This window comes from Beta vulgaris, chromosome 8, assembly GCF_026745355.1.
Source record: "Beta vulgaris subsp. vulgaris cultivar EL10 chromosome 8, EL10.2, whole genome shotgun sequence".
Lineage (NCBI taxonomy): Eukaryota > Viridiplantae > Streptophyta > Magnoliopsida > Caryophyllales > Amaranthaceae > Beta > Beta vulgaris.
This window is the reverse complement of record NC_079209.1, coordinates 20,459,823-20,531,911: the sequence shown is the minus strand read 5'-3', so window position 1 is coordinate 20,531,911 and position 72,089 is coordinate 20,459,823. Positions and strand designations below refer to the sequence as shown.

General features: G+C 39.5%; 3 protein-coding genes across 3 annotated transcripts; 1 reads left to right on the top strand and 2 right to left on the bottom strand.

The window, feature by feature from the left end:
* Positions 1-20,433: 20,433 nt before the first annotated feature.
* Positions 20,434-21,168, top strand: LOC130589960 (uncharacterized). Its single transcript, XM_057391624.1, has 3 exons — positions 20,434-20,445; positions 20,537-20,832; positions 20,924-21,168. The coding sequence occupies exons 1-3, from the start codon at positions 20,443-20,445 to the stop codon at positions 21,138-21,140; spliced, it is 516 nt and encodes a 171-aa protein (XP_057247607.1). The 5' UTR covers positions 20,434-20,442; the 3' UTR covers positions 21,141-21,168.
* Positions 21,169-26,588: 5,420 nt separating this feature from the next.
* LOC104882917 (protein SRG1) lies at positions 26,589-33,212 on the bottom strand. Its single transcript, XM_010667334.4, has 4 exons — positions 32,867-33,212; positions 30,282-30,529; positions 28,024-28,351; positions 26,589-27,067 (listed from the first exon to the last, which is right to left on the bottom strand). The coding sequence occupies exons 1-4, from the start codon at positions 33,125-33,127 to the stop codon at positions 26,810-26,812; spliced, it is 1,095 nt and encodes a 364-aa protein (XP_010665636.1). The 5' UTR covers positions 33,128-33,212; the 3' UTR covers positions 26,589-26,809.
* Positions 33,213-38,988: 5,776 nt separating this feature from the next.
* LOC104882927 (uncharacterized) lies at positions 38,989-39,576 on the bottom strand. The gene has a single exon (XM_010667348.1). It carries the CDS (start codon positions 39,574-39,576, stop codon positions 38,989-38,991), a length of 588 nt encoding a protein of 195 aa, XP_010665650.1.
* Positions 39,577-72,089: the final 32,513 nt, after the last annotated feature.

Here is a 72,089-nt window from a genome sequence, read left to right as displayed (position 1 = left end):
AGAACTCACAAGAATTACAGTATGTTCTTGGGCAAAAGGCTAAACTCAAATGGTCAATGAATGTGATAACAATAGCAAGACATTTCATCAGAGCATTAAGCTAAGAAGAGTGCAGAATAGGCTGAATACCATCAGGATGGAAGATGACACTTGGGCTCAAAATTCACAAGAAGTTGTTAATGCTTTTTTGGAGTTATATCACTGGTTGTTGGGAAGCAGAAGTCCTATTAGAAAGGTGGAGTCAGCAATAATTGCAAAAGGTACTGTACTTAGTCCTACTCAACAACAAGCTCTGAATCTGAATTTTACAGGTAATGAAATCAAAGAAGCTTTATTCTCTATTCCTATGATAAATCATCAGGAATAGATGGATATTCTAGTTACTTTTTTAAGAAAGATGGGATGTCATAGATAGTGATGTGATTGCTTGTGTTCAAGTCTTTATAAACCAACCTCATTATATGTATTTAAGACAATTATTATTATAAATTAGCCCATTTTTGTGCGTTAAATCTTACTTTTTGTCAAAAATCAGAATTGTAATCTCTGGAAAAAAAAGTTAAAGTTGCATCAATTTAACATGATTCGCCAGCTTTTTTTCCCAAAAAGTGCAATTTATAAGAACCCCTGTTTGTACATTTAAGACACTTGCTATTTACGAACTTATCTCTATTTATGTATTTGAGACACCTATAATTTATAAATCAACCCATTTTTTTTGTGTTAAATCTTACTTCTAAAAAAAGTATTAATGTAATCTCTGGAAAAAATTAAAAGTGTTTAGTTAAATCCTCCAACAATTTTTTCTTGCAAAAGGGTCCTTGACAGTGGCTATTATTGTTTTATCATGGCTACTTTTTTCATTCTATATTTAGCAAGAAAACATGTAAGAAAGAAATAACTTCCGACAAGTTCATTCACTAGAAAGCAAAAAGAAATTAGCTTACTAATTAAAGGTTCATTTGCTAAATAATAAGGAAATAGTATAACTTACGAAAAGTTCATTTGCCCCATAATAACACAGACTATCTATTTTACTCCTATAAATACCCTACACCTTTAGCCATCTTTTCCACACAAAAACTTTGAAGAATCTATAATTTCTTACTTCAAAGTTCTTCTCTCTCTTCCTATGTATTCTAGTTTTATATTTCTTATTCAAGTTTCAATTCTCTTTTGTTTAAGAAAAATATTTTCATATTTCTTACTAAAAAATATTATGCTCATGATAGATCATTCATGTTTAAATTCATGATTAAGTTCATTGGTAAATTACTTATTGGTTGGTTATGAGAAAGCTCAAGTATAAGAATAAGTGAAGATAAGCTATACTTTTGTGCAAGATCAAGGTACGTTATGTAGTTAGATCTTTTAAAATATGGTTTATATGATAAATTAAAGTTGTTTAATGATTTTATTGGTTGGATTGGTTTAGAAATTTGGTTTCAAATGGTTACAATGTTTTATTATTCACTCTTGAAAGTGAAAAGAAGGAATGATATTATCAATCATTTTATATAGAAGTTTTGTTATCCTTTTTGGAAAATTAAATTATTTTTACAAGGAAAGGTTGATTGGTTTTTATGAACTTTGAATGTTCAAAAAGTTGTTTATGAGGAAAGAGGTTTATTCATGACTTACAAGTCATATTATTATTATTTCCGCTTGATTAATATCAAGAGATTCAAAGTCCACTTGTTGGCAATTATAGTTACCCCTTGATATAGCTCCGTGATGGGATGACTAGCTTGGGGGGTGTGCACACTTAGCAAAATAGAAGGGGTGATAAGAAGAGGAATTGTTTTCAGGATTATTTTTAATCCAAGTTGTTTGGAAAGAGTTTGTTCTTAAAAGGTTATTCTTGAATTATTATTCAAGTGTTTGGAAAGAGTTTGTTCTTAAAAGTTTATTCTTAATTATTATTCAAGTTGTTTGAAAAGAGTTTGTTCTTAAAAGGTTATTCTTGAATTATTATTCAAGTGTTTGAAAGAGTTTGTTCTTAAAATGTTGTTCTTGAATTATTATTAAGTGTTTGAGAAAGTTTATTCTTAAAGAGTTATTCTTGAATTATTGGTTATGGAGTTTTCAAAATGAAAAATTGTTATGAACTAACAAATGTGTTACTTACCTAGTGCATTTCATACTCAGTTTTATACTGATGCGTATTTCCTTTTTCCTATTTGGCTTTGCCCTGTTTACCTTTTTGGTAAGCATTTTGCAGGTGAATTTTGGATGTGCATGGGAGCATACTAGGAAGGGATCTTCACCTAGATTAGGTTTTATTTATTTGAGTTTGAGACAATATTTACTTTTATTAATAAAGAAGTATTATTATTTTTGGTTAAAGTCTTCCGCTGCAAGTTATTTTGGTTAGTAATAGTTGGTTGCCGAAAGCGTGTTAGTCACGTGGCGGTAATACTCCTAAATTACTCAAATATTATTTATTAAATTATTTATTTAAAAGTGAGTAATTTGGGGGTGTTACAAAGTGGTATCAGTTTTTCAGGTCTTGAAAAGATAAAGTTGAACATTAAAATTGATGGGTAGACATAAGATGGGCACATAGTGTTTTGCATTCTAAATTGTTTTTGTTAAGTCTATTATTTTTCTTTTTGAATTTGTATAATGATCTTGCTTTGCTAGTACCACAAAAGGTATAATATATATATTTAATTTTTTATTTGGAAAGATGAAGGGTGTAGATATGTTGGGGTGACAAGCTCTGTCTAGGATTAGGAAGGCTCTCCCCGACGCGTGGGTAACTTCCTTACCTGGGAGCTATAATCACCTTGGCTATTCTATATCTTGAAATCAAGTACATTTAAAATTTTTGAAATAAATATTTTAAGCCATAGTGGTGCATCTAGTACAAATTTAACATATTATTTTAGTTACATATATTAATATTACTTTTATGATTGTTACTTGTAATATTTCAATTCTTTTTGCTTTTATATGATGTTGTTGGAAGTTAAGGAAAAAGTTTATGTTATTCCCTATGTATGGGATAAGCAAGAAGTCATGCTGCTTGGCGAGCAAATAGTAGTACTATATGTATTTTTTTTTACCTTTCGAAAATACTCAGGCCAGTCTGATTATATGGCCATTGATGAGTTGGAGAATGTTATTTAGACAGACTACGTACCAGAGTTTAAAGTTTTCAGATCGTAGACATAATATTTTGTTTTGGCATGAAACGCTATTGTCTTAAGAATATTTTGATAATTCAAATATTCTAGTAGAGTTGTATTAAGGCTTCATATTTGGCCTGATATATGAAATATGTGATTGCTATGTTTTGAACTAGTTAACTAGCATGGTTTATTAATTTTTTGGTAGTTACACAATTTCTATGAATGTTAGTTGAGATTTATCCTCAAACACCTTATATCTAGAGAATGGCAGAAAGAAAGGAGTATAAGTTCTATGGTTAGTAAGGCTAGCAAGATATTGAAAACATCACTCAGTGATAGCTAATCAAGAAACAAGAGAGTGAAAAGTTTTGTGAGGTCTTTAAGAGGGTAGCACAGCAACCTCCGACTTACCATGGGAAAGAGGACCCACTGCTTAGAAAACTGGATCGAGAATTGATAAGCTTTTTGATGCTATAGTGTCCTGAAAACCTTAGGTTATAATAATGTTGTTTATTATTTGAGAGATAGGCAGACCTATGTGGAAACAAAGGAAAGATGATCTTTTAGAGGATCCGACTTAGGTGGAACGAGTTTAAAGAAGCCTTGAGGACTAAGTTTTATCCTCGTACTTAAGGAAGCAAAAGGCTATGGAGTTCAATAATATGAGGATGGGACTATGTCTGTTAATGAGTATTATAGCAAATTTTTGGAGTTAATGAGGTTTGCACCTGAGATAGTACCATCTGAGACTTTGAAGGCCCAAAGGTTTGAGCAAGGGTTAACCTTAACTCTCCAAAGTAAGTTGGGAGGAGTAACTTTTGAGACTCTTGATGAAATTTATGGTAGAGCTGCTCACTTATATGGGATTAAAGGAAGGAAGAGTTAAGACCTTCCTCTGGGAAAAGAGGAAGTATAACAACAATGGGAACCAACAAATGAAGATAAGAAGCCTAAGCCTAATGGTGGATTTACACACTAGAAAGACAATAGGTACCTAGTCGAAGCCTAATGGGAACCAAGGAATGGGAAGAAAGTGAGAGAACCTTTTTCTGCAAAAGGTGTGATAAGAATACCCTGGAAAAGATTGTCAAGGCAACTTGGTGACATGCCATTATTGTCAGAAATTGGGCACGGAGTATGAGTGCTTTAGAAAAGCTGGTGGAGAACCTGCAGTCAAACCTGACCCGAGTAGTAAGGCCCTCAGAATGATCAACAGAAGTTAGCTTCTTCCATGCTGGTGTTAAACCAGGGATGGAGAATAGTCTAAAGGAGATTTTGCATGAACGCGTGAGGTCAGAATGTTTCTGAGGTAGTAGTTGGAACCTTTTTCATTAATTCCTTGTCTGTCAAAGTGTTATTTGATTCAGGAGCATCTCATTCATTTATTTCTAGCACTTTAGTAGAAAAGCTCCAGTTAAGCAGTCCATGTCTATTTCTTTGAAATTGCTTGCCATCAGGGAAATGTTTAATTGTACTAGGTTGCATAGTCAAGTACCTTTAGTGATAGTTGGGTAACTTTCATCCGACTTAGTTGAGTTTGATTGTCAGACCTCGATGTGGTTTTGGGGATGGATTGGTTGGGAAGATTCAAGGCTCAGATTGATTGTGAGGCCCAGAAGGTGTCCTTAGTCGGTCCCAAGAAAGAAAGGGTGACTTATAGGAAGCTTGGGAAGGAGAAGGAATGAAGATAGTGTCTGCGATGAGAATTCAATCTTAAGTGAAGAAGGGGTGTCCTTATTCTTTATGTGGAGTTCAGAGGATTGAAAAGGAAGATGAGAATAGGGAGATCCGGTCGTATCTGAGTTTCCTGATGTGTTTCCTGAAGAGATACCGAGTGTGCCACCGGTTAGGGATCTTGAGTTCACGTAGACTTATGCCAGGAACCGGACCTATTTCAAAGGCTCCTATAGAATGGCTCCAGCTGAGATGAAAGAGTTAAAAGTTCAGTTGGAGGAGTTATTGGAAAAAGGGTATATAAGACCTAGTTCGTCTCCTTGGGATGCACCTGTATTGTTTGTGAAAAAGAAGGATGAGTTTGAGGTTGTGCATTGATTATCGGGAGTTGAACAATGTGACGATCAAGAATAAGTATCCACTTCCGAGAATAGATGATTTATTTGATCAGTTGAAAGGAGGGGATTTTCTCGAAGATAGATTTGAGGTTAGGTTATCACCAATTGAGGATTGCTGAGGGTGATATTTCTAAGACTGCTTTAGGACGCGTCATGGTCACTATGAGTTCACAGTGATGCCATTTGGTCTGAAAGCACCTGCAATGTTCATGGATTTGATGCATAGGATTTTCAGGCCATGCTTGAATAAATATGTGGTTGTGTTTATAGATGATATTTTGATATATTCGAAGGTTAGGAGCAGTCATGAACTGCATTTGAGGGAAGTTTTGTCCACCCTAAGAGAGCATAAGTTGTACGCCAAGTTCTCTAAGTGTGATTTTTGGTTGGATAAGGTTGCATTTTTAGGACATGTTATCTAAAGGATGGAGTTTCAGTGGATGCTACTAAGATTCAAGCGGTGCGCGAGTGGCCAACACCAAAGATAGTCTATGATATAAGGAGTTTCCTTAGGTTAGCTGGTTACTATCAAAGATTTGTAAAGGATTTATCGAATATCTCGAGACCAATGACTAGCCTGATGAGAAAAGAATGTAAGTTTGTTAGGAATCCAGAGTGTGAGGAAGTTTTTTTTTTGGTGTTGAAGGAAAGGTTGACTAAACACCTGTTTTGGCTCTACCTGATGAAAGTAGCAGTATGATGTTTATAGTGATGCTTCGAAATTTTGTTAGGGTGTGTATTGATGCAGAACCGGAAGGTCATTGCTTATGCTTTTAGGCAGTTAAAACCATATAGGTGAATTATCCAACCATGATCTTGAATTAGTGTGTTGAATGTTATGACGAACTACTTGTATGGGGAACGTGTAAGTTGTACACGGATCATAAGAGCTTAAAGTATATTCTCACTCAGAAGGAGTTGAACATGAGGCAGAGGAGGTGGTTGGAGTTGATCAAGTATAATGATCTAGAGATCCAGTATCATGAAGGGAAAGCTAATGTTGTTGCTGACGCATTAAGTCGAAAGTCGAGTCATTCAGTTAATGCAATAGTGTTGCCAAGTCAGTTATGTGTCGAGTTTCTAGAAAATGTCATTGGAAGTAATAGAAAAGAAGGTGTTGAAGAATTATTGGGTTCTTTGTCGATTCAACCCTCAATCTATGATGAGATTAGGGAAGGTCAATCAAAGGATGAAAAGTTAGAAAAGATTCGAGAGAAGATCCAGGATAGTCAGGTATCGAATTTCCAAATAGCCGATGATGGAAGTATTCGGTTCAAAGGAGGTGGTGTATACCAAATAATAGAGATGAGTTGAAGCGGAAATTAATGGAAGAAGCTCATAGCTCACCTTATTCAGTACACCCATGGTGATAAGTTGTATAAGGACATGAAGCAAATGTTTGGTGGCCAAACATGAAGCGAGAGGTAGCAGAGTTCGTGGCTAAGTGTCTCACATGCAAAAGGTCAAGTTTGAGCACAAGAGATCCAAGGAAGGTTCAGCCCCTGGATATTCGAGATGGAAATGGGAATTCTATATCAATGGATTTTGTGTCTGCATTACCAAGAATTAAGGCTGAAAATGATACAATTTGGTAGTGGTAGATCGTTTACTAATCGCAACTTTCATTCCTATGAAGAATACTTGGTCAATGGATCAATTGGCTAAAGCATATGTGAAATGGGTGGTGAAGTATCATGGTGTGCCTAAGGACATTGTTTTGATCGTGATTCACGGTTCTTATCAAATTTTGGTAGAGTTTGAGAAGGCTTTGGGAACTAATTTTTATTGAGTAAAGCTTTTCATCGGCTACAGATGGAAAACGAACGAACAATCCAGACAAAAAAATATGTTGCGATCTTGTGTTATGGAGTATCAGGGTTCGTGGGAGGATTTCTTGGATTTGATAGAATTTTCCTATAACAAACAGTCATCATGCAAGTATATTGGTATGGCTCTTTTGAGGCTTTATATGGTCGGAAGTGTAGACGTCCAGTCTGCTGGAATGATATTAGTGAAACTGTGGTGCTTGGAACCGAATTCCTCAAAGAGACGGCGAAAGAGGTGAAAGTGATTCAAGAAAAGATCAAGGTTTTAAGAGTTATGCTGATTTGAAGCGAAGGGATGAAGAGTTTCAGGTTGGGGAGAAGGTATTGTTGAAAATATCTCCAATGAAAGGGGTGATGCGATTTGGGAAGAAGCGAAAGTTAAGTCCAAAGTATATCGGGCCATATGAGGTGTTAAAGAAGTTCGAAAAAAGTGGCATATAAGTTGATTTGCCAAATGTTTAAGTCGAGTCATGATGTTTTCATATATCTAGTTAAGGAAGTATATTTCGGATGTGTCTCATGTGCTGCAACCTGAGGCCATTGAATTAGATGATAGTTTGACTTACGAGAAAACTGTAAGAATCCTTGATAGTAAAGTTAGAAGTACTCAGACTAGGATGTAAGATTAGTCAAAGTATTATGGTCAAACCATCAGATTGAGGAAGCAACATGGGAAGTTAAAGCGGATATCGCAAGAAATATCCAACGTTGTTTTCCGAGGTTAGTTGTCGAGTTACGGGGTCGTAACTCCTTTTAAGGGGGGTAGAATGCGATAGAGTTTCGCGCTTCTACTATAGTTATTGCATTTGAGCATATTTTTGAGTCATTATATGCATTTTAACATGAGCATTTGAGTCAGAAACTACGATTTTGAATTTTGATTCGTTTTTGGAAATGATTATGACTTTTTGTCTGAGCATTTGAGTAGAAACTACGATTTTGAATTTTAATCCGTTTTTGGAAAGTGATTATGACTTTTTGTCTTAAGTTTCGAGGTCGAAACTTCTTTTAAGGGGGTAGACTGTAATACCCCATATTTTTAATATTTATTTAAATAATTAAATATTTATTTTATATTCATTTTCTAAAATAAATATTTTAAGCAAAGGATATTTTAGAATATTTATTGGTTTTAAATTATTTTGGCGGGAATATGGCGCCAAAATTGGATTTGTTAAACTTTTGGTTTAAAATCCTAGTCAAAATTATTCAAAAAACCAAAAAAAAAAAAAAAAAAAAATGGGGGAGTTTTGTTTTCCAAATTTATGATGAAGGTTACAAATCTTGGTTTAATCTCCTAATTTATGGTGAAGGTTACAAACTCTTTAATTTTGAAAATTAAGTACTATCTATTCTACTCCTATAAATACCCCACACCTTTAGCCATCTTTTCACACAAAAACTTTGAAGAATCTATAATTTCTTACTTCAAAGTTCTTCTTTCTCTTCCTATGTATTCTAGTTTTATATTTCTTATTCAAGTTTCAATTTTCTTTTGTTTAAGAAAAATATTTTCATATTTCTTACTCAAAAATATTATGCTCATGATAGATCATTCATGTTTAAATTCATGATTAAGTTCATGTGGTAGATTCTTTTGGTTGGCTATGAGAAAGCTCAAGTATAAGAATAAGTGAAGATACTAGTATATTGTTTGTGCAAGATCAAGGTACGTTATGTAGCTAGATCTTTTAAAATTGGTTTATATGATATAAAGTTGTTTATTGATTTTATTGGTTGGATTGGTTTAGAAATTTGGTTTAAATGGTTACAAGTTTTATTATTCACTCTTGAAAGTGAAAAGAAGAATGATTTTATCAATCATTTTTATATAGAAGTTTTGTTATCCTTTTTGGAAAATTAAATTATTTTTACAAGGAAAGGTTGATTGGTTTTTATGAACTTTGAATGTTCAAAAAGTTGTTTATGAGGAAAGGAGGTTTATTCATGACTTACAAGTCATATTATTATTATTTCCGCTTGATTAATATCAAGAGATTCAAAGTCCACTTGTTGGCAATTATAGTTACCCCTTGATATAGCTCCGTGATGGGATGACTAGCTTGGGGGGTGTGCACACTTAGCAAAATAGAAGGGGTGATAAGAAGAGGAATTGTTTTCAGGATTATTTTTAATCCAAGTTGTTTGGAAAGAGTTTGTTCTTAAAAGGTTATTCTTGAATTATTATTCAAGTGTTTGGAAAGAGTTTGTTCTTAAAAGTTTATTCTTGAATTATTATTCAAGTGTTTGAAAAGAGTTTGTTCTTAAAAGGTTCTTGAATTATTATTCAAGTGTTTGGAAAGAGTTTGTTCTTAAAATGTTGTTCTTGAATTATTATTAAGTGTTTGAAAATAGTTTATTCTTAAAGAGTTATTCTTGAATTATTGGTGTGGAGTTTTCAAATGAAAAATTGTTATGAACTAACAAATGTGTTACTTATCTAGTACATTTCGTACTCAGTTTTATACTGATGCGTATTTCTTTTTCCTATTTGGCTTTGCCCTGTTTACCTTTTTGGTAAGCAGTTTGCAGGTGAATTTTGGATGTGCATGGGAGCATACTAGGAAGGGATCTTACCTAGATTAGGTTTTTATTTATTTGAGTTTGAGACAATATTTACTTTTATTAATAAAGAAGTATTATTATTTTTGGTTAAAGTCTTCCGCTGCAAGTTATTTTGGTTAGTTAGTAGTTGGTTGCCGAAAGCGTGTTAGTCACGTGGCGGTAATACTCCTAAATTACTCAAATATTATTTACTAAATAATTTATTTAAAAGCGATTAATTTGGGGGTGTTACAATAACCATCATGCCTTCCTTTTTGTCAAGATTCTAGCAATCCAATTGCTTGTACACATGCAAAATACTGACTCACATTTTCAGATACTTCCTCAGCAACTGTTCTTTGGACAATACATGCTTCTGATCTAGCAGGATTCATCACTTTGCCCTTCAGAGTACCATATGCCTTTCAAAAGGCCAGATATTCCTCATACAAACGAGCCACAAAGTTAAATTTTCCGAAAAAGGTGAATTATCAAATGAGGCTTGATGTCAAAGAACAATGGTGGGAAGTAATATTAGATTAGCTTGCAAGTTATCTAGAGTGTTAGGATCATCAAATACCTTGCTAGAGATGGTTATGAAGAAGAAACACATCTTTGTAATTATGTATCTTACATGGGAAGGTAAAATTCCTTGTATTGCAACAAGTAATAAATACTGCATCAAGATATGACAATCATGAGATTTCAAACCAACGAGTTTCAAGTCCTTTATTGAGACAAGGTTTCAAAACTTTAACGAGTATCCAACATAGACCTTTAACCTATGCAAAGACTCGCAAAAACTCGTTTTCTCCTTCTTAGACAAAGTGTAGCAAACTGGTGGAAGATAATATAGTATTCCCCGCTCTTGAGGTGCTACTTCAGCCTGCCCATTTCAGCCATGCCTTTCCTAGCTTTAACCCCATCCTTTGTCTTACCCGGCATATCAACAATGTTTCGACAATCGCATAATAAACATTTTTCTCAATGTGCATTAGATCAAGACAATGTCCAACTTCTAAACATTCCCGATATGGGAGGTCCTAAAACATATACCTTTTCTTTTATAAGTAATTTGAGGCACTTTTAAAGGGCTTAGCAAACATTGTTTCAATATCCTTTACCCGCTTAGAAACCTCTTTTCCATGTAAGGGTACATGGGCTTTTCTCATCTCCATTTTTCCATTTAACAACTTTTTCTTCTTACGAGATGTATGGTCTAAAGGAAGCCATGTACGATAATGCAGGTATACATTCTTCCCACAATGATATAACCGCTCATCAATCATATCCTCATCACAAATACGACATGCCTTTGCTCCTTTAATTGTATACCCTAACAAATTTCCAAAAGCTAGGAAATCTTTAATCGTGCAAAATATCATGGCATGTAATGTGAAGTCAGTTTTTGCATACGCATCGAATATCAAAACACACCTTCATCCCACAACAATGTCAAATCTTGAAGGAGTGGGTTAAGATATGATCATAGGGCGGATGCCTTTGCATTCGAGGGGAGAATCAGGACATCTTTTCATACATAGGATGTTGACAAGCCATAATCACTTGTGTAAAGAACAACTTCGACTAAGTAGAGAAGAATTTATAAGCCTTGCTAATATCCATAGAGCACAACAACTCCTATTAGATGGTAGATATATAAACATTAAAGAGCAACATGGGTTAGGTTTGTACAGTGGCGGAGCCAGTAGGGGGGACATGGGGACAGATGTCCTCCCACTTCAAAAAAATGGTTTCACGGTGAAAAAAAAAAGCGAAATCCGAAGGACTGAGTTCGAAGGACGCGTGAAACAAACACAAGCATCACACCTTTGAGAAAAACGAAGAGAGAGAATTGAAGGAGAGAAACCCTAAATCCGCGCCGCCCGCCACGAGCCGTCGAAGTCGTCCAGTCCGCCGGAATGAAATACGAAGCGTGCTGGTGGTGGTGATTGACGTTGTCTAGTAAGGCCTTTGAGAAAGAAATACGAAGCAGTTCCAACTTCTAAGTGTTGATGCAGTTCCAACGTCGATCAAATGTTCAAATGAAGGTAGGAGACTAGGAGAGACAGGAGTCGTCCAACCACGAGCAGCTTTCCGCTGGAATTACGCCGCCAACCACGTCGACAGCCTCCCAGTCCAGTCATAAGTGAGTTATTTTTTCTAAACCCTAACTCCCTAAGTTTTAATTTCACTGTTTTGAGGTAATATATCACTAGTAGAATAAATGCTTATTGTTGCGGTCAAAAAAGTGGCCTATTGCTGCGGTTTTGGGCGCGCAACAATTAAGGGGGCAGCAATAGGTAATAATTGTATTGCTGCGATTTTAAACCGCAGCAATATATGTCAGATATTGCTGCGATTTCTAGGCCGAACCGCAGCAATATAATTATGTGTTATCAGTTTATAAGAGAATATTGTTGCGGTTTTGGTCAAGGAACCACAGCAATATTCATTATTTTATTATTTATTTAAGTATATTGTTGCGGTTCCTTAGCAAAACCGCAGCAATATGTCAGGGTACAGGTAATTTTTTTTTTTTTTTGATATTAAATTTGAAAAACTAGAACCAGGCAAATAACCCATGCACTATCCACCAAATTCACATAACAAATGAGCATCAAATCTTTTAAGAGAAAGATAACACCACATTCATTCACAACAAATGAAACTAACAATAAATCAAAAAAAGCGAAACTCCTAAACATTAATAGTATCTCACTTACAACAAAAAGATGATGAAAATTATAACAGTATCTAAAATCGAAGAACTAAATCTAAAAAATTATAACAATAGAAGAAGAAAATCAGAATCTCAAATCTTAAAAAAAGCTAAAATCGAACAATTAAATCTAAGAAAAAAAAAGAACAAAAACAAGCGCCCAGATCTGTCGTTAATGGCTTCGTTGGGCTTCGCGTGTTGCCGTTTTTGGTGGGCTTCGCGTGTCGCTAGTTGCGGTTTACTGGTGGAGCGACGGCGTAGATTTGTAGACCACGAGCGACGAGCGAAGGCCGAGATTTGTAGACCACGAGCGACGAGCGACGACCCAGATTTGTAAACCACGAGCGACGGTCGGAAATGGACGATGAAGAGGAGGAGAGAGAAAAGTACTTTATCTTATTTAATCTGGCGACCTTGTGAATTTGGCGAGCGACCCACGAGAGAGGGTTGACGAACGAACGACAAAGAACGGTCGACCGACGTGATTGAGCTGTTGATTTAGAACGGTTAACCGGCTTGATTGGGAGGAGAGAGAGAAGATGATGCTAACATAGTCCTTGAACGGGCTTTCCTTCTTCTGGGTGAGGAGAGAGAGAAGATGAGGGGGGAGGCGTGAAATGATGAAAGGAAAAGAGGAGTGAGAGAGGAGGAAATCCTAACTGGTAAATCAGAGAAATAAATGCACCCATGGGCCTTTTTATTATAATTTTAAAACCCTATTGCTGCGGTTTTGTATAGGAACCGCAACAATAGGTTTAAATAATATTTTTTATATATTTTTTAATATATTGCTCCTGTCCTATGTGGAAACCGCAGCAATATTAGCTACAGGGCCCCACATTTTTTTCAAAATGTATCCGTTGAGCAATATTGCTGCGGTTTTGGGCGGGAACCGCGATAATATTGTTATTTTCTGTTTTTCTTTTCTTTTTGCGTGTTATATTGCTGCGTATAGGTAAAATCGCAGCAATACCACCGCAGCATATAGCATTTATTCTACTAGTGTATACCAATGTTTGGTTGTGAATTTGTGATTATGGCTGAAATCTGAATACTTGAATTAGTTGAAATGATTTGTTGTTGGAATGTTGGCCATGATTTATTGACTGGATTTCTAGATTCATGGTTTAGGTAGTTTGTAATTTCAAGTTTCTTATTTGGAAATTGTAAATATGAGTTGATTTATAATTGACTAGTTTGGTTTGATAATGTGATTAATTCATGTTTATCAATTTTATTAGGAAAATGTCAAGTGATTTAATTAATCTAATTCAAACAAGTCCAAGGTTAAGGGAAAATAATCCAATCTTCGACAATTCATGTTTAAAAGAATGAAATCCCAAGAAACATCTTCACCAGCACATAGTGTGTTTTTTTCTAGTTTTTGTTTTCGATTTCTCGACCTCCAGATTTGTCCCCCCACTTTGAGAATCATGGATCCGCCACTGGGCTTGTACATGCTGGCTAAACATGTTTCTGTTAATGAAAGATTTCAACACTCAACTATTTTGATGTATTTCAAAAGGGTATTACAAGCATTTGAAGCATTGTCGAGTCAAATAATTCGACCATATCAAAGTTTGTATGAAACACCTCCTGAAATTCTAAGCAACATCTAATATTGGCCTTTTTTTTAAGGTATTTATACTAAATTCGGTGACATCACTAGAGGAAAAAAACAGAAGGGCTGCGCAAGAAGGGCTGCGCTTTTGATAAAAGCGCAGCCCTATTTATGAAGGGCTGCGCTTTTCAGGAAAAGCGCAGCCCTACAAAGGTGAAGGGCTGCGCTTTTTTAAAAAGCGCAGCCCTTCAAATGGAAGGGTTGCGCCTTTTAAAAAAGCGCAGCCCTTCCTAAGGTGAAGGGCTGCGCCTTTTTAAAAAGCGCAGCCCTTCACCTTAGGAAGGGCTGCGCTTTTTAAAAAGCGCAGCCCTTCCTAAGGTAGGGCTGCGCTTTTTTTAAACTAGCGCAGTCCTACTAGCTGTTGGGGTATTTTTTTTTCGATACTTACTATGCACATGCGCGCCCATATTTTCTCTTTCCTCTTTCCCTCTTTCTTTCACCTTCAATTTTGTGCGAAAAACCTCCACCACCACCACCCATTTTCGAGCCCTAATTCTCACCACCACCACCACCCATTTGCGAGCCCTAGTTCTCACCACCAAGACCCACTTTGCGCGACCACACTACCACCACCACCACAACATTTTGTCTCCACCATCACCACTACCACCACAACATTATTTCGTGCGAAAAACCTCCACCACCACCACCTTGTGCGCCGCCCACAACATTATTCTCTTCTCTTCTCTTCTCCACCATCACCACTACCTTTCTCTTCTCTTCTCTTCTCTTCTCCACCATTTGAGTGGTTAATAAGGTATGAATTATTTTTGTTTTTAAGTTACTTTTGTTTTTCTTAATTGAATTAAATGATTAATGTGCAATGTGGGTTTTGTCAATTGTAGGAAGAAGAGGCTAAGGAAGGCAAATAAAGTCCCAAGTAGCTCTTTTCTCTTCATTGCTCGTCGTTGGTGTTAAGAGGTAACTACTTTAACATGTAGACAAAGTTGATAATTTATTGAATGTATATGTATTTTTTATAATGTATATATTATTTGTTGATATGAGATTGTATGAAAACGCAATGTGATTTAGCTATATATATGAAAATATATAAGTTAGTTGTTTGAATCATCATCATATATGCCTAGATACCCGTTCAAGACTTACTCATTAGGGTAAGTCTTGAATAGTCCCCGGTTTGGGACTGTTCTTGGACGTTTGATCTCACTTAGGTGGTGAATGTGTGTCTTCTTTTCAATTCTGAGGAAAATCTTGGCTTATCGTTTCGCTACATTGTTCTCGGGTACATATGTAGATAAGCAATTATCTACATTGTGTACTTGGAGAACTGTAGGGAAATGCTGCCGGATTTTCCTTAGAATTGAAAAGTTGGCATATATTCACTAGTGAGATTAGACGTCCAAGGATGGGTTAGGTTGGAGTGATAAGGACCTTTGACTGCATGCATACAATTGAACATGTGACTATCTTAGCTTGTTGTATACGTGTGTGATTTGAATATGTGAGTGTATGTGTACTTTAATAATGATTGATGCATTATAATGAATGTTGTGTTTAATTATTAGAGGTGGTCTTCTTGAATGAGATGGATCGTACTTGGATGTATGGTAGTCGTGAATCGATTGAGTTTGTGAATGGGGTCTCGGAATTCTGTAGAAGTGCATTAGAATATCAAACATCCTCTGGAGCAGTCGACTTTTATTGTCCTTGTTTGGATTGTAGAAATGTGAGCAAGGTTAGTAGTATACATGTGGTTAGGGAGCATGTATTTTGCCGTGGGTTTAGGCCTCAATACCATGTATGGATTTGGCATGGTGAGCAGGGGAGGTATATGGGAAGCTCTGGATTAAAGAATGATGTATGTGAAGGAAAAAAGAAGGATGATGATGAGTTAGGGGATGAGAATTTGGATGATGAATTTGGAGATGATGATAGGGATCGGGTAGACGAGATGATACACGAGGTTGAAGATCAGTCGTGTAGACGACCTCGTATTTTTGAGTCTATGTCTAAGGCTGCTGAAAAGCCGTTGTATCCAGGTTGTACAAAGTACACCAAACTTTCTGCGTGGTAACACTGTTCAACATTAAGTCGAACGCTGGTTGGACGGACTCTAGTTTCACATCGTTGTTGGAAGTTTTAGCTGAGATGCTCCCTGAAGGAAATGAACTGCCAAAGTCGTACTATTATGCGAAGAAGTTGATGTGTCCTTTGGGTTTAGAGTACGAGCGGATACATGCTTGTCCTAACGATTGTGTGCTTTATCGTAATGAGTATGAGCATTTACATGAGTGTCCACGTTGTGGATTGTCGAGGTACAAGCGTGAAGGAGCTGGAGGTAGTGAAGGACCACCAGCCAAGGTGTTGTGGTATCTACCCATAATACCTAGATTTAAGCGCATGTTCTCAATAAAGGAGATGCGAAGAATTTGAGGTGGCATGCAGATCGTAGGAAGAAAGACGGTCTGCTCAAGCATCCGGCTGATTCGCCTGAGTGGAAAACTATCGACAGGGTGCATAAGTCATTTGGTAATGAGGATAGGAATCTGAGGCTTGGATTATGTACGGATGGCATGAACCCTTTTGGCAATCTCAGCTCGCAGCATAGCACATGGCCAGTAGTTTTAGTGGTTTATAACTTGCCTCCTTGGTTGTGCATGAAACGCAAGTACATGATGTTGTCGCTTCTTATATCGGGGCCCAAACAACCTGGAAATGACATAGATGTATACCTTCAGCCGCTTGTTGAAGATTTACAGAAGATGTGGAACGAAGGAGTGTTAGTATTTGATGCGTATGCTAATGAGATGTTCACTCTGCGTGCCATGCTTTTTTGTACTATGAACGATTATCCAGCTTATGGGAACTTATCTGGGTATAAGACTAAAGGAAAACAACCTTGCCCGATTTGTTTAGATGACATGAAATCTACACACCTTAAGGGCTGCAAACATGTGTATATGCGCACACGAAGGCTCCTCAGCCGCGACCATCCCTATCGGTTTAAGAAGAAGGCATTCGATGGGACGGTTGAAGAAGAAGTTGCTCATAGACCATTAACTGGTACTGAAGTTTATAATCAGGTGAAGGGCATTGAAACAGTCTTTGGTAAACCTGCTAGTGAGGTTGATAGACCTACAGGATTATGGAAAAAACAGTCCATTTTTTGGAAACTCCCATATTGGAAAGATCTAAAGGTCAGACATTGTTTGGATGTCATGCACATAGAGAAGAATGTTTGTGAAGCTATTATCGCGACACTTATGAATATTCCGGGAAGACAAAAGATGTTAAGGCGTCACGACTTTACTTGGAAAAGAGGGGATTCGACCAGAGTTGTGGGCTCAGAAAAGGGACGGAAGAAGAAGAAAAGAGGGGAGGAAAGGGTTGATGATGATGAAACACAAAAAGTAAAAAGGTGGAGGATTCGGAGAGAATTATTTGCCACCAGCTTGCTACACGATGTCGCGTGCAGAAACGGATTTTTTGCGAGTCATTGTATGGCATTAAGGTCCCTACTGGCTACTCATCGAATATGAAGCGCTTTGTTACCTTAAATGGTGAGTTGAAGTTATCGAGTATGAAATCGCACGATTGTCATGTCATGATGCAAGTATTCTTACCGATTGCAATTCGTGGGATACTTCCAAAGCATGTGAGGCACACCATTACAGAACTGTGTTCATTTTTTCATTCAATCTGCAGCAAAGTCCTAGACCCGTCGACCCTCGATTCCTTGCAGACTAGAGTAGTTGAAACTCTATGCAAATTTGAGATGTATTTCCCCCCTGCATTCTTTGACATTATGGTCCATCTCATTGTCCATCTAGTTCGAGAAATTAAGCTGTGTGGTCCAGTGTTTTTGAGGTGGTGCTATCCTTTTGAGAGATATATGGGAACTTTGAAAGATAAAGTTCGTAATCCTGCACAACCAGAAGGTAGTATAATTCAAGGGATTGTGGGTGAAGAGATCAGTAATTTTGTGGCTGAGTATTTTGCTAGTGTTGATCCTGTTGGACTTCCGACATCCCGACACGAGGGCAGACTTGAGGGCAAGGGTACAATTGGTTCAAAATTGATCACACCTTCCGTAGAAAAGCGTAAACAAGCTCACTTATTTGTATTGCATCACGTACCAGATGTCCATCCTTATTTAAGTGAACATATGGAGGAATTACGTGTTAGCAATCCTGGAAAAGGAGTGAGGGCATTGACGCAAATGCATAACAAGACTTTCATTGATTGGTTTCATAAACGAGTACTCAATGATTTGGATGAAAGTGTTCCTGAAACAGTCAAGTGGTTAGCATTTGGTCCTCGTGAAGCTGTACGCTCTTATGAGGGTTATGATATTAATGGGTATACTTTTGGACTGAACGTCAAGATCTCAAGTCAAGATCGCAACAAAATAGTGGTGTTTCACTTGTGGCGTCGTCTACACAATATGCAAGCTCGAAAGATAAGTCGCCTGTACATGCTGAAAGCAACTACTATGGGCGAATACAAGAAATCTGGGAGCTGGACTACTGTACTTTTAATATTTGCCTCTTGTGTTGCACGTGGGTTGACAATAATCGCCGTTGTGTAAGAAACGATGATCCTTGCGGTTTCACCTTGTTGACCTTAGTCGTTTACGTGAAACTGAGGAGCCATTTGTAATTGCATCACAAGTGAAGCAAGTATTTTTTGTAACTGATCCTGCTGATCATAAGTGGTCAATTGTTGTACCTGGTAAAAGGAGTATCCTCGGTATTGGTGATGTTGATAATGAGGAAGAATATGATGCATTTGAGGACCTCCCCCCCTTTACCTATCCTGAAATTCGTGTGGAAGATGATGTAAATATGTCGGAGAATTATATGCGTGTAGATCACACGGAAGGGATACATGTACTTGAGGATCCTAAGAAAAGGCGGAAGCTCAATAAATCATGAGACATAAACTCAGGTGTGTGTAATTTCTCCAATTTTTAGGCTTTAATTTCTTGTTGGTTGCATTTTGGGAACGAAAAGGCCATTTCCGGCCTATTTTGGCCTATTTTGGCCTTTTCGCTCCCAAAATGTACTTATGAAGTGATTTAACCTCAAATTCTTTTTGAACATGATCATATGATGTATAATGTAACTAGTATGTAGATTTTTAGGCTTTAATTTCTTGTTGGTTGGATTTTGGGAACGAAAAGGCCATTTCCGGCCTACTATTTTGGCCTTTTCGCTCCCAAAATGTACTTATGAAGTGATTTAACCTCAAATTCTTTTTGAACATGATCATATGATGTATAATGTAACTAGTATGTAGATTTTTAGGCTTTAATTTCTTGTTGGTTGGATTTTGGGAACGAAAAGGCCATTTCCGGCCTATTTCGGCCTATTTTGGCCTTTTCGCTCCCAAAATGTACTTATGAAGTGATTTAACCTCAAATTCTTTTTGAACATGATCATATGATGTATAATGTAACTAGTATGTAGATTTTTAGGCTTTAATTTCTTGTTGGTTGGATTTCGGGAACGAAAAGGCCATTTCCGGCCTATTTCGGCCTATGCCCCGCCCCCACCCCCCCACCCCCCCTTGCCCACCCTCCTCCCCCACCATGCTGCCCCCCCTTCCCCACCCTGCTGCACACCCCCTCCCCCACCGCTGCCCCCACTTCCCCCCCACACCCCCTGCCCCCCACTTCCCCCCTGCAGACCCCCCACACCACCCCCCTGCCCCCACTTCCCCCCCTGCACACCCCCAACCCCCCTGCCCACCCTTTCCCCCCCCTGCAGACCCCCTAAACCCCCCCTGCCCCCCCTTTCCCCCCTGCAGACCCCCACACCCCCCTGCCCCCCATCCCCCTGCCGACCCCCCACACCCCCCTGCAGACCCCCCAACCCCCCCTGCCCCCCCCCCCCCTTTCCCCCCTGCAGACCCCCCAACCCCCTGCCCCCCCCTTCCCCCCCTGCAGACCCCCCAACCCCCCCTGCCCCCCCTTTAACCCTCCCTGCAGACCCCCACACCCCCCTGCCCCCACTTCCCCCCCTGCAGCCCCCCCCACCCCCCCCCTGCCCCCCTTCCCCCCCTCAGACCCCCACACCCCCCTGCCCCCCCTTTCCCCCCAGCATACCCCCAACCCCCCCCCCACCGCCCACCTTACCCCCACCATACTAGTTACATTTTTTTTTGCCAAATTTTTTTTAATTAATTCGTATGTTTTTTTACCATTTCAGGGACATGGAGGATGTGCATACGGATACGAGTGCGGAACACACTACCGAGGATGAGTGTTTCGATCACAAAAAGGAACAATGGCAAATGGTTATGGCTCGCCGTGAAGAAAGGTAAACAAACGTCAATTGCAAGTAAGAACTTGCAGACGAAAAAGAGGAAAGGAAGGGACCTACAAAGTCACTAGGAAAACCCACCCTAATGACTTTGGAGTACGATCACTTGGGGCAACCTTGTGGAAAATGGCGTCAAAAGTATGCCATGCAAATTGGGATTTGCATGCATAAGCTCTCCATTCTCCACTCATGGAAAGAGGTCCCCGAGTCTTTAAGAAGAGATTTGGGAAGATACTATGGTAAGATTCGCGTATACTTATTTAGAATTTTAACACTTTGGTTAAATATACTATGTAATATTGAGTAATTTGTGATATGCGTTCTTTGTAGAATCAATTCCATATTCCAAACGATGAAGCGAAGAAGAATCTGTTTCTATCCGCAGTTGCCCAAAGGTTCCGAGACTTCAAGGCCAAGCTAGTGTCGGGGTGGATCACGAAGCGGAGAAAAGTCGGGGGAACAAAGAAGAAGAAAATCTACGACGGGGAAGCAACACCTTCTTCTGAGGCTTCACGTGACACATCATTCGAGGATCCCTCCAAGCTTCCATATCAGATATGGAGGCATATCACAGCTGAGCAGTGGCATGCATTTGTTGCACAAAAAACAACTACCCAGAAGTTGTTGTAAGAATTTTTTACTAGCTAAGATTTATTACTTCAGATCCAATATTATATAACACCATATCTAACCTTTGTTTATATTTGTGCGTTTCAGGCAATTCGTGAGCAAAATAGCGCGAATGCAAAATCTAGGAAGCACTACCACCATCTGGGTGCTCATTCGTATGGTCAGGCGAGAGAATCGTGGATGTATGACCATTACCCCACGCTTGCGTCGACCACGACGCAATCGGGCACTAGCTCTACGACGACAGCTGCACAGCGGCAACCAGATAGAGTGCTCGATTGGTGGTGTTCCATGCATGGGTTGATGCAAAGGGACAGAGAATCATACCTGATCCCGGAACAAAACAGATAGCTAATGCCATTGTAAGTACATATTATAAGTTATTGATAAGGTTTACATAATAATATAACTTCTGCGCTCACGAGTATTTCTCTCATCATTTATGCAGATTGGCTTGAAGGAAAAGGAGGCAGCTGGTGAGTTCACTCCTAGAGGACAAGTAAGTTTTATTTTTATCAATATGAATTCTCAGGCTAATAATAACTTCCATAATAAGTAAGTTTTATTTTTATCAATATGAATTCTCAGGCTATTATACAATGATGTGAGGCGATCTAGTCAGCCAATCTTTGGTTGGTTATGTCCAAGCTTTGTACGAGATGACAGTTGCGTACAAAACGAAAAAGAGGTTAAAGTATATCTCAAGGATTCTTTGAACGCATGTTCTCGTCTTGGATATAAGATCGTTCTTCTTCCTTACATTGAATCGTATGCTTCGTAAACTGACTTTTTAATTAATAAATTGACCTATTAGTTGTTCTACGATAACATAACATTATTTTTATTGTTGTAGGAACCATTGGACACTCATTGCAATATGTGTGTCAAGTAACGAAGTCTACCACTTTGATTCTTTGCGTAAAGAAACAATACGGTCCTTACTAGTCAAATCATTGTTAAATAGGTAGCCTAATTGAAACTATATATGCACACTTATTAACTTATTAAATATTAAATGTACATCTAATCTTATAATAATGTGTATTGATGTAGTGTGATGAAGAAGATTACTTCAGCTGGACTTCGACAAGGAAAAGCTCCTGTTTGGTATTTAGTCGAGGTAACATGTAATATTTTTTGCATCCTTTTATACAAACACATAATACACATATAACATGTCATTTATTGCATCTTTGGTGAATTTTAGTGTCCGGTACAAGAAGGTGGACTTGCGTGTGGGTATTACGTCATGAGGTTCATGCTCGATATCGTCAACTATTGCAAAGATGTTGTTGATCTTCGAAAGGTATGTAACTTTTAGGTTTCCAATTGTTGTTTCTTGTATTTCCGGCCTATTTTAGCCTTTTCGCTCCCAAAATGTAGTTATGATGTCATTTAACCTCAAATTCTCTTTGAACATGATAATATGAGGCATATTATAACTAGTATGTAGATTCTTAGGCTTTAATTTGTTGTTGGCTGCATTTCGGGAACGAAAAGGCCAATTCCGGCCTATTTTGGGCTATTTTGGCCTTTTCGCTCCCAAAATGTAGTTATGAAGTGATTTAACCTCAAATTCTCTTTGAACATGATTATATGAGGCATATTATAACTAGTATGTAGATTCTTAGGCTTTAATTTGTTGTTGGTTGCATTTCGGGAACGAAAAGGCCAATTCCGGCCTATTTTGGGCTATTTTGGCCTTTTCGCTCCCAAAATGTAGTTATGAAGTGATTTAACCTCAAATTCTCTTTGAACATGATTATATGAGGCATATTATAACTAGTATGTAGATTCTTAGGCTTTAATTTCTTGTTGGTTGCATTTCGGGAACGAAAAGGCCATTTCCGGCCTATTTTGGCATTTTCGCTCCGAAAATGTATTTATGAAGTGATTTAACCTCAAATTCTCTTTGAACATGATTATATGAGGCATATTATAACTAGTATATAGATTCTTAGGCATTAATTTCTTGTTGGTTGCATTTTGGGAACGAAAAGGCCATTTCCGGCCAATTTTGGCCTATTTTGGCATTTTCGCTCCCAAAATGTATTTATGAAATGATTTAACCTCAAATTCTCTTTGAACATGATTATATGAGGCATATTATAACTAGTATATCAATTCTTAGGCTTTAATTTCTTGTTGGTTGGATTTTGGGAACGAAAAGGCCATTTCCGGCCTATTTTGGCCTATTTTGGCATTTTCGCTCCCAAAATGTATTTATGAAGTGATTTAACCCCAAATTCTCTTTGAACATGATTATATGAGATATATTATAACTAGTGTGTAGACTTTTAGGCTTTAATTTCTTGTTGGTTGCATTTCGGGAACGAAAAAGGCCATTTCCGGCCTATTTTGGCCTAATTTGGCCTTTTCGCTCCCAAAATGTAGTTATGAAGTGATTTAACCTCAAATTCCCTTTGAACATGATTATATGAGATATATTATAACTAGTGTGTAGACTTTTAGGCTTGCATTTGATTTTGATTCCATTTCGGGAAGATATATGTCATTTTTAGAAGTACTAACTACGGTAAAATGATTGACTTTTGTATATGTTTATTCCTTGGTTATTTTGCAAGGTTTATGCTAGTTCCAAACCACGTTTGAGGAACTTCACCAAAGAAGAAATTGACGAAGTTCGGGATAAGTTGGCGTCCTACATTACCGATGATTGCATAGGATGAGATTTTCGCTCCAACAATAATGTACTAGCTAGTTTCTATCACCTATATATGTACACTTTTTACATTTTTAATATATTTGAAGTTAATTATTACCTTTCTCCACTTGTCATATATTATCGTATTGCAATTTGCATTTTTTTCTTCTCCAAGAGAGGTTATGGGTGGGGGTGGGGCTGGTGTGTGGGTGCAGGCTGTGCTGCTGGTATGTGCAGGCTGTGTGCAAGCAAAATTAAAAAAAAAAAAATTATAGTGAAGGGCTGCGCTAGTTTAATATAGCGCAGCCCTTCAAGTAAGAAGGGTTGCGCTAGTTTAAACTAGCGCAGCCCTTCTAGCAAGAAGGGCTGCGCTTGTGAAGGAGGCGCAGCCCTTCTATTAAGAAGGGCTGCGCCTTTTTCAAAAAGGCGCAGCCCTTCCTATCATGAAGGGCTGCGCCTTTTTGAAAAAAGCGCAGCCCTTCGTCTTGAAGGGTTGCGCTTTTCTAGCGCAGCCCTACTTGAATAATGAAGGGCTGCGATGGAAAGGGCTGCCCTCTAAAAGCGCAGCCCTACATACCATTTTCAGCGCAGCCCTACTGCTTTTTTCCACTAGTGCATCTAATATCAATTAACGTAATCTAATTTCAACATGCATGTATAGTGTCAATGTAATGACAAATATACTTTTGATTTTAGGATTGTGTTGGTGCCATAGATGATACCCTTATACAATCAGTTGGTGCAGATGATGTAAGCAGAGCATTTAAAGATCGTCAAGGGGACAAAACATGGAATGTGATGGATGTGTGTTCACTTAACATGTTGGTTATTCACATCAATGTGGGCTGATCATAATATGTACGATGATAACAGAAAAATAGATATGGATAGTGTACGACAGACAATAAATGAAGAAATATGAAAGTCATTGCAAAATAAACACGAGGTGATGGAGGAAATTTATGGACAAGAAGAAGATGAAGAATTAAACGATTATGAAAAATATTTAATGTATGATAGTACTATTATTTTGCCTAATAGTTCAACGATCAAAACGTGTATAAAAAATATGAGCATTTCACCAAGGACAAGTATTATTGTTGTTATTATTAATAGCATTATTGTTGTCATCTATTAAAAAGTATGTGCTTTGAACAATGACAAATATGATTGAAATGTGTACTTCATAGGCTTAGTTATTATTTTAATATACTTAGCAAAATATTATAGAAAAATAAGAATTAGCAAAATAACAATTAGCAATATTAAAATAATAATAATAATAGTAATAATAACAGTAAAAGAAATAGAATAGTAGTAGTAGTAGTAATAATAATAATAATAATAATAATAATAATAATAATAATAATATTATTATTATTATTATTATTAATGATAAAATAATCGTAATTGTAATAATAATAATAATAATCATTGTGTTATTATCAGAGAAATTGTTAGAATACAATTATGTATATATTGTATGTATATTTAGTTTCCATAATTATCTCCTTTAAACCCTAGTGTGTACTAAGTATATGTTGTTAATATTATCTTTGAGCCTCCCAAGGGAGTTAACCACAATATATCATGGTAATCAGAGCCTAAACCCCCAGCCACTATTTTTTACCTTCTTCTTCTTCGTGCCCTGCCATGGCACCCGAGGCCAACCCCAAATCGACCCCGTCCTCCTTCCTCCTCCTACCACCCTGCCATTCATCTCAACTACAAACATGCTCTCCCCCTCACCCTCAACATGGACAAGCCACAATATAATGTTTGAGCCACGCTCTTTCGTAATACGGCCCGCGCCTACCAAGTCTTAGACCATATCGACACCACCGTCGACTGTCCGGCCGATGTCGATGACGAACTATGGGCCCGCCTCGACTCTATAGTTCTTCAATGGCTATACAACACTATTCATGAGGATCTCCTTTATGCTATTCTTGATGAAAAGGCAACCGCCATGGTGGCTTGGGGTAAACTACGTGATCTCTTCTAAGACAATAAATGTACTCGTATTGTTCATCTTGAAAATCAGTTTGGCTCCATTAAAATGCACGACTATTCTTCCTCTGCTGCATTCTGCGAGGCTCTTAAATCAATTGCTGACCAACTTACTAGTTTGGGTCATCCCGTCTCGGACGAAAGACTCGTCCTTCATCTTGTTGCGGGTTTCAATGATGAATTTGACACTGTGGCAACCTTTATTCAACAGTCTCAACCTCTTCCATCTTTCCAAAATGCCCGTTCCATGGTTGCCCTGGAGGAAACTCGCCAGAATAATGCTCGCAAATCCGGCCCTTCCCCCACCAACATTGTGCTCGTCACTACTGACCTACTGTCAGCAACCAACCACCGCTCAGTGTGGTGGTCGTCAGGGGGGCCGACCCCATCGTGGGCGTGGCGGCAGATCTCATAGGGGTGATCGTACCTCTCATCCTTCCCATACTGGTACTCCTCCTTACCCTCTTGGTTTTAATTATTCTCCCTATTTTGGTCCTTATGCTACTTGGCACCCTTATTGGGCTTTCCCCCTAGCCCATATCCCACACGACCCCCTGCCCACTATCCTACCTGGTCAGCAGGCCTTTGTGGCCCTTCGCCTTATCAGGCTGCCCCTCCCGCAACACCTTCTTCCTCGGCCTAACAGGCCTTCGTTGCTGCCCAGCCCACGGAGGCCTTCGTTGTTGCACAACTCACGGACCTAGTGCCCACTGAACTTCCACAACTCTTTAATGCTATGACTTTTCAACCACCGGATGAAAACTTGTATTTTGACACCGGTGCCTCTACTCATCTTATGAATCATCCAAGTATTCTCTCTACTATTTTTAATTGGCATCATTTAAATTCTCACATTATGGTTGGTGATGGCAACTTAATTCCAGTTATATTGTATGTATATTTAGTTTCCATAACTATCTCCTGTAAACCCTAGTGTGTACTAAGTATATATTGTTAATATTATCTTTGAGCCTCCCAAGGGAGTTAACCACAATCTATCAAAAATAAATTATGAACTGAACTGATTGCAATTGAACTGAACTGAACTGATTGCAACTGAACTGAACTAAAAATAAATTGAGGAGAACAGACCCTATATAAATCCATTATTTAACTTAAGATTTCATGGAAATAATTTCACACTAGCTACCAACCTGAAAATCAAGTTGATTATTTTTCAAATTAACATTACGCTCAATTATTTTTCCTCTCTTGGAAATTTATTTTAAGTTCATGTCAAACAAAGATTATTATTGCAATGCATATTTCAGCAAGTTGATCTTTGTCGCCAAGCCCACTTAAGTGTCCTTTTCACTGATCCTCATAGCATCAAGGTAAGATTTTTCGTCGAGGGCACGAGAAAAGTATCCTTTGAAATATTCTGCCACGTTTATCCTTCTAAATCGGGCCGGAGTACCTGGTTGTATTAGCTCGGGTACCGGGCCTATCTCCGCATCAAGTGCTGGCATATGAAACGCTGCTAACGATATCCTTTCTTTTGTTGCATTCACAACTGATCGGTGCAAAATGCTTCGATAGAGCCCATTAGTTCCAATCTTCATGCATACAAAAACAATGCTTTATTAGTTAGGAAATTATGTCATTTATATGCTTGTCTAGTATGGACAATACTATCTTATAATACTGGTTTTTGTTATAGGATATTTCATTTGATCCAATTATATACTCCCTCCGTTTCATATTAATCTACACACTTTGACATTTTACATTATTCACAAATTACACTTTGATTCTCGTTTGTGATTTATACGTGAATAAAAACATAGACATGTGGGATCTTGTTAGATTCGTCTTACTATGTATTTTATTAATATGTACTTTTTATAATTTTTACAAATACAAAACTAAAGATATATGTCTTCAAAGTTTTACATTGACATGCATGAAAAGTGTAAGTGTGTAGATTAAAATGAAACGGAAGAAATATATTGGTTTGCTTTTACCATAGATGTCATGTGGCATAAAATCAATAAACTAATATTAAGTTTAAGATAGTAGGAAATATAGTATAAAAGAGTAAAGATTGTTGTTACAATATTTTGACAAACAACTTATATGACATTTTTTTATCAGAATTCGGTCAAATTTATTTTGTTAATGTGTGTGCTTTCAAACATAGAAAGGTAGGAAAAAAAGGATGATCAATGACTGCAAATTTGACTTTTTTTTTTTTCTGAATTCAATTTGGATAAATACTTTCATATTTTAAGGGTAAAGTAAATTCCTAAAAAAAGTTTCTCTTCCTGTGTTCCATTACTACTCGATCATAAATGATAGTGAAAGTATACATTAAAAATATAACAAAATTCATAATTGTTCTTGTAGATATTTTTCACGCATAAAAGAGTCATTCTCTCTGCATATTAACTATGCATGTGATTGAGGGAATTACGGTGTTCACAAGAACATAATAGATAGGTGATATGGACATGTTTTAAACATGACATTAGATATTGCATACCAAAAAAAAAAAAAAAAAAAATTTGCATACCTCCAAAATATCCCCTATGTTAACCACGAAAGCGTTAGGCACGGGTTGGACAGGAACCCACTTGGCATCTTTCTTTATCTGGAGGCCAACTACATCATTGAATTGGAGTAGAATAGTAAGGGTAACAGCATCTGAATGAGCTGTTAAACCTATGACCTTCTCAGGTTGAGGGCATGGTGGATAATAGTTCATCCTGAAAGATTGAAGTCCCTCATTTCCAAACAGCCCTCTTAACAATTCTATGTCAATCTTTAAAGCTTTTGACATGCAATCGAGAAGTTTGGTCGCAAGGTTTTGTAACTGGGCAGAGTAATTTTCCAATGTATCCCTGCATTATTATTGGTAGTTGTTATAATCAATCATTGATAAACTATGTGAAGTTGAAAGATGAGAAGTAATGCATTGGTTAACGAAATTGAGTTGAAAGATAGGAAGTAACTATGAACATGCTCTAACTTCTTAAATAGTAAATATTGCTCAAATAATGACAAAAAGGAAGATAAATGCAGTATCCTTCGGGGGCAGCATAGTTTGTGAAATCATTTGGAAGTAACTAAGTATAAACGACACTGATCAACACCTGATTTTTTTCATAGAACTTCTAAACTAATACTGCTTTCGTTTTTTATTTCAAGATAGCTAAGTGACCGACGTTACGTTTGGTAGAGCGTAAAACATTTTCCTCTTTTTCTCTATTGTCAATTTTACATTGTTTGGTTTGTAAAAAAGTGTAAAACCATTTTTTCTTGGAGTAACATTGCTCTCTTAATGATAGAAAACCATTTTCCTTTCCAAATGAAGGGAAAACTGTTTTCCTTCCTTTTTCTTATTTCTCTTGTACACTCATCTCACTATCTTCTTACTTTCCTTTTCATTTTCCTTTCATGTCATCGTTTTTCTTACATGGTACCAAACAACGGAGAACTAATTTTGGAATTGTGTTTTTCATTGTAAATTATTTTTCATAAAAATCATTGTATACTGAAAATGTTTTACGCCCATCAAACAAAGTCTAAAAGTAAAATACTAATAGAACAATTGAAAAATAATAGCAAGAAGTAAATTAGAGGTAAAAGAGAGACACTAAGCCAACCTATAATTTAAGATAAGAGAGTCAAATGTCCTAATTAACTGCAATAAATTTCGATTGCAACAAGAGAAAAAAAAAGGAGGGAGTAATAGATTTTTCTATGACTAAAATCGCCGTGAATTTTAAAATATGAACTTTTTATGATTTTCATCTATGTCCAATCAAATATATTATTTGTCAAATATATGCATTAGTAAATGTGTCACAATCTAAATATTCCTACAAAAAATAGAGAAAGTACTATTGTATTAGAAACAAATGTTCAAAGTAATACTAGGATTGGACAGAAGAATTAGATGTCTTTAGCACAGTTATGCCAATGACGATTTGATCCTAAATCATTAATACTTGACATAATAGTTACAACAAGTATTGTGTACCCAAACTGACTATATAAAGAAAACTGACTATATTATACAAAAACTAACTATATTACTTACTATATCAAATAAAAAAGTGACTATATCATAGGATAATTGGTGTTGAGATTTAAATATCAGCCCAAGTAATGTTTGGTTGAAGAACCAATTCAGGATGGGAGGATACAAACTAAGGGTGTATTGGGCCGGCCCAAAGCCCCCAAAACCTATCTCCCACTACCAATATTCCATTTGGCACCAATAGAAAAGTAGTTTTAACTAACTAAGCAAACTAACATATACATTTGACAATTTTCTTCACTCTCTTGCTTTTTATTGCTCAACCGATTGACTTAAGCATGTGCGAGGATTTACCCGTAAACCCCCAGGCTAATCTCCTTGGTTTGCAGGTGACTTCGTATTCGGAGATTCGACACCATATACCTCAAGCTCATACCTATTTAGCAAATCCCTACTTGCTTTCCACAATCACATCATCGTTTTAGGCAGAAATAACGGATGCACAGTAAGTTATTATGCATCAAGTTCATTGAATTTCTTTATGCAAAGAAAACGTCTTGATGCTAACCAATTTGCTGACTCAAAAGCCATTAATATTTATAAAATACTCCCCCATTATGAATTATAAAATATTTTTGCTAAAAGAATCCAATGTATTGTATAATGATAAACTAGGATATAATATAAAAAAAGGTGGGCCTGCGACTAATATATAACTTTTGTAGTCAGATAAGAACAATTGCTATAAAAAAGTATAACAATTAATATGAGATGAAGGGAGTAAGAACCTATAAGGGAGTGGCAATTTGGGGAGCAAGTTTGGTCTCCGTCGATGTTTAGGAAGAGTAGTGAAGAGGAATACATCGGCCCAATCACGCTTCTGGTCTTCAGATACCATAAACACTTGCCCATATCCCTCCACTTCATTTGACGTCTGTGCGTATTTTTGCTTTTCTTCCAATGGGAGGTTGAAAAATTCTTTGGTCTCCAACTTTAGTTCCTCCACCAAGGATGTGTCCACTCCATGGTTTATAAGCTATACATTATGTTGAGGCATTAATTTTTTTTGTTTCTGATGATTATTTTTATATTTTATACTTATTCATAATGAATTAGTTATAATGATGTATTTGTGATGTTGAGTAAATAAACAGTTATAGATTATCGTAATTAAGTCAGTTTGTAGAATAAAATTATACAAAATCTGTGAGACAGAAGATTATAATTATATCACAAATTATTATAATAGACCGTCTAATTTTAATATAAAATTAGATAATTCAAGCCTACATTTTCCTAACAAGGTCATTCCATTTCTCTCTAACTTAACACTATTAGGAGGCGTTTGGTTCATATAATGGTATAGGTTTTGAATCAGGAATGAAACCAAGGTGGTATGGGTTTGAAACTTGATACTTAATACGTTGTGTTTGGTTTCATTTAGGAATGAAAAATCTTCTTTTATTTGATACCTAGAGGTAAGGTATGAGCCATACCCACCTCCCCCCATGGGTATCTAAACCCCATACCTTATGGGTTTGAGGTATGGGTTTGAAATTTAGAAATAAGTTAAACAAACACTAGGTATGGGTTTTGTTCATTCCAAACCCATACCTCATACCTAAAACTAGTGAACCAAACACCCCCTTACTAGGTATCTTGCACCATCCTTGTCGTCCATTTTCTTCTCCTTTCCTTGTTTCCTTTTGGGTATCAAATAACAACAAACAATTTTTAAAAATAGTATGACAGTCTTACGGAATGCATTAAACTAGTCACTATATAGATTAAATCAGGCAACGAATGAATAAAAAATTTATTACTGAATAAATTAAGCTAATCACTAAATAAATTGAAGTTGTCAATATATCAAGAACGATGGTTGATTCTCTTCTTAATATTAGGCTTCGGTCGCGTCTACTTTAACATTAAAAGTAGACGGTCTCTTATAAGACCAACTATAATAATAATAAGCAATAAAAATAATGGTTGTGCATTCAAAATCGATAGAAGGAAGATAAATTAAATTAAATAAAAAAAGAATTTTTTAAATACAATAATATAAACTTTTGTTCGTTCTCTCGCAATAATACAAACTTTTGATTATCTTTTAATAATACAAACTTTACATCAAAATTCCTCAGTAGATCAAGTTGACTTGTAACTTGTAAAACAAGTCAAAAAAATTACAAAATGATCTTTAATTTCTTCTTTCTCCCTCCTACCACAACTCCCATCCACCTAAACCACCTCAACTTGTTACCTCCTACAATAAATTAACAACCAGTATTGCCCTACTGGAGAAATTTCGATCAAAAGTTTGTATTATCAAAAACTAATCAAAAGTTTGTATTATTGTTAGAAAATGGACAAAAATTTGTATTATTCTTGTTAAAATATCCATAAAAAAATATATTCATACCAATTAACATTGTAATGATACGGGAAAGTGTTTATGGTATCATCATACGGATACGGGCTAGTGTTTAATTAGCTGATGTAGTTAAATTATTCTTTTTTGTAATTCTTTGAGGGACTAGTCACGTAATTCCACAAGCAACGATAATGATATAATTCTGATTTTGGACTTTGGACGCAAAATAAATCGTGTTCAAACCTTGTTTAGAGATTAATTCCAATCGTCCAATCTAACAAATTTAGACTGGAATAAATTCAAATATGGATTTGTAAAGGGATTATTTCATTGGTACCATTTACTTTGCTTTTATTGCTCATAAATCTAGGCAGTTGCCAATTTATTACGCTACGTATGTGACTACACCATCTTTTCTTGTTTACCAAACCACAACATCTATCTTTGGTTGTTCTCGTACGTGACAAAAAATTATGTTTCACTAAGCTGGTATTTGAGGTAGAATAGTCTAACTTTTTGACTTCTTTGAGTTCATAAAGTTAGACTAGTATTTGTCTTCACTTACTAGCTTAGTGAACCAAAATATTTTTGTCAAATGCAGGAACAATCAAAGACAGATAGTGGTTTCTTAAACAAGAAAAGATGGTGCGGTTACACACGCGGAGTAAAATTAGCCACTTCTTAGATATAAATTTGTTAGATTGGAGTTAATGTCTAAACAAGATTTGGACCCGATCATTTGGAGTCCAATCTTGTGTCCAAATATCTTCGAGTCACAAACATGAAATATAATTACTTTACCCATGACCTTTTTTCTCATAGTGTTTGATCCCATGTAATTCACATATTCCATGTTTTACATATATATTAAGTTCTGAACCATTAAATCAAGTGGTACTTAGTGTTATCACAGGTAAAATATTCATAAACGAAAAATACAATTATCCATAGGGTAGCGCGAACCTGAAATCTAGTGGAAATTAAAAGGTGTAGTAGTACCTGGAAAAAGCCCCACTCTTGGCATGCTGAATGCAATCTCTCCAACTCTATATTGTCTCCAGCGAGCAAGGCTTTCATGTTGATGGTTGGCACTTTAAGATCATTAAGTTCATCTTCACCTCCTAATTTTATTGTAGGATCTTGATTAAGTTGAATATAAGTTTCTGGGACTGTCTCTAAATTTTCTTTGGCTAACTCTTGAACACTAGGAACTAGTATCGATTTTCCTAGTGTTACTACATCGTTGGTTTTAACTTCCATTTATTTCATTTTTTTTTCCCCTATAACTTTTTCCTTTGGCCTGGAGAAAAGCTATTAGTGCATGAATAATACCTACTACACTCTACTCTTTCCTCTTTATATAATTTTTTTTACGGGAAAGTCTTTATACCATTAAATATACCATTAAATTCTTGGCTTGTTCAAACCATGACTACAGATAAGCTAAGTACTCATAGGCCAAGCTTCTTTGTTTGACTCAATTGGCAACTTGCCATCCCTTACGTGATTTTTTATGTTTAGTTAAAGGTGATACCATAATTTTTGTGGCTTTGCTTGACTTAGCCAGCTCTGTTTGACGTTTAGCCCGCGTTACGTTTTCTTCGACTCAAGGAATATACAATCCACAAATTCTTAGATGAAACTGTAACATTATATAACAAACTCAAACATAATACTTTTTTCTAAAAAGAAAACTCAAATGATTTAAAGTAAATGACAAAATAATATAAGATTTATGTCATTATTTGTATAGTCATGTCATTTTTGTTGAAGTTTATATCATTATGTATGTGTTAGGTTTTGTTAAATTTATAACGTAACATGTTATACCGAAAACACATTAATCTCTACCTTTTTTTTTTTTTTTACTTTTTTTAAGGTATGAAGAAATTTTTGTATAAGAATCAAACTTCTATGATAAAGTAGAAAAAGGGTCTCACAAGAGGAAATTTAGGAATTTTCTAAGGTTATGTTATTTCAACTTATTTTTGAAAAAATAAGTTAAAATAAGATAAGTTCAAATAAGATATTAAGAGAACTTCAGATAAAAAAAAAAGGTGATAATATCATATAAGATAAAATAAGTTGAATAAAACGGATAACTATATTAGACAACACAATAAACAAGAATATATGTTCAAATAAGATAAGCTCATTAATTTAGATTAGATAAAATCATTTCACATAAGCCAAAAGAACTTGAATCAAACAGAACCTTATATACTTCCTTCGTTTCATTTTAAATGCAATAAAGGGATTTTTTTTGTGAGATATAGAATATTCATTTGTTGCATTTAAAAAATGATAAGGAGAAAGTAAGTAAAGCTATACTCATTTCTTCTTCTTTTTTTTGATAGGTAAGTGTGAGTTGAGATTATCAAAAACAAAATAATTTACACCCTAATTTTTCTTGAATAGCCTAGCTAAACCAAGGACCACCAACAACTACTTTACAGAGCTTCCAGCCAACATCTATCACTATGACTAATCTTCTTAGGAATAACACTAAGATATCTATATTTCACATTTCCTTGTATTCTCTTTACAGTGTAATATATACAACTAACTTTCCCTTCCCAAAAAGCTTGATTTCTAGCCTGCCAAATGCAGTAGATAACAGCTTCTAGTGCAACAACTTGCACCATTCTTCTGAGCTTTGTGCCTCTCCTTTTGCTAATCAGCTAATGAAACAACTCTTGTATGTCCCGACTTCTAGTATTAATGCCACACCATTGTTTAATTCTATTGAGACATCTCCAGCTGAACTCACAGTTAAAAACAAATGTATATGGTCCTCCACATGAGATTCACAAACCAAGCAGGGGTGTCAGTATCACTCACCCCTCAGCTATGCAGTTTCTCTCTAGTCTATAATCTACCTTTGATAGCCAGCCAACTACAGAATTTGTGTTTTGGTACTCCCATTCTTCCCCAAACAACAGTACTCCACTGAAGTTTCTCATAATCACTAGAGAGTTTATTGTAAACCTCAGTGATAGAGTAATGAGATATATGCTAATTTGGGCCTGAGTGTAATACTCCTTCAATTTGTCCTTTACATTACACACCTCCCTCCAATACCAGCTACTACTACCTTTTGGCACATAATCCACTGCAAAAAAAAGTCCATTTAGAGACGGACAAAATCCGTCCCTAAAAAGGTCAAATCCGTCGCTATATGGGCTGAGAGACGGATTTAGAGACGGATATTGTCCCTCTCTAAAACCCTTGTCGCTAATTCGAGTTAGAGACGGATTTTAAAAATCCGTCTCTAAACTTTAGAGACGGATTTTGGAAATCCGTCTCTAAGCTTAGAGACGGATTTTCGAAATCCGTCTCTAAAGTTTAGAGACGGATTTCGAAAATCCGTCTCTAAATTCGCTGAAAATATAAAAAATATGTAAACGAAATTAACAACACGATAGTTCCTAATATTATCATGATTATATTTAATCACCTATTATTACCTACCTAGTTCAAGTTGATCTCATTACCATTTAGGAATATCCCTTAAGTAAACCCAGTTCAGCTCTACAAGGGAAAGGATAAGAAGACTCCACACTCGCAAGAATCGCTGTTCGTAGGAATCGAACTTGTAACCTCAAAGAAACGAGAAGAAGCTCGAACCAACTACACCAAATACAACTTGTATACTTCTCTACATAATATTGGTAATATGTAGAAGAAATATTAGAGACGGATTTAAAAATCCGTCCCTAATTTAGAGACGGATTTTCAAATCCGTCCCTAAATTAGAGATGGATTTTAAAATCCGTCTCTAAATTAGAGACGGATTTCTAAAATCCGTCTCTAAATTAGAGACGGATTTCAAAAATCCGTCTCTAACTTAGAGACGGATTTTTAAAATCCGTCCCTAAATTAAAGAAGCGCAATAAAATATTCATATTTGAATTTAGAGACGGATTTTTAGAATCCGTCTCTAAATTTAGAGACGGATTCTAAAAATCCGTCCCTAAATTAGAGACGGATTCTAAAAATCCGTCCCTAAATTAGAGACGGATTTTGAAAATCCGTCTCTAAATTAAATACGTGCAATAAAATATTCATATGTAAATTTAGAGACGGATTTTTTAAATCCGTCTCTAACTTTAGGGACGGATTATCAATATCCGTCCCTAAGTTAGAGATGGATTTTCAAAATCCGTCTCTAAATTTATTTCGAGATGGATTTTCAAAATTCGTCTCTAAATTTATTTCGAGATGGATTTTTAAAATCCGTCTCTAATTTAGGGACGGATTTTTAAAATCCGTCCCTAAAGTTAGAGACGGATTTAAAAATCCGTCTCTAAAAAAATTTAGAGACGGATTATCAATATTCCGTCTCTAAATTAAAAACGAATATATATCCGTCTCCAAAAATCCGTCGCTATATAAGCTTTTTTTTGTAGTGATCCCACCATGAATTTTGCGGAATATAAACAGCATGAATCCACTTGACCCACAGATTGTCAAGTTTACTCTCAACAACCCATACATACTTGCCAATTGCAGCAATGCTCCATAAGAATTATGTTTCTTATTCCTTGACCACCTGCACTTTTAGGAGTGCAAATATCAGCTAACCTCACATAACCTGCCTTCGAGCTAAAATGATCACTGACCACAAGAAGGCTCTACATATCTTGGTAACATCGTGATGTAGTACCTGTTTAGGTAGGACAAAAACCTGACCCAGTATGAGTGTAGGCTTATTAATACAGAGTTGATGAGTTGAACCCTGCCTGCAAAAGATATATGTCTAGTACTCCATTTCCTGATTCTAGCCACCATCTTCTCTGTAAGATTCTCACATTCAGTAATAGGGATACTTTTTTAGCATATTGGTACTCCTAGATACTTGAATGACAAGTATCCTCTGGTGAAACCAGATTTATCAAGAGCCCTTTGGATGTCCGCATCCTTCATTCCACTACAATACATGGGTGATTGTTTACATTAGCTTGCAAACTTGAGGTTTCAGAAAAGAGCTTGAAGCCTCTAAGTATTAGATGTATTGAGGAGAATTCACCTTTATAGCATATCAATATGTCATCAGCAAAACATAAGTGAGTTAACTTCAGAGCATGACACTTAGGATGAAACTTGAAGTCCTCTCTCTCACTCACCCTTTTCATGATTCTTGAGAGATATTCCATGCATATTACAAAGAGGAGGGGGGGACAATGGGTCACCTTGCCTTAGCTTAGACCCCTTTGAGAAGGAAAATATCCATGCATGACTCCATTTATCATAAGAGAAAACTTAGGAGAACCCACACATGTCATCACATAGCCAATGAACCTTGTAGGGAACCCTAAACTTTCAAGCATTTCTTTCAGAAAGCTCCACTCTATAGTGTCATATGCCTTCCTCATGTTTACTTTCATCATGCAGCTAGGCCTACAACTCCTTGTACCATACTGTTTCACCAAGTCTTGACATATCATGATGTTGTGCATGATATATCTACTGTGCACAAAAGCTCCTTGAGTTCCATGATAATATCAGGGAGCACATCTCTCAGTTTGTTATAGAGGACCTTTGTGATACACTTGTATATCACATTGCAACATGATATGGGTCTGTAATCACCAACATGACTAGGGCAAAGGGTTTTAGGTATAAGAGTGATTGTGGTGGAGTTTTCCTCTGTTAACAGCCTTCCAGTTTGAAAGAAATCCACCACTGCAACAATTACATCTCCCCCACTTTGTGCCAACAATCTTTGAAGAATTGGCTACGAAAACCATCAGGGTCTGGTGCTCTATCACCATGAATGGACCACAAAGCATGCTTTACTTCCTCCCCTGTCACTGGCCTTAATAGAAAATCACACTGAGCCTATGTCACCAGAGGCCCATATTGAACCACACTGCTCTTAACAGACTTCGTGTTTCCCATTCTAGATCCTAAGAGATTCCCATAGTACTTCAAAAAGGCTTTATAGACTAGATGAGGTTGATCCACCCATTCTCCAACTTCATTGTGAATGCTAAAGATTGCATTCTACAATTGTCTTTTCTTAATGCTTCTATGAAACATCTTAGTATTCAAATCCCCATCTCTTAGCCAATCACATTTAGCCTTCTATTGCAAGAACTGCATATAAGAGTTGTGAGCAGTCTTAAACACTTGAGCAACTTCTTTTTCCTTCCCCTTAACACCAGATTATCAGGTTGACTATGAAGCTGTTCTTGGCATTGTTTCAAGATCTGAGCACTCTTCATTTCCTGAGCTTGCAAGTCATGAAAGCTTTCTATTTTTAACTTTTTCAACACCACTTTCAACCTTTTAAGTTTCTGAACCACTCTAAACATAGGAGTCCCAAGAACATGACTACTCCATCTTCCAGACACTAGAACTTCAAAGTTCTCAGCAGTACTCCACATTGAAAAGTATCTGAACGGTTTCCTCCCTAAACTAGGAATAGGATATGAAGTCAAGATCACAGGGCTATGATCAAACTCTCCTTCAAGGTGAAAATGATCTCCTGTGTATGGATATGCTTCTAGCCATGCAGAATTACACATAACCTTTCAATCTTGGAAAAGATTCTACTCTCAACCTCTTGCTTGTTGTTCCAAGTGTAGAACCACTCAGTGGCCTTCATATCCTCCATACTACATTGCTCCACACATCTCCTGAAATCAAGGAGCTCATTTGCCCTCACAGGAGCTCCTATTCTATCTTCCATATTTAACACATTATTAAAATCCCCCATCCATACCCAAGCATCCAGCATCACCTAAATCTAAGCTAGATCCATCCATAAATCCTTCATACTACCAGCATCATTAAATGCATATACAAATGTTCCATAGAAAGCTTGTCCAATGTTAGGTTCTATGTAATAGTGTATTAATTGACTAGTACAAAGAACAATGTTCACATTAAAGAAATGAGGGTTCCACATCAATACTATCCTTCCTCCATTATGACATTGTGAATTGGATGTCAAGCACCACCCAGGACACACCCTAAGGTAAAGGTTCCCCATATTTTGTACCTTTACCTTAGTCTCCAAGAGGTCAACAAGTCCAGCACCAAAAATAGTAATGAAACCCCTGACCACCCTTTGCTTATTTGGACTGTTTAAACCTCTCACATTCCAGCATAAGACCTTACTCATTTGGTGCTGGAGGGCATTCCACCCTCCTAGCATCATCAACACCTATTTCACACACAACATCTCCCACATTAACCTCCTCCACTGCCAATACCTGAAAAGAATTCTGAGTGTTCACGGGATTGCTCTTCTGTGAGGGTAACCTAGGTGAACTCACCACCTTCCTGAATCCATCAGTGTCAGCTTCAATATTCTTCTTTTGTGGCTTATCAACTGCAGTAGCCTTCCTTTGCCATACTTTAGAGTCATCCTTCTTCTTACAATGCACACATATGTGCCCAAATTGTTTACAACCTTCACATTTCTCAGGCTTCCACTCATATACAACATCAATTTGTACAATATTATCCTTCTCATTGACAAAACGGACATGATTAGGGAACACTTGATTAACTTCATCTTCTATCAATACTCGAGCATATTGTAATCTATCTTTCTTGGAGGAAGCTTGATCCGTCTTCAAAACCTTCCCAATTTTGCCAGCAATCTTGAATAAACTTTTATCCCCCCAATATTTGATATCCAACTTGTGAAGCTGAATCCACATGGGCACAGTATGCAACACATCCTTAGCTAGATCCATCTCAGGAGACTACACTTTCATGATTACAACCTTCTTATCAAAAAATTGAAGTCCTCCATTTAAAACTGCATCCCTACTCTCCATAGAGGTGAATCGCACAATAAACATCTGCTTGCTTATAACAGCCACCTTATCTACCCCCAATTTCTTCCAAATTCCGCGTATAAATCCCTCCATAACATAAATGGGTGGATTCGCGCCCAGAACATAGCATGTAATAGAGGAATTCCAAAAATCAACCTCATCTTGAATATCATCCACATCGATTTTAACACATTTGTCATTTACATCATTATCTTCCATATTATGATGTGTTGCAACACATTTATCAGCACAATTAACCACATTATTATTACTAAGCACAACATTCCGATCATTCACTTGCAAAGTATTTATCACACCACCATGAGTTGAATTGCGATTACCTGGAGAAATCTGCAAAATAGGGGTTGTTTGACCATGATCCAATTTCTTCGACTTAATTGCAGTCATCCATTCCGAAAACTGATATCTAACTTCAGATTGTTGTTGCAAATGCTTCAATGATGATTTCGGCGACAAATTCTCACCAAGATTCTCTAATTCATCATCATCAGAATTTGCAAAATCGAGCGCCTGAACACCAACAATTTCATCCATCGCACGGGTTTTCTTTGCCTGTGATGATGAAGGCACATTCAATTTCTGAGACTTTTCAATTGAATCAGAGGTGTTGGAATTAACTCATGCTCGAGTTTTTCTAGTCATGGCAGCTAAGCAAGACTTCGTGTTTTTGAGCGAAAAACTAGAGAGAGAAAGTCCCGCGTTTTCTTTTTTTTTTTTTTTTTGATTGATTTAGAAGATAAATTACTCATTTCTAGTGTCTTATATTCATTATCCTAAAATAAGCAAATGTTCTCAAATGGGTACATTAACATCACAGGATATAATAAAGTTCTCATATAACGAAAACATTAGACTTAAATAAGTTAAATATAAAAAATCAAGCTAGACTTAGTGTAAGTAGTTGGGAAGGCTTTTCATGTGCCGTTTCTAAAATAACTTTTACTTTATTTTCTTGATAATCTTGAATTCATATGCGGTTTTACTTGATCAGTTGATCATCATACCTTTCGACTTGAAACACTTTAATAAGAGAACGTCCATTAAGATTAAAATATCATTGTCTCACGAGCCAGTCTACTATTCATGTATGCAAAAACAAATAAAAAGTCAATTGTGTAATAATATATATGAAAAATTGCTCATAATGTTCATTGTATACTTTTCTTCTGTTTTCTGAAAACCAATAAATCAAGGATGATGTATATATTCTGTTAATTGGGGAAGTTACTGATTTGAGAAGAGATGGAGAACTTAAAATTTTTGGAGCGTTTTATGTTGTGCATATTGACAAATATCATGAGATTTTTCCTACTAAATAAGGGGTTTGTATTTTTTTAAAAAAACGGTTCTGATATTCACGAAGTTACTGATTTGAAAAATCAACTTATCTCTTTTAATTTTTTTCCTCCTTTTTTCTATTTCTGTTTATTTTCTTGAATGTAATTTGCTTCATTAGTTGGGAGTAAAATAGAAAATTTTAGATTTTTGGTGTCCTACCCTCTTGATATATAGAATAGAGATAAAACGTTAAAAGGATAAAATGGCCCGCATAACACATGCTTTGAAAACCTTCATCTTCGTAGAATTTTCGACATACTCCATAGTCCAAAGTCCAGACAAACTTTGATGGTGTTATCTTAAACTAATAATAACTAAAGGAAAAATTGTTAATAGATAAGTTCCCTTTTAATCTGTCTAGTCAAAATAATCACACTTTTGATTAAATCGGCATACTCAATGTTTGTAGAAAGTGTTTGCTTTCAATACGTTTAGGTGACATGTGATCTAAATAACAGGTAATTTTTTAATTTTTTTTTTCCTTTTGACCATCTTCACATCTCTCCACCATCACCAATTCACCACCCATCCTATGACTATATGAGAACCATGACCACCAGCAACTCTTGAGCAGGAAAGAGGGAGGGTCACTCGGGCCACCTCCCAACCATCTTGTTCAACATCCAAGCCACCTGCTCCCCCTTCCTCCCATCGGAATCCTACTCTTTTGCCTCCAGCGCAACCACCAGAAATCATCTCGCTCCAATAACCCACAAGCAGAACTATTCGAAATTTCTCAGATAAGGCTTTACAGCGCAGCATACATTATAACGGTCGACCTAGGGCCTGCCTTCACGAGTCACAGTAAGGCTTTGAATTCTATGATCATGTACCTGATGATGTATTACAAAAAAAGGAAGATTAAGGGAGTTGTGATGTTTACAATGTTATGGCTGATTTTTGCAGGAAGACAATGACGTAATGACCTAGTGAATTTGACACTAAGACGCAACGGGAAGATGCAAAGATTAAGTCAACTAAAATCAGTAATCAATTGTCCAAGAAAGGAAGGTGTTTTATCCGGCGATAATTCAGCTAATGCAGCCGTTGGAGAAAATCAATTGCATGAAAGAAGGAAGTAGATTCCGTCAGTTGAAGCTTCGATTAAGAGAATCTCCTACAATCAAGGAGCGGTTATTATTGTAATTGCTTATTAGGAAATTAATAGTGCATTTAATTAGAAAAAGCCAAAGAAAAATATACGGCATATGATATACAAAAGAGAAGGAAAGAGGATCATTATTCAACTAGACGACATTTGACACTTGTACTTAGAAAAAGAACTTAAGCTGTAACGATTGTCATTCATCCGAAACGACAGTCTCTGATAGTAGATTGGTGGAACAATTTCCACCCGCGGTTTTTACCCACCTTCATTGGGGTTTTCCGCTTCACCATTCTTGTGTGTTCATTCCTCTAATCCCCTTTGCATTCATTCCTTGCATTGTCATATTCATAATCTGGTTAAATCGTCCCTAACTTTAATTCTGTCGTGAGAGACAAATTTTAGCATAAACAGTTTGGCGCCCACCGTGGGGCTTAACCAGATCAACTACTGTTCCAATCCGTCAAATGGGAGAAACACCAAGTCTCAACAACATGCAGAGGTTATATGACCAAATGAGGCCAGAGATGCTCGAAATGAAGCAAGCTAATGAGCAATTAGCCACTGACTTCTCATCATCGCTAGAAAAGATATAAAAGCTGCAAGAAGAGCTAGCGTCATCCAAAGCCTCAAAGGTCCGACGTCGTGCCAATATGGAGGACATCCCCCTTATGCGGGATTACTTTTATTCAGATAATGCCGAATCCGAAGATGATGCAGAGTTCGAGGACGAAGAGCCCTCGAGTGATGCAGAGAAGGATCCTGGTGAGGGAGAAGCAAATCCCATGGCGAAGCGCATGATCCTGATCGAAAGGCAAAATAGGCGCCTAATGAACCTCATGTCCCAGCTCCCTGAAGCTCCAACGCTGAGCATTGTAGACCATCCTGACGGTTATGCGGAATCACTGTTCGTAGAGAAGATCTCGAAAGTCGTACTCCCCAAAAAGCTGAATCTGCCCGTCCTTGTTGCCAATTATGACGGTTCGACTGATCCAAGCGAGCATGTCGCCCAGTACAAGCAGCGGATGTGGCAAGCGTCAATTCCTTGGCACCTTGTGGAAGCCTGTATGTGCAAGTCTTTCGGAGCCATGCTCACCAGTCCTTCCCTCAAATGACTCGGATCCATTAGGCCAGGAAGTATTGGCAATTTCTCCACCCTAGTAAACAAGTTCTATGAGAAATTCGAAGGCAGTCGCATCCTGAAGAAGCAGACGAGCGACCTATATGGCGTCGTCCAAGGACCTAAAGAATCTGTTCGCGATTATTATAATCGCTTTAATAAAGAGATGATTAGCATTAAAGATCTTGATACTAAGACTGCTATTGAATGTTTCAGGAAAGGTCTAATTCTGCGATCAAAACTCTACAACCGTCTGACGAAGTATCCGTGTCAGACGTTCGAAGAAGTCAAGTCGCGAGCATTAGCGCAGATGAGACTGGAAAAAGATGATGCCATCCTCAATACCTTATCAACGCGTCGTGTACCAGAAAATCCCAACGACCGGAAGGCCTTCGTCCCCAGGAAGAATAATTGGCGAAACCATCCATACAGTCGCTCCAATCAGGTAAACAATGTTAATGACGTTGTCAATAATGCAGGTAATGACACAAGGACGAAGTCATCAACCTTTCTAGATCTCGACTCCTATGGAGTCTCTGTCGATGTTGGAGGCGTCATAAATGCTTTAACCAAGATTGGGGCACCCGTCCGTTGGCCAAGAAAGAGTGACCGACCAGATGCGCAAAAAGATCAAACAAAGTGGTGTCAGTTCCATCATGATCACGACCATAAGACGGAGGAATACATTGCGTTGCGACGTGAAGTTGCATTCATGCTCAATAAGGGGCATCTCAAATATCTCCTAAGCGACAAAGGCAAAGCGTCCTTCGAAAAGAACCCTCTGCAGTCCGTCCCGCCTGCGTCACCAACACACGTAAAGGTAATTAATGTCATTTCTGGTGGGTCTGATGTGTGTGGACTAACGTATTCCGCAACCAAAAGGCTAGCAAGAGAGGGCACTCCCTCATCTGTCGTTTTTAAGTCTTGAAGGTCAGTAGAAGAACGTAAATTGGAAGTAATGGCAATTACCTTTGACGACAATGACGTATGCGATATAAAGCACCATGATGGATTAGTCATATCCTTGACTATCAGTAATTGCCTGTTGAAGCGAGTATTGGTCGATGGGGGCAGCTCAACTAATATCATATTCAAAAGCGCCCTCGAAGGTATGGGATTGTGTGATAAATATATTACTAAAAAGTCTACTGTCTTAGTTGGTTTCAGCGGAGAAGCCCAACACACTGTCGGAGAGATCACGTTGCCAACGTTAGCCAAAGGCGTCAATTGCCGACCAGGTTCAACGTCGTGGATTGCCCGTCTGCGTACAACATCATCTTCGGCACCCAATGGATACACAAGATGAAGGCCCTCCCGTCGACTTATCATCAGACGTTGAAGTTCCCAACCAAGTGGGGCGTCCAAGAAATAAAGGGTGAGCAGAAATTAGCGAGAGAATGTTATAGTTCGTCGCTCAAACCTCCAAAGGCAGCCATCTAGCAATTAGAGGATGGATCAGTGCTCGACGCGCCTAGTGAGCAGGATGTGGATGAAGTGGTGCTCGATCCGTCCATCCCCGATCACGTCGTTCGAATCTAACCAAAATTATTTTGCTTGGTCCCATGAGGATATGACAGTATTAAGTCCCGACGTCATAACACATAAACTCAACGTTGATCCCAATCACAAGCCAGTAAAGCAAAAAAGACGCCAATTCGCTCCTGAGGGAAACCAAATCATCAACGACGAAGTTCAAAAGCTGATCGACACGTGAAATATTCATGAAGTAAAATACCCAGACTGGCTAGCCAATGTCGTGGTCGTGAGCAAGAAGAACGGGAAGTGGAGAGTCTGCATAGACTTTACAGACTTGAATAAAGCGTGTCCCAAAGATCCGTTCCCTCTCCCTAAAATTGATGCGATGGTTGACGCGACAGCGGGTCATGAGCTCTTGATGCTCATGGACGCCTATTCCGGGTACAATCAAATATTGATGCATCTAGACGATCAGGAAAAGACGGCATTTGTCACCGACAAAGGTATATATTGTTATAAGGTTATGCCCTTTGGTTTGAAAAATGCAAGTGCCACCTATCAGTGATTGGTCAATCGGATGTTTAAAGACCAACTAGGCGACTCTATGGAAGTGTATATAGATGATATGCTCGTCAAATCCAAACAAGCAAATGATCATGTCCAACACTTGTCAGAAGCTTTCGACGTCCTACGAAGGTATGGTATGAAATTAAATCCTACTAAGTGTACATTTGGAGTGTCTCCAGGAAAGTTCCTAGGATACGTTGTAAAACAACAAGGAATCGAAGCTAGCCGGATCAAATAAAGGCTTTCATCAATATCCAATCCCCAAGGAACGTCAAAGAAGTGCAAAAATTAACCGCTCGCGTGGCCGCGTTGAATCGCTTCATATCCCGGTCGTCTGAGAGATGTTACTTATTCTACGACGTCCTGAGGAAGAATAAAGGCTTCGACTGGTCGCAGCAGCATGAAGACGCGCTACAAGAACTCAAAAAATACTTAGCGTCACCACCACTGTTGTCAAAGCCTAACGACGGAGAGACGTTGCATGATTATCTTACTGTGAGCGGTGTATCCGTCAGTGCTGTCCTGACGCGAGAAGCAGAAAGTCAGCAGCTCCCAATCTATTACGTCAGTAAGTCTCTGCTAGACGCAGAGACCAGTTATTCCTCATTGGAATAACTCATCCTAGCTATAGTAGCTGCTGTTAAAAAATCTAGGCACTATTTTGAGACACATACTGTTATTATTGTGACTAACTATCCTGTCAAATCTGTCTTGCGATGTCCTGAATTGACAGGACGCATGAGTAAGTGGGCAATAGCGCTCAGTGGGTACGATATTCAGTTTCGTCCTAGAATAACCATTAAGTTGCAGGCATTAGCAAATTTTGTGGCGGACTTTAGCCCAGAGCTAGAGGAGCTCACAAATGACGAAGTCGCATAAATTAACCGTGTAGACCACGAACCTTGGGTATTATTTGTTGATGGATCTTCTAATTTTTGTGGTGCTGGTCTAGGTGTTGTGCTAAATTCGCCACAAGGGGGCAAGGTAGTACGAGCCATTTGCTGCGAGTTTAGAGCGACGAACAATGAAGCCGAGTACGAAGCACTTATGGTAGGAATGACGTTAGCAGAAGACATGGGAGCAAAGGCATTAAAAGTCTTTAGCGACTCATTGTTGATAGTCAGCCAAGTCAAAGGAGAATTCGCGGCAAAAGATTCTAAAATGGCTATGTACTTAGAGATAGCTCAGCGTAAGTGTAAAGTATTTAACCCGTTTGACATTTTGGAGGTACAAAGAGACCAGAATACGCAGGCAGATGCATTGGCCAACCTTGGATCCTCCTTAAGGGACATTTAATGCACTGTCGTCCCTATAGTCCATCTAGAAAACCCTTCAGTGGCTAGAAATGATGGAGAAATTGTTGCGACAATGGATGAATGTTTGTAGGACGACCAAAATGTCGCTAGTGACGGAAGCAGCGCCGCAGCAATGAACGACCCCGACATTGAGGAGGTAAGTGTCAGTTGGATAAAACCATTTTACGACTATCTTAGTAACGACGTACTTCTTGCAGATTAGGTAGAGGCGCGCAGAATTCGGTTCAAAGCGTCACGGTACGTGCTCATTCAAGGAGTACTGTTCAAAAAATCTGCCGTTGGGCCCTACTTGCGTTGTTTGGAAAAAGATCAGTCGGGGCAAGTCTTAGAGGACCTGCATGAAGGAACGTGTGGAAATCATTCAGGAGGGAGTAGTTTGTCCAACATAGCGTTGCGTATGGGGTACTATTGGCCCACAATGAAGAAAGACGCAATAAGATATGTCACCAAGTGCGATAGCTGTCAACGACATGCAGGTATAACGCATAGATCCTGTAAGATTTTACATCCTTCTTTAACACCTTGGCCTTTCATGAAATGGGGCATGGACATAGTTGGCAAAGTACCTCATGCCCCAGGTCAAAAGGTCTTTATGCTGGCACTAACTGACTATTTTTCTAAGTGGATAGAAGCAGGTTCTTTTCAACAGGTGCGCGACAAGGAAGTGATTTCTTTTATATATACTAACATAATTTGCAGGTTTGGTGTCCCGTCCGAAATAATATGCGACAATGGTTCGCAGTTTATTAGCAATAAAACGAAGCATTTTTGTGACAAATGGAACATAACGTTGTTAACGTCAACGTCAAGGTATCCGCAAGCCAACAGACAGGCTGAGTCTAGCAACAAGACGGTCATTGACACCTTGAAGAAACGACTTACGACCAAGAAGGGTAAATGGGCAGAGGCACTGCCTTTGCTTATGATTGTTGTTTGTCACCTTGGTCCTAGAATTAGACAGCATCATTGTTACCTATTTATTGCTTTGAAAGTTTATATTTTCTTAAGCAACTCCGCTACAGGTTGCTGCTCAGTAAGGTACCTATCTAGCTGTTTTGTTTCAATCCCTGCTCGAACACATTATCCATTCCCCCACGTCTCCACTCCCCACCAAATTGTAGTTACTAAAACTAGGCTAGATGCTTGTTACTTGTTAGTCTCCCCAGCAATCTAGCAGGGTAGTGCACTTAAAGTAGTTAGATTAAAATATTGGTCTGGCTAGATGCTTGTTAGTTTCTTATCTTGAGTTTAAATATTAGGTTTTCATCATTTAGCTCGAGGATGTTCCCCAACAATCTAGCACGATAGTGATCTTAAAGTAGTTACATAAATTATTCATCTGGCTGGATCCTTGTTAGTTTCTCATCTCAAGTTCAAAAATTAGGCTTTCATTGTTTAGCTAGAGGATGTGAAATTTGCATGAATACAAATTGGGTTTTGGGACACGATCCGTGCCTCCACAGTCTATACTAATGGAGGGGTAAGTGAGTAGGCATTGAGGTTTGCATTCAACACGGCTCCCTGGGACATCATATGACCATCTACACTTCCTTGGTTTTGAAATCATCTTTACAACCAAAACAAAATTGGGGATAAATACCTAAAATCTGAATTGGACTTGGATATATGAGTTTGAATTTAGGCTTTTATTGGACCTCATTGTTATTTTCTTCTGTATGATCTAGAGATGCTAGTAATCTTAGATTTTGAACATCTTGATTTTAACTATTCTATAGTGTAATGTAGAAGGAAAAAGTTTTGTATTCATGATCTAACGATGAGTCATAAAAATTAGGAATCGTTTAGAAATTCGATTATTCTTGCTTTGATTTTTTTCTTGCCGAGTTTGTATATATGAAAGTTATAAAATATAGATATACTAGTTCTAATTATAATTCTTTGTAATTATTTTGTAGTACTTTCTTGGGATTCCTAGCACTTATTCGCAAGAGATGATTAACGAGCTAAGAGATACGTGGGTGAAATATTTAAACAATCAAACACGAGACGATGGAGATTGAACACTAGTAGAATAAATGTTATTTGCTGTGGTGATATTGCTGCGGTTTAACCCATACACAGCAATATATCACGTAGAAATAAATATAAAATATGAAATAAAGATATTGCTGCGGTTCCTTCTTAAAATCGCAGCAATATAGTATCTACCGAAATTTTTTTGAAAAAAAAATGACTATTTAACCAAATATATTGCTGCGGTTTTTTGTCAAGAACCGCAGCAATATATTAAAATAATATTAAAAAATAATATTTTAATATATTGTTGCGGTTCTTGGTAAAAACCGCAGCAATATTATAAAAAAAAACGGTTTTTTCACCATATACCCCTGACAAATTTTTTTTTGCACCGTATACCCTTTCGACTTTTGAAATTCACCATATACCCTTCACTTTTCAAAAAATACATCAAACTACCCTTAATGACTAACGGCGTTAAACTCCGTTAGTCATTAACACCTAAACCCTCATTTAATCCTAATTAACTACCCTAAATCTAACCCTAACACTAATACTAACCCTAAACATAACTAACCCAAAAACCTAACCCTAAAAGCCCACCACCAGCCCAACCCACCCCACTACCCATGCCCAGGCCCACCACTCTTGACCACCACCTGACCCACGCAACACCCCCTCCCCCTTTCCGCCATCCCCAACCACGCAGCACCCCCTCCCCCTCCCCCTCCTCCGCCACCCGCAGCGCCGGAACCCCCTCCCCCTTCCGCCGCCCACAGTAACGCAACCTCCTCCCCCTTCCGACACCTCGCACCACCGAAAAACCTTCCGCCACCCCTAAAGTCTCCCTCACAAACTCGCGCAACCTTCCGACACCTCGCACCACCGAAAAACCTTCCGCCACCCCTAAAGTCTCCCTCACAAACTCGCGCAACCTTCTGACACCTCGCATCACCGAAAAAACCTTCCGCCACCCCTAAAGTCTCCCTCGCAAACTCGCGCAACCCCCCCTCCCCCTGCAAAATCGCGCAACTCCCTCCCCCTGTGAAGTTATCTTCTTTCAATTGGTGGCTACGGGACGAAATCTGGTTTTAATCGAGGATGTGCGAGGATAATTGTCGGAGTTTTTTAGGGAGGTGCGAGGTTTTAGGGGTGTTGCGAGGGTGGTGCAAAGGGTTTCCGGGGTGGTGCGAGAGTTTGCGCGAGTTTCCGGGGTGGTGCGAGAGTTTGTGCTGTGCAAGTTAACTTGCGGTTGCCGGATTTTTCGCGAGTTTGTGCTGTGTGTACGGTGTTGTGGGTGACGGAAGAGGAGGGGGGTGCGGCGATGCAGGTGGCGGAAGGGTTTCGGGGATTTCGGGGGTGGTGGGGTGGGGGACTGCAGGGGTGGGGGTGGAGGGGGTGATGTGGCAGTGGGGTAAGGAGTGGGGGTGACGTGGCAGTGGGGCTAAGGGGGGAGGGTGATGTGGCAGTGGGAGTAAGGGGGAGGGTGATGTGGCAGTAGGGGGTGACGTAGCAGTGGGGGGTAAGGGGGAGGGTGATGTGGCAGTGGAGAGTTATGTGGCAGTAGGTTAGTTAAAGTGTATTAGATTAGGGTTAGGATTAGGATTTAATTTAGGTTAGTTAATTAGGGTTAGAGGGGATTAGGGGTTAATGACTAACGGAAGTCTAACACCGTTAGTCAAAAGGGTAAGTTGATATATTTTTCGAAATATGAAGGGTATATGATGAATTTGAAAAGTCGAAAGGGTATATGGTGCAAAAAAAAATTTGTCAGGAGTATATGGTGAAAAAACCCTAAAAAAAATTATAAGAGGCGCGTTAGGGTTTTTTTCCCTCTCATTCTCTCAATTCTCACCAGCCGTTTCTTTCATTCTCTCAACCTTAACCTCTCTCATCTCTCTCAACGTCTACCCGCGGCACGTTCTCTCTCAACCTCTCATCTCACTCAACGCAATCACCGGCGATCTTCACGTGTGAACGGAGCACATCTCTCTCAAGCACATCAGCACGCGTGAACGGAGCGATCTTCGTCGTCCACCTTCGAACAAAGCGACGCGATGAAGCCGTTCGATCCAGATTGTTCGTCCATCTGAATTTCAGTGGTGCTGTTTAACCGTTCTTATTCGTCGGCCCACTGGCCATTCTTCTTCGTCGGCCCACCGCCTTTCGTCAACCTTCGGACGAAGCCACGCGAACCATCACCAAGCGAACGGAACCTTCGTCAACCAAGCGACGAAGCTACGCGAACCATCACCGCCTTCCGTCAACCTTCGGACGAAGCTACGCGAACCATCATCGACCATCAGCGACCATCTTTTAGTGTAATTTGGATTTTTTATCACGAAATTCTGTATCCAGATCTTCATTTTTTTGTCATTTTGGTTGAGATTTTGGTATTTTGCGATTTGAATTCTATATTTTTTTTGTCTTTTTTTCGTTTTTTTTTTTTTGTTTTTTAGATCTGAATTTTGTTTCGTGTGATTTCATTTTCGCCAGATTTTTTTTTTGTATTTTTTTTTTAATTTCTCTTTTATTTCTGTTTTGTTTAATTTTCTGGTAATTTCACCAGATTTAGAAATTTTTTGTTATTTCATATTCTTTCTTTTCATCTTTTATTTATTTTTTGATGATAAGTTATCGACTCTTGATTATGAGATGTCATCTTGGATAGTGAATGGATTAATTTTCAAGTTTTAATATCTCAAATTTGATAGTAAAATACAAAAAAAAAAAATATTTTTTTTTTGCTGTACCAGTAGTATTGCTGCGGTTTTTAGGCAACAACCGCAGCAATATGCATATTTTTCATTTTTAAATATAACATATTGCTGCGGTTTTCCTTAGGAACCGCAGCAATATCCTTTATTATTCTGATATAGAATACAAATATTGCTGCGGTTTTACCCAAAAACCGCAGTAATATCTTAAGATATTGATGCGGTTTAAAATCGCAAAAATATAATTAATACCTATTGTTGCCCCCTTAATTGCTGCGCGCCGAAAACCACAGCAATAGGCCACTTTTTAACCGCAGCAAATAGCATTTATTCTACTAGTGGAAGACAATGGTCAAGTTTCAATGGTCAAGTTTCAATTGTCCACAGCAATAGGCCACTTTTTAACCACAGCAAATAGAATTTTAGTTTTCATAGATATCATTACATTATAGAAATTTTATTTTTAAGACATTAATTATTGGAATATATTGATGCTTTGACTAGTGAAATTGATTTTGTATGTGAATTAAATATAGCAAATATTTTTTATATTATTAATAAAGCAAGCAGGAATTTTTGTTTCATAATATTACTATTATTGTGGTTGTTTATTAATAAATCTATTTTTTTAAAGGCATATATACAAGGAAACGTAAATACATAAGCAGATAATGTAGGTATACTGTAACATTTTAATTAAAAAAACATATAATATACCTAAGAAATCGGTTGTGGTTAATAACTGGTTTCAAAGGGTAAGGTAAGGAGACTGGTTATAAATGTTAACTGGTCTCCTAACCTCTTTTCAGATTATATGTACACTTATCTAATAGACTGGTTTTACATATCAACCGGTCTCCTAAATAAACAAAGAAACCAGGCATTATAACCGTTCTCTTAACCTAGGACACCTGTGAGATGGAGATGCGTTATAATCCGGTTTCCTAGGCCATTTTCAACCGGTTTCCTAGGCCTTTTTTGTAGTAGTGACCACTTTTGTGTGTTCATCCCCTTTGACTTCCCTTTGCATACTCTTGTCGCATCGACTTTAACATCATCTGGTTGACACGTCCCACAAACTTCAATTTCATCAAAAGTGATAAATATTAGCATAATCAATTTGGCGCCCACCGTGGGGCATACCCAAACCATCTACTATTCAAAATCCGTCAAATGGGAGAAACATCTAACCTCGAGGAAATGCGAAGGCAGTACGAGCAAATGAGAGCAGAGATGCTCGAGATAAAGCAAGCTAACGAGCGTCTAACTACCAACTTTACGACATCGCAGGAGAGGATCTAGAAGTTGCAAGAGGAGTTAGCATCGTCCAGGGCCTCGAAGACTCGACGTCGAGAAAATCTAAACGACATCCCTTTTATGGGGAATCTCTCTGAGTCAGATGATGAAGAGCCTGAAGATGACGAAGAGCCCGAGGACGAAGAGCCCTTGAACAATCAAGAGAACGACCAAGGTGAAGGAGAAACGAATCTTATGACAAAGCGCATGGCTCAAATCGAAAAGCAAAACAAGCGCTTGATGAATCTCATGTCCCAGCTCCCCGGAGCCCCAACACCAAGCATCGTGGAACACCCCGACGGCTACGCAGAGTCACCCTTCGTTGATAGGATCTCAAGGGTTGTGCTCCCCAAGAAGCTCAACCTGCCTACCTTAGCTGCTACTTATGACGGTTCAACCGATCTAGGCGAGCACGTCGCGCAATACAAACAACGGATGTGGCAAACGTCAATTCCCTGGCATTTGGTAGAGGCATGCATGTGCAAGTCGTTTGGAGCCACGCTCACCGGTCCCGCTCTCAAGTGGTTGGGATCTCTCAAGCCAGGAAGCATTGGCAATTTCTCCACCCTCGTCAATAAGTTCTATGAGAAGTTTGAAGGCAGTCGCAGCCTGGAAAAGCAGACGAGCGACCTATATAGCGTCGTGCAGGGACCCAAAGAATTCGTTCGCAATTATTATAATCGCTTTAACAAAGAAATGATTAGCATTAAAGATCTTTTTAGGAGAAGTTTGAAGATCTTTTTTATATGGCGTCAAAAAAAAAAAAAAAGATCTTGATACTAAGACTGCTATTGAATGTTTCAGGAAAGGATTAATCTTGCGGTCGAAGCTATACAATCGTCTACGAAGTATCCGTGCCAGACGTTCGAGGAAGTCAAGTCGCGAGCATTAGCAAAGATGAGGTTGGAGGAAGACGATGCCATCCTCAACACCATATCCACCCGACGCGCACCAGATACTCCCGCTGATCGGAAGGCCTTTGTCCCTAAGAAGAACAACTGGCGAAGTCACCCTTATAGCCGTTCAAACCAGGTAAACAATGTTACTGACGTTGTCGAAAGTGCAGGTAACAACGCAAAGACGGAGTCACCAACCTTCCCTGCTCTAGACTCCTACGGATTTTCCATTGACGTCGGAGGTGTCGTGAATGCCTTATCTAAAATCGGAGCGCCAGTTCGTTGGCCGAAGAAGAGCCACCGTCCGGAAGCGCAAAAAGATCAGTCAAAAGGTGTCAGTTCCATCATGACCATGGTCATAAGACGGAGGAGTGCATTGCGTTGCGACGAGAAGTTGCGTTCATGTTCAATAAGGGGCATCTTAAGGACCTCTTGAGCGACAAAGGTAAAGCGTCCTTTGGAAGAAATACCGCGCAGTCCGACCCTCCTGCGTCGCCCACACATGTAAAGGTAATTAACGTTATCTCTGGTGGATCTGATGTATGTGGACTAACGTATTCCGCAGCCAAAAGGTAGCAAGAGAGGGTACCCCCTCGTCCGCCGTTTATAAATCTTGCAGGTCAGCTGAGGAGCGCAAGCTCGAAGCGATGGCGATAACCTTTGACGATGACGACGTCTGCGACGTGGAGCATCATGACGGATTAGTCATATCCCTGACTGTCAGCAACTGCTTGTTGAAGCGAGTTTGGTCGATGGGGGCAGCTCAGCCAACATCATATTCAAAAGCGCCTCGAAGGTATGGGTCTGTGTGATAAAGATATTACTAAAAAATCTACTGTTTTAGTAGGTTTCAGTGGAGAGGCTCAACATACTGTCGGAGAGATCACACTGCCAACGCTAGCCAAAGGCGTCAACCTCCCAACCAGGTTCAACGTTGTGGTGCCCGTCAGCGTACAATATCATTCTCGGTACCCCATGGATACATAAGATGAAGGTCGCCTTCAACCTATCATCAGTCACTGAAGTTTCCTACCAAATGGGGGTCCAAGAAATAAAGGGCGAGCAGAAGTCTGCAAGGGAATGCTATAGTTCGTCCTCAACCCCCAAAAGCGGCTATCTAGCAATTAAAGGATGGGTCAGCCCCGACGCGCCCAGCGAGCAGGACGTGGATGAATGATGCTCGATCCATCCATCCCCGATCGCGTCGTTCGAATCGGAGCGACATTGTCACAAGAGATACGAGGTCAGTTAGTGATTTTTGAAAGCTAACCAAGATTGTTTTGCTTGGTCCCATGAAGACATGACAGGAATCAGTCCTGACGTCATCACGCATAAACTCAACGTCGACCCGCTCACAAGCCTGTGAAGCAGAAAAGACGCAAGTTCGCTCCTGAAAGGAACCAAGTCATCAACGACGAAGTCCAGAAATTGATCGATACCGGAAAGATCCGCGAAGTAAAGTACCCAGATTGGCTTAGCAACGTCGTGGTGGTCAGCAAAAAGAACGGAAAGTGGAGAGTCTGCATCGACTTCACAGACCTAAACAAAGCATGTCCAAGGATCCATTTCCTCTCCTCATATAGATGCAATGGTCGACGCGACGGCCGGTCACGAGCTTTTAACGTTCATGGACGCGTATTCCGGGTACAACCAAATATTGATGCATCCGGACGACCAGGAAAAGACCGCGTTTGTTACCGATAAAGGTATATATTGTTACAAGGTTATGCCTTTTGGTTTGAAAAATGCAGGTGCCACGTATCAGCGACTGTTAATCAAATGTTTAAAGATCAACGGGTGACACATGGAAGTGTACATCGACGATATGCTTGTCAAATCCAAGCAAGAGGCGATCACATTCAACATCTGTCGGAGGCTTTCGACGTATTACGAAGGTATGGCATGAAATTAAATCCTACTAAGTGCACCTTTGGAGTGTCCGCAGGAAAATTTCTAGGGTACGTCGTGACGCAACGAGGAATTGAGGCCAGCCAAGATCAAATAAAGCCATCATCAACATTCAGTCCCCACGAAGCGTCAAGGAAGTGCAAAAGTTGATGGTCCGTGCTGCGTAAATCGTTTCATATCCGGTCATCTGAGAAGTGTCATCTATTTTATGACGTCCTGAGAAAGAACAAGGGCTTGATGGACGCAACAACATGAAGACGCCTGCAAAAGCTAAAAGCTACTTAGCTGCGCCGCCATTCTGTCAAAGAATATCGGGGAAACGTTGCAGCTCTATCTCGCGGTAAGTAACGTGTCCGTCAGGCTGTCCTGACGCGGGAAGCGGAGAGCCAGCAGCTACCAATCTACTATGTCAGTAAGTCTCTGCTAGACGCGGAGACCAGGTATTCTTCATTAGAAAAGCTCATTTTAGCCATAGTCGTAGCTGTTAAGAAACTTAGGCATTTTTCAAACGCATACTGTTGTCGTTATGACTAATTATCCTATCAAGTCTGTCTTGCGACATCCGGAATTGACAGGTCGCATGAGCAAGTGGGCAATCAGTCAGCGGTACGAATCCAGTTTCATCCAAACCGCTGTCAAGTCACAAGCTTTGGCAGATTTTGTGGCAGACTTTAGCCAGAGCTGAAAAGCTCGAAGACGAAGTCGCAAGGATTAACCAAGTGAACGACGACTACTGGATATTGTTCGTTGATGGATCTTCTAATTTTCGTGGTGCAGGTCTAGGCATTGCGCTAAAGTCACACAAGGGGAAGATAGTACGAGCCATTTGTCTGTGAATTTAGAGCGACGAATAACGAAGCCGAGTACGAGGCGCTCATAGCCGGAATGACGTTAGCAGAAGACATGGGAGCGAAAGCATTGAAAGTCTTCAGCGATTCACTGCTGATAGTCAGCCAAGTCAAAGGCGAATTCGCAGCAAAAGACTCTAAAATGGCCATGTATTTGAGAAATAGCTAGAGTAAAAGTAAAGTGTTTAATTCGTTTGACATTTTGCAGATACCTAGGGACCAAAATACACAAGCGGATGCATTGGCCAACCTCGGATCTTCTTTAAGGGACGTTTCGTTTACGTCCGTCCCTATTGTTCATTTGACAAACCCTGCTATCGCTAGGAGTATGGGACGCTGTCGCAACAACGACCACAGCCTCGAGACAATCTGGGGTCGTCAATAATGTTGATAATCCCGCACCAAAAAGCGACCCTGACGACGAGGAAGTAAGTGTCAGTTGGACAAAACCATTTTATGATTTCCTTGCTAACGATGTACTCCCAACAGATAAGGCGGAAGCACGCAGAATTCGATTCAAGGCGTCGCGATACGTACTCATTCAGGAGTACTCTTCAAAAGTCTGCCGCAGGCCCCTACCTACGTTGTTTGGAAAAGGAGCAGTGGGGGCAAGTCCTGAAGGACATGCATGACGCACCGTGGGAATCATTAAGGAGGATGCAGCTTGTCTAATAGAGTATTGCGCATGGGCTATTATTGGCCAACAATGAGGAAGGACGCAATAAGGTATGTTGCCAAATGTGATAGTTGTCAACGACATGCAGGTATGACGCACAAACCTTGTGAACTTTTGCATCCTACTCTAACACCTTGGCCTTTCATGAAGTGGGGCATGGACATAGTTGGTAAATTACCTCCAGCCCCAGGTCAGAAGGTCTTTATGTTGGCACTAACTGACTATTTTTCTAAGTGGATTGAGGCAGGTTCTTTTCAACAGGTACGTGATAAGGAAGTGATTTCCTTTATATACACTAACATCATTTGCAGATTTGGCGTCCCGTCCGAGATAGTATGCGACAACGGGTCGCAGTTCATTAGCAACGAAACAAGACGCTTCTGCGATGAATGGGGCATAGTGCTTGCAACGTCAACGCCAAGATACCCGCAAGCCAATGGACAGGCTGATCCAGCAACAAACGATCATTGACTCTTAGAAGAAGCGGCTCACAGCCAAGAAAGGTAAATGGGCGGAGGCGTTGCCTTCCATCTTATGGGCTAACCGCACGACACCGCGCACCGCCACCGGACAAACTCCTTCTCACTAGTCTATGGTTGCGAGGCTGTCTTCCTTCAGAGGTGAGCGTCCCAACTGCGAGATGCAGCCTAGCGACGGAGCGACGGAACAACGAGAGTTGATTAACGACCTAGATACCATTGAGGAATTGCGCGACACAGCGCTGGTGCGCATGGGGGCACAGCAGCAAATAGTAGCAAGGAGCTTCAACAAAAACGTCCAAGCCAAGTCCTTCGTTGAAGGAGATTGGGTCCTAAGGAAAGTATTCCAGAACACACAAGAGGCTAACGCTGAAGTTAGGCAGAATGGGAAGGACCATATCAAATCAGTAAAGTAGTAGGCCATGGAGCCTACCAATTGGTCCGACGTGAGGAAGCTCCGTATGCTAGGGAATGCCACACACCTCAAACGATACTACTTTTAAAGCCAAGTGACGAGCTTTGTTTTCTCAGTCTTAAAAAAAAAAAATACATATATATACATAGAGATGTAGAATAGTTGGTAATGCTATAATGCATGGGTCGCTAGGTGTTAACGACCATAGTGTTCTCTCACTAGGTACTTGTTGAAGTTGCAGGCAAATTGTCCCCATTCAACTTTAACGTCCCGACGATTTCCACCATTGCCTCAGCCGACGCACGACAGGGGCACATCATTTTAAAATCATAGCTACTGATGACATTTCAGCCATCTCCCTGACGGGCACATGTAAGTTTTATGTATTTCCTATGTGTATTTAAAAGTCGTTTAGTCCAAACGCACGTCTGAACGACCAATGACGACTTTTATTAAGTCCAAACGATACGTCCGAACGACCAATGATGACTCTTATTAAGTCCAAACGATACGTCCGAGCGACCAAAGATGGCCTATTGGACGCCTGGCTAATCCTCTAGAAACGTCAGAATAACGACCGAGACACATGCATGTGACACACAGTAGAGACATAAGATTATCTATGTTAAAAATTCAAAAGCAACAAAGTAAAGGTCACCCCCATAGGCGACCCAAAAGAACACGATAGAAATTAAAAGATTATGGTCACCCCATAGGTGACCCAAAAGTATATACAAACAGTCACTCCCTTGAGTGACTTAAAACATAGTTTGATTAAAAGTTTAAACGATAAGAGGCATGACATGGGACTAGGAATTAAACGTCAGGGACTTCTCAGCTTCCTTCTCCTTGACGCTTCAGCTGGCAAGACAGTGGCTGGGGCTTCCTTCTCAGTCTCAGGGTCAGGTGCACATCTGACGCTATGAACCCAGCACAAGACGGGGCTTTTCATCAACCTTTGATGAAGAATCCGCCGTCGCAGCTAAGTCCTCCTCATCCATAAGATCTTTCATTGACCCCATGAATTGGATGTATAGGTCAATGTCCTTTTGCGGCGTCCATGATGCTGTTCTTCATCAAAACTGGTCATCAGCTTGGCCCTAACCCTTGTTGTTACTTCAGCCTCGAGCATGTCCAGCTCGTTCTTCTGTGCGTCAATGGTAGCCTGGAGTGCCATGATCTCCTCACGTGAAGACTCTTCAAGTATAACCGCCTTCTCCCTGATCTCTTCCAGCTCCTCTCCATTCTTCTTCAGAGTGTCCCCAATCTCCTTCATAGTCTTCTTGCAAGACTCCACTTCAGCGTCTTTGGACTTTGCGTCCATTTCATCCTTCTCCATTCTCTGCTTCATGGTCAGATGACCCTTTAGCAGAGATGAAATTTCCCTCTGAGCCATCATGAGATGTTGAGAGGACTGCAAAGAAAAGATACGATGCGTGTCATTCGGAGAGTCGTAAGTCACTATCATAAATTGCATATTAGTGTCGCAAAGGAAAAAAAAACTTCTATACCTGAAATAGAAGTTCTAGCCCGTCTGACATCATGCGAGGAAGATCATGGACCTCTCCAACGACATGAAGTCGTTAGGGACGGTCACAGAGTAAGAAGGCCCGCTCTTGTCTGGAGGGGCCAGGTTATCAGTTTTGCGCGTCTTAGACGCGACGTCGTGTTCATCGTCCAAATGGACGACGACTGCTGTGTCCTTCTTTGTTGACGCTGACGACAGGGACGCCGCGTCAGTAGAAGACTCCCTCTTACGTTTGCACAGCATCTCAGCTAGCGCCTGACCATCCAAACTCCTCCTAGGACGTGACTATGATGAACCTGTTCAAGAGTACCAGAGTTAATAACGCAAGGTCCTTCCTTGGAATGTCCTACTTAAAAATAAAAGACAGATAGACTAACCAGATGCCATTGATGAACAACTGTCTTGAGAAGCAAATAAAATCCTTCTGAACTGCCTATCTTCCTCCGGCACCTTCAGAAACTTGTCACCAAGACTCTGAGACTCGTCGCGATGCGACAATAGTTTTGGGTTAAGACATGCAGTGAAAACAATGTAAGAGTGGTGTTAACGACGCAACACGAACTTAAAAAGATTGAAATTAAACACACCTTCGGTATTCCAGCCGCCAACCAAAGTCGTCCCGGCTTCCCCTAGCGACGACCTCTTCACAAAAACAAACATGTTCTTCCAACCCCTGTCATTTGATTGAACTCCCCCAACCAGAGGTTCTAACCTCGCTTTTGCATGTAGGGCTATCCTATTTTTTGCTTTAACCCTAATTTTGTAGTGCAACAGTAGGTTGTGAAAGGTGAAGGACTCTTCCCATGACGCGTCACCCTGTCGATGACACTAAGAATCCTCCAGACTTGGGGCATAATTTGCCCAGGACTGATTTGGTAAATTTGCATCAGATCCCTTGCCAGAGGGGTGAAGGGAAGTCTAAGACCTATTTTGAAAGGGTATTCATAGAGCACTACCCATTTGTGAGGACAAAATTCTGGTGGTTCGTCAGACTCAGCGTTCCTAACGATAGTGCTTTCGGGCAAATTCCCTAAGTCTAAGAACCTTAAAAGGTCCTCCTCAGACATCGTTGACAGTTCATCCTCATTTTCTACCCTCGGATCTACAGCTTTCTCTTTCCCTTTCGATTTTTCTTGGTTCTTTACAAAGGTCCTAATGCTACGTCTACTAGGCGCCATGAAAACAGTAGAAGTAGTAGAGCGAATTAAAGGGAAAAGCGAAAAAGTATGAAATTACCTGGTGTCAAACGATCGATTTTTCAGGCGGAGAGAATAATGAAAGTTAAGGAAGTTGCCTTACTTAAAGAGAGAGAAAGATTTGATGAAATTGAAAGTGAGGATTGAGTTATTTAAAAACCGCCTTAGTTATTTATGCCAACTAGAAGTAATCATGACAATTGGACCAACGGTTATAATTAAAACGGCAATTTAAACAAAAACTACCTTTTTGCAGTTAGTGACTCTTGAACTACCAAAGATAAACCGCTCAAACGGATATCCTTTCCTTCCTTGTGTCCCCTTCGGAATTTTTTCTATAAACTGACAAAAGCAAAGACTTATCTTATGATTTTTTGATTTCCTAATGATTTAGACAGAGTTTCTTTTAATTTAAGAAGTTTTTTACAATTGTCTCATGGGCTTTGTGTCACCCCGATTTCAACAATTGGGGGCAAACTGTTATGGCTGAATTTTTTGACAGGATGACATTGACGCAACAACGCGATGACTCGATAACATGATGCCATGCGGCATAGTGACGAAGAAATTTAGACCCGAAGACGCAGCAGAAGACGTGAGATTAGAGCTGAGGTATTAAATAAGTAACGGTCCGGCTAAATAAATGTAATAATGAGTTTAACAAGCCATAAATTCAGTCGTTGAGGTGCGTGAGTCAAGACGTTGGAGCATAAGTGAAGGAGATCACTGTGATTTAAGCACAAAAATAAATGTAATAATGAGTAGATTTATTTTTGTATTCGTTGGAGAAAAGCCAAAGAAAAGAAAAGGCATATAAAAGAGAGAGAGAGGTCATTGTCATGTTTTTTACGCCACATAGTGAAAAAGACATTAGAGTGAACTAATCATTCTTGTAAACGACGATCAGTCACGAAGAAAGCTAGTGAACTATATTAGTTTGGTGGATCTCCAACCACCCGCGATTTTTTACCCATCTTCATTGGGGTTTTCCGCGTTACCACTTTTGTGTGTTCATCCCCTTTGACTCCCCTTTGCATTCTTTTGTCGCATCGACTTTAACATCATCTGGTTGACACGTCCCACAAACTTCAATTTCATCAAAAGTGATATATTTTAGCATAAACAGTACAATGTGGACAAATTTTATTATATGCAAGAGTAATTATTTTATTTTTTTTCTTCTTTTCTTATTTTTTTCCTTCAAAAATTCTTTGATTATCTTTTCTATCTATCTCTCCTAAATTTTGTACATAAATGCGTTAACATGTATTATGGCCAAAATTACAAGTTCGGTTAATCTGAGTTAAAAGGAGAAATTTTATTAAATTCCTCCCAAAATCCCATAAACCTTTCACTGGACCTAACCCCTTTATTTACTTTCACACGGCATCATCATTGCTTTTTAACCTCAACCCATCACATCACTGACCCCTCACAACTCTCTACTCTCACATCAATCAATTTCTCTCTCATCTCTCATCTTCAACTTCTCTCCAAAACCTTTTCACCATGTCTTCCCACAGCAAAAATTCCGGTGATCAATAAAACTTTCCAAGGGAGAAAACACCATCACTTGAAGACATTAGCGCTCATGAATCATCAAAAATAAAAGAAGATTCAACTAGGTCAAAAGCCGAATCCTCTGCCTGTCTCTCTCTCTCATAAACCTGAAGACGGTGAAAATAAAGTTGAAAGTGAACAAGAAAAGGAAATTACTATTCCTACGAAGAGAGGTATTTAATCTAAAATTTGTCTACTACGACAGAATTAAAGTCCGGGACGATTTCAACCAGATTTTGTATACGACAATGCAAAAAATGCAAAGAATGAATGCAATGGGGAAAAGGGGATGAACACACAAAGGTGGTGACGCGGAAACCCCAATGAAGATGGGTAAAAACCGCGGGTGGATGGAGATCCACCAATCTACTATGGTTGACTGTCACTATAGTCTAGTGGCAATCGTTACAGAGTATGTTGTTCTTTTCGCTTAGTACAATAAATGTTCTGTAGTCCTCTCCTAATGATCCTTCTTTTTCTTTTGTATGCCTTGTTCTTTCCCTGGCTTTTTTCCAACGAATACCGTGATAAATTCTATGATTATTACATTAATAACGGTTCCTTGATATTAGGAGATCTTCCCCTTTACACTTCAACGTCACAATTTTATTTACTCCTTTGTACAATTCATTCTCTCCAATGGCTTTCACGGCTGATTTAATGCCTTATTGAGCTCCTTCCCTTTTTCAGCAAATCCGTTACTGTATCTCTGCTAACTTTGTGTCTCTCCGTCGTGTCTTTACGCCATGGTTGTTAAGTCATTGTGTCGCTATGTTATTGTCATCATGTCATTATGTCAACGTCATCCTGCAAAAACTAAGCCATAGCAGTTTGGCCCCAATTGTCGAATAGGGGTAACACAAAATCCATTAGACAATTTAAAAAGTCAATAAATCAAGCGAATTACCTTTAACATAGTCAAGATATTTTAGCAAAAAAACATAGAAAAGATTTCGTGCGACAATTATAGAAAATATCTTTCAGAAAAACACAAGGAAAGAAGGAAAATCCACTTAGGCGGTTATATGAGGAAACCCAAAGGTCACAAAAAACGAAAAGGTAGTTTTCTTTTTTTAAATTGCCGTTTAATTCTAACCATTAGCCCAATGTCATGATTGTTTTTGAAGGCATAAATGTCGTGGGCGGTTAAGGATTTTAATTTCACCAAATCTTTCTCTCTCCTTAAGCAAGATACTTTCCATAACTCCCGTCATTTTCTCCGCCGGAAAAACGATCACTAATACCAGGTAATTTTACACTTCCCGTTCGTCAATTGCTTTAATTCGCACTGTTTTCTTCTCTTCCTCAATTTCACTTATGGCACCTAGTAGACGTAGTATTATGACATTCGTAAAAAACCAAGAAAAATCGAAAGGAAAAGAAAAAGTCGTGGAAACAGACGAATGAAAATGAGAATGAATTGTCAACGATGTCAGAGGAAGACATGCTAAGGTTTTTAGACTTAGGCAATTTGCCCGACAATACGATTATTAGGAATGCCGAATCTGATGAACCACAAGAAACATGTCCCACCAACTGGGTGGTGATCTATGAGTACCCCTTCAAAATAGGCCTGAGACTTCCCTTCACCCCCTTAGCGAGAGACCTGATGCAAATTTACCAGATCAGCCCTGGGCAGATTATGCCCCAAGTCTGGCGGACAGGGTGACGGCGTCGTGGGAGGAAGCCTTCACCCTTCACGACCTACTGTTATACTATGAAATTAGGGTCAAAGCAAAAAAATAGAATAGCCCTACATGCAAAAGTGAGGTTAGAACCTCTGGTTGGGGGCGTTCAGTCGAACGAGCGAGGTTGAAAGAACAGGTTTGTGTTTGTGAAGAGATCGTCTCTAGGGGAAGCTGGGAAGTCCCGGATTGGCGGCTGGAATACTGAAGGTGTGTTTATTTTCAGTCTTTTTACATTCGTGTCGCGTCGTTTACACTACTCTTACATCGTTTTTACTGCAGGACTTAACCCTAAATTACTGTCGCATCGCGACGAGTCTCAGAGTCTTTGCGACAAATTTTTAAAAGTACTAGAAGAAGACAGGCAGTTCAAAAGAATTATATTCGCTTCCCAAGACAGTTGTTCATCTATGACATCTGGTAAATTTACCTATTCTTTTTGTCTTAGGGTACAACTTTTACCAGAAAAATTCACTTTCATTGACTAAAAGCTATTGGACAGCTTCATAACAATCACGCCCTGGGAGGAGTTTGGACAGCCAAGCATTGGCTGAAATGATACGCAAACGCAAGAGGGAATCCTCTGCTGATACTATATCTCTGTCGATGGCGTCGACAAAGAAGGATACAACGGTCATCGTCCATTTGGATGATGAACAAGATGTCGCGTCTAAGACGCGAAAAACTGACTTTTTGGCCCCTCCAAACAAGAGTGGGCCTTCATACACTGTGACCGTCCCTAACGACTTTATGTCGTTGGAGAGGTCCATATGGCCTGAGGCTGACAGGTTCCTTTTTCCTAGTGCTATGGAAAGGATTAAGGAACACACTCTTCCTCATGATGTCGGATGGATTAGAGCTCATATACCTGGTATAGACACTTAACTTAATTTAAGACGCTATGTTATTATGACAATAACTTATAACTGCCAAATGACATACACTCTCCTCTCTTTATGCAGTCCTCTCAACATCTCCTTATGGCGAAGAGGGAGATCTCTTCCCTGCTGAAGGGTCACCTGACCATGAAGCAAAGGATGGAGAAGGCTGAGTCGGACGCGAAGTCCAAAGACACTGAAGTGGAGTCTTACAAGAAGACTATGGATGACATGGAGGTAACTCTAAATAAAAATGGAGAAGAGCTGGAGGAAATTAGAAGAAGGTGACTAAGTTGGAAGAATACTCGCGTCGGGAGATCGATACTCTCCAAGCGAGCGTTGACGCATAGAAGAATGAACTGAACCTTTTTGAGGCTGAGGTTACGACTAGGGTCATGGCTAAGCTGATGAATCAGTCCTGATGAAGAAGACGGGGTCGTCGATGCCACAGAAGGATATCGACATGTTCCTTCAATATATGGGGTCGATGAAGGATTAGATGGACTAAGAAGACTTGGCTGCGACGGCGGATTCTTCATCGAAGGTAGATGAGACTGCTCCGTCTTGCGTCGGGTTTATTGCTTCAGACGTGCCGCCTGACCCGGAGGCTGCAAAAGATGTCCCAGCCATTCTTCCGTCGACTGCTGCGTCGCCAGAAAAAGAAGCAAACAAAGCCTCTAACGCTTAGTTTTTTAATCGTTCTACATTATGTCCTTTTTCACTAAACTTTAATCAAACTTTGTTTTGGGTCACTCAAGGGAGTGACTCTTTGTCTTGTACTTTTTGGGTCACCTACGGGGGTGACCATAGCTTCTGACGTTTGCAATTTTTGGGTCGCCCATGGGGGTGGCCATAACTTTGACAATTGTGCTTTTGTTCTTTAGCGAATTTAATCTTATGTTTTCACTTTGTGCGATATGCATGTGTCTCAGTCGTTATTCTGACATTTCACAAGGATAGCCAGGCGCTTAGTAAGCCTTCATTGGTCGTTCAGACGTAACGTTTGGACTTAGCAACTTAGAATACACATAGGAAATATATAAATACTTACGTGCGATTGTCAGAAAAATAGGTGGGATGTCGCAATCAGTTGTGGCTTTGAAATGGCCGTGCCCCTCTTGTTTTATTATATAGTAAGATGTGAGTTTACTTATCGCATCGTAAAGATCGTCGCAACGTTATTGGAACAGACGGGAGTGACTTCCCTAAAAGCCAACAACACATAGTGAAAGAACACTAAGGTCGCTAATAGTTAGCGACGCAGACACAATAGTAATATTATCTATTTCTTACACAATGATGGGAAATCAAAGTACATCACTTAACTTAGAAGAAGAATCGTTTGAGGTGTGTAGCGTTCCAGCTACGTGGCATGGAACTTCCATCGCGTCGGACCAATTGGTAGGCTCCATTGCCTACTACCTTACTAATTTCGTATAGTCCTTCCCATTTAGGCCCTAGCTTACCAACGTTAGCTTCTTTTGTGTTTTGAAATACTTTTCTTAGAACCCAATCACCTTCAACAAAGGACTTGGCTTGGACGTTTTTGTTGAAGCTCCTTGTGACTACTTGCTGCTGAGCCGCCATGCGTACCTACGCTGCGTCGCACAATGTTATCCAGGTCGCTTATGAGCTCGTCATAGTTCTACTGCTCCGTCGCTAAACTACATCAGTCGGGACGTTCACTTCGGAAGGCAAGACAGCCTCACAACCATATACTAGTGAGAATGCTGTTTGTCCTATCGCAGTGTGTGGTGTCGTATGATTAGCCCATAAGATGGAAGGCAATGCCTCCGCCCATTTACCCTTTTTGGTTGTAAGTCGTTTCTTCAAAGTGTCAATGATCGTCTTGTTACTGGACTCAGCCTGTCCGTTGGCTTGCGGATATATTGGCACTGAAATTAGCAACGTTATGTTCCATTCGTCACAGAATCATCTTGTCTTGTTGCTGATAAACTGCGACCCATTGTCGCATATTATTTCGGACGAAATATTAAACCTGCAAATAATGTTAGTATATATAAAAGAAATCACTTCTTTGTCACGTACCTGTTGAAAAGAACCTGCTTCTATCCACTTAGAAAAGTAATCAGTTAGTGCCAACATAAAGACCTTCTGACCTGGGGCTTGAGGTAATTTGCCAACTATGTCCATGCCCCATTTCATAAAAGGCCAAGGTGTTAAAGTAGGATGCAAAATCTCACAAGGTTTATGCGTCATACATGCGTGTCATTAGCAACTATCGCACTTGGCAACATACTTTATTGCGTCTTTCTTCATTGTGGGCCAATAGTATCCCATGCGTAACACTCTATTGGACAAGCTACACCCTCCTGAATGATTTCCACACGTTCCTTCATGCATGTCTTCTAAGACTTGCCCCCATTGATCTTTTTCCAAACAACGCAGGTAGGGCCCTGCGGCAGATTTTTTGAACAATACTCCTTGAATGAGCACGTATGGTGAGGCTTTAAACCGAATTCTGCGCGCCTCTGCCTTTTCTGCTGGAAGCATATCGTTAGCAAGATAGTCGTAAAATGGTTTTGTCTAACTGACACTTACCTCCTCAGTGCGAAGGTCACTCGTAGCTACAACGTGGCTGACGTCACTAATGACATCTTGGTTGTCTTGACGACGCTCAATCGTTGTCGCGACAGTGCCTCCATCTTTCCTTACGACTGCAGGATTTGCCAATAAATAATAGGGACGGAAGTAAATGAAATGTCCCTTAAAGAGGATCCGAGATTAGCCAGCACATCTGCCTGCGTATTCTGGTCCCTTGGTATCTGCAAAAAATCAAACGGGTCAAACACTTTACTCTTACGCTGAGCTATTTTTAAGTACATAGCCATTTTAGAGTCTTTTGGCGCGAATTCTCCCTTGACTTGGCTGACTATCAGCAATGAGTCGTTGAAGACGTTTAACGCTTTTGCTCCCATGTCTTCTGCTAACGTCATTCCTGCTATGAGCGCTTCGTACTCGGCTTCGATGTGCATCGCTCTAAATTCATAACAAATGGCTCGTACTACCTTGCCCCCTTATGGTGACTTTAGCACAACACCAAGACCTGCACCTTGAAAATTAGAAGATCCATAAACGAACAATACCCAAGACTCGTCATTTACTTGGTTAATCTTTGCGACTTCATCATTTGCGAGCTTTTCTAATTCTAGGCAAAAGTCCGCCACAAAATCTGCCAAAGCTTGCGACTTAATGGTTGTTCTCGGACGGAACTGGATGTCGTACGCACTGAGTGCTATTGCCCACTTACTCATGCGTCCTGTTAATTCGAGGTGTCGCAAGACAAACTTGACAGGGTAATTAGTCATAACAATAACAATATGTCTCAAAATAGTGCCTAAGCTTTTTAACAGCAACAACTATGGCTAAAATGAGTTTTTCCAATGAGGAATACCTGGTTTCTGCGTCTAGCAGAGACTTACTGACATAGTAGATTGGGAGTTACTGACTTTCTGCTTCTCGTGTCAGGACAACACTGACGGACACGTTACTCACCGCAAGATAAAGCTACAGCGTCTCTCCGTCACTTGGCTTTGACAGATACGGCGGTGAAGCTAAGTACCTTTTGAGTTCTTGCAGCGCGGCTTCTTGTCGTTGCGATCAGTAGAAGCATTTATTCTTTCTCAAGACATCATAGAATAGATGACATCTTTCGGACGACCTGGATATGAAACGATTCAGCGTGGCTACACGACCGGTCAATTTCTACACCTCTTTGACGCTCCTTAGAGATTGTATGTTGATAAGAGCTCTTATTTGATCCGGGCTAGCATCAATCCCTCGTTGCGTAACAACATATCCTAGGAACTTTCCTGCAGACACTCCAAATGTACATTTAGTGGGATTTAATTTCATGTCGACGTCGAAAGCCTCCGACAAGTGCTGGACGTGATCGCCTGCTTGCTGGGATTTATCAAGCATATCGTCTATATATACTTCCATGGTGTTGCCCAATTGGTCTTTGAACATTTGGTTGACCAATCGTTGATAGGTGGCACCTGCATTTTTCAGACCAAAAGGCATAACCTTATAACAATATATACCTTTGTCAGTGACGAACGCGGTCTTTTCCTGATCGTCAAGGTGCATCAGTATTTGGTTGTACCCAGAGTATGGGTCCATGAACGTTAGGAGCTCGTGGCCTGCTGTTGCGTTGACCATTGCGTCGATATGAGGCAAAGGGAACAGGTCTTTGGGACACGCTTTGTTCGAATCCGTGAAGTCTATGCAGACTCTCCACTTCCTGTTCTTCTTGCTCACGACCACGACATTGGCTAGCCAATCTGGATATTTTACCTCGCGAATTTTTCTAGTGTCGACCAGCTTTTGAACTTCATAATTGATGATTTTGTTCCTCTCAGGCACGAATTTGCGTCTTTTTTGCTTTACGGGCTTGTGCTCGGGATCGACGTTGAGTTTATGTGTTATGACGTCGGGACTGATTCCTGTCATATCCTCATAGGACCAAGCAAAACAATCTTGATTAGCCTTCAAAAAATCAATTAACTGACCTCGTATTTCTTGCGACAGCGTCGCTCCGATTCGAACGACATGATCGGGGATGGATGGATCGAGCATCACTTCATCCACGTCCTGCTCACTGGGAGCGTCGGGTGGTGACCCATTCTTTAATTGCTAGATGGCTGCCTTTGGGGGCTTGAGCGACGAGCTGTAGCATTCTCGTGCAGATTTCTGCTCACCCTTTATTTCTTGGACGCTCCACTTGGTTGGAAACTTCAGCGTCTGATGATAGGTTGATGGGACGGTTTTCATCTTGTGTATCCATGGGGTGCCGAGAATGATGTTATATGCAGACGGGCAATCAACAATGTTAAATCTGGTCGGTAGGTTGACGCCTTTGGCTAATTTTGGCAGCGTGACCTCTCTTACAGTGTGTTGGGCCTCTCCGCTGAATCCAGCCAAAACAGTAGATTTTTTAGTAATATCTTTATCACACAATCCCATACCTTCGAGGGCGCTTTTGAATATGATAATGGCTGAGCTTCCCCCATCGACTAACACTCGCTTCAACAAGCAATTACTGACTGTCAAGGATATGACTAGTCCATTATGATGTTCTACGTCGCAGACGTCGTCGTCATCAAAGGTAATTGCCATCGCTTCCAGCTTGCGTTCTTCTGCTGACCTGCAAGATTTAAAAACGGCGGACGAGGGGGTGCCCTCTCTTGCTAGCCTTTTGGCTGCAGAATACGTTAGTCCACATACATCAGACCCACCAGAAATAACATTAATTACCTTTATGTGCGTGGGTGACGCAGGAGGGATGGACTGCGCAGGATTTCTCTCGAAGGACGCTTTACCTTTGTCGCTTAAGAGATCCTTGAGATTCCCTTAATTAAGCATGAACGCGACCTCACGTCGCAACGCAATGCACTCCTCCGTCTTATGGTCATGATCATGATGGAACTGGCACCACCTTGTCTGATCTTTTTGCGCCTCCGGCCGGTCACTCTTCTTTGGCCAACGGACGGGTGCTCCGACTTTGGTCAATGCATTTACCACGCCTCCAACATCGACGGAGAATCCATAGGAGTCTAGATCTGGGATGGTTGGCGACTCCGTCCGCGTGTCATTACTTGCATTTTCGACAACGTCAGCAACATTCTTTACCTGGTTTGAGCGACCATACGGGTGGTTTCGCCAATTATTCTTTCTGGGGACAAAAGCCTTCCGGTCGTTGGTAGCTTCTGGTGCACGACGCGTTGATATGGTGTTGAGGATGGCATCGCCTTCTTCCAGTCTCATCTGTGCCAACGCTCGTGACTTGACTTCCTCGAACGTTTGACACGGGTACTTCGTCAGACGGTTGTATAGTTTTCATTGCAGAATTAGTCCTTTCTTGAAACATTCAATAGCAGTCTTAGTATCAAGATCTTTAATGCTAATCATTTCTTTATTAAATCGATTATAATAATCGCGAACAGATTCTTTAGGCTCTTGGACGATGCAATATAGGTTGCTCGTCTGCTTTTCCAGGCTACGACTTCCTTCAAACTTCTCATAGAACTTGTTGACTAGGGTGGAAAAATTGCCAATGCTTCCTGGCTAGAGGGATCCGAGCCATTTGAGAGCAGGGCCGGTGAGTGTGGCTCCAAAAGACTTGCACATACAATCTTCTACCATATGCCAAGGGATTGACGCTTGCCACATCCGCTGCTTGTACTGGGCGACATGCTCGCCTGGATCAGTTGAACTGTCGTAATTAGCAGCGAGGGTAGGCAGATTGAGTTTTTTGGGGAGCACAGCCCTCGCGATCCTTTCTACGAATGGTGACTCTGCATAACCGTCTGGATGCTCCACGATGCTTGGCGTCGGGGTCCCGGGGAGCTGGGACATGAGCTTCAATAAGCGCCTATTCTGCTTTTCGATCTGGACCATGCGCTTTGCCATAAGATTCACTTCTCCTTCGCCTTGGTCGTTCCCTTCATTATTCAAGGGTTCTTCATCCTTGGGTTCTTCGTCGTTTTCAAGCTCTTCATCGTCTGACTCAGAGAGGTCCCTCATGTAAGGAATGTCGTTCAAATTAGTGCGACGTCGGACCTTCGAAGCTCTGGACGACGCTAACTCGTCTTGCAATTTTTGAATCCTTTCTTGCGATGTTGTGAAGTCAGTGGCTAACCGCTCATTAGCTTGATTCATTTCGAACAATTCTGCTCTCATTTGCTCATATTGCCTCTGCATTTCGTCGAGATTCGGTGTCTCCCCCATTTGATGGATTTTGAACAGTAGTTGGTCTGGTTACGCCCCACGATGGGCGCCAAATTGTTTATGCTAAAATTTGTCAACTACGACAGAATTAAAGTTCGGGACGATTTCAACCAGATTTTGTATACGATAATGCAAAGAATGCAAAGAATGAATGCAATGGGGATCAAAGGGGATGAACACAAAAAGGTGGTGACGCGGAAAACCCCAATGAAGATGGGTAAAAACCGCGGGTGGATGGATATCCACCAATCTACTATGGTTGACTGTCACTATAGTCTAGTGACAATCGTTACAGAGTATGTTGTTCTTTTCGCTTAGTACAAAAAATGTTCTGTAGTCCTCTCCTAATGAACCTTGTTTTTCTTTTGTATGCCTTGTTCTTTCCCTGGCTTTTTTCCAACGAATACCCTAATAAATTCTATGATTATTACATTAATAACGGTTCCTTGATCTTAGGAAATCTTCCCCCTTACACTTCAACGTCACAATCCTTTTTACTCCTTTGTACAATTCATTCTCTCCAATGGCTTTCACGGCTGATTTAATGCTTTATTGAGCTCCTTCCTTTTTAAGCAAATATGTGTCTCTTTGTCGTGTCTTCACGCCATGGTTGTTACGTCATTGTGTCGCTATGTCAATGTCATCATGTCATTATGTCAACGTCATCCTGCAAAAAC

What these genes read in the sequence shown, in the direction of transcription:
- LOC130589960 (XM_057391624.1), top strand. An exon ending in ACAACTACCCAGAAGTTGTT is followed by an intron (nt 20,833 to 20,923) that starts GTAAGAATTTTT and finishes TGTGCGTTTCAG; the next exon opens with GCAATTCGTGAGCAAAATAG.
- LOC104882917 (XM_010667334.4), bottom strand. Translation starts at nt 33,127, where the DNA reads ATGGAAGTTAAAACCAACGATGTAGTAACACTAGGAAAATCGATACTA. An exon ending in AAATTGCCACTCCCTTATAG is followed by an intron (nt 28,352 to 30,281) that starts GTTCTTACTCCC and finishes ATAATAATGCAG; the next exon opens with GGATACATTGGAAAATTACT. An exon ending in ACATAGGGGATATTTTGGAG is followed by an intron (nt 27,068 to 28,023) that starts GTATGCAAATTT and finishes GTATGCATGAAG; the next exon opens with ATTGGAACTAATGGGCTCTA.
- LOC104882927 (XM_010667348.1), bottom strand. Translation starts at nt 39,576, where the DNA reads ATGGATCTAGCTAAGGATGTGTTGCATACTGTGCCCATGTGGATTCAG.